This window comes from Triturus cristatus, chromosome 3_1 (assembly GCF_964204655.1).
Source record: "Triturus cristatus chromosome 3_1, aTriCri1.1, whole genome shotgun sequence".
Lineage (NCBI taxonomy): Eukaryota > Metazoa > Chordata > Amphibia > Caudata > Salamandridae > Triturus > Triturus cristatus.
In genome coordinates, this window is record NC_140583.1 from 257,916,950 (window position 1) to 257,989,038 (window position 72,089).

The following is a 72,089-nucleotide window of genomic DNA, read 5'->3' on the forward strand; positions in this document are numbered from 1 at the left end:
AGGGCCTCTGTAAACCACGGGGCAGAGGCTCGGGCAGATTTTGCAGAGCAAGTGGTGGGGGGGGCAAGCTCCCTCAAGCGGAGCTGTAGCCAATTCTCCAGGCACAGCACATCACTCTCGAGGTTGCCACTGAAGGGAATCGGTGCTGACTAAGTGCGACACTCAGGGCTTCCGGAGTGATCTGATGAAAAGGTCTAAAACTACTGGGATGGGACTTACCCTGCAATTGAGGGCAATACGGCACCTTACAGACTCCAAAACCTAAAATTAAGTGTTCAGACCATATTATCAGGAGAGGCGCATCTGTTTCTATCTTTGCATTAGAGAAAATCTCATCCAAAATATGTCCCTTCTCGTGGGTGGGAAGGTGGACATCAGGGACCATGTTGAAAATATCTAAAGATTCCCGCAGCCTAATAGAATCCTGCTCGACTGGTTTGTCCATGTGAACGTTAAAATCTCCTAGCACCAGACAATGCTTGTATTTAGCGGCATTGGGAGAAATGATGTCGCTAATAGACTCAGTGAACTTTTCGGCAGGGCCAGGGGGCCTATAGATTAGTACGCCCGTGAAAGATTGCTGTGCAGACACAACAAAATGAAAACCGAGGCCTTCAGCCCCATCTACCTCCTCTGTGGGTACTAAGGAGCAGTAAAAAGTTTTTTTTTAAATTATAGCAACGCCTTCCCCTCTACCCATTAGCCGATCCCTCCTTAAGAACTGATAACCGGGAGGAATGGCACTCGTAATGGTGGGGTTAGAGCCTTCATTCAACCATGTTTCAGTTAGAAACATTATGTCAGGGTTTGTGTCCAGCAGCAGATCATAAAGGTACAATTCATGTTTTTTTAAGGACCGGGTGATTGAGGAGTAGGGCTTTTACCTGGCCACCCTCCCGATGATGCTGGTCTTCTTGGGAGCCCGGGGTACCCTTAGCCTCCCTCCCCAAAATGATCTCACTGTAGGGGGGAAAAGCCAACCAGTTGCAGTGCATGCAGGCTAGGATATGAATGTCGGGGTTGAGTGCAAAGTGGGAGCGGCAGCTTACACACTTACCAATGTCCTGTAACCTTGCCCTGCTGTAGCACAGCGCTTTCCATATTTGTGAGGCCGACTGGCAGCATGGTCGGCTGCCTCCGGGACGCTGACGGGCCCAGACGGGCTTGCCTTAGGCACACCCGCTGCACGCGATCGCGCAGCGCCCACCTTATAGTGCCCAGGATTGAGCAACTAGACCGTTCACTCCACAAATATGGCGGCTCTTGTTCCCACGTAAGATGCGGCCCACTCAGGGTTCAATTACCGCCCTCTTACCAGACTTCAAATTCAAAATAGTCCAGCATTATAAGCTAAAATTTCCACTAAGGGCAACTAGCAATTCATAAAATAGCAGTTTCTGTTAAAACGATTTCTGTGCAAAAGAAGCAAGTGACTACTCAGAAGGCGAGCAGAAGTGCAAATACCAGCTCTGTTTCAGGGCCAGCGAAGTTTGCGCAGCGCCCCACCTTATAGTGCCCAGGATTGAGCAACTAGACCGTTCACTCCACTAAAATGGCGGCTCTTGTTCCCACGTAAGATGCAGCCCACTCAGGGTTCAATTACCGCCCTCCCACCAGACTTCAAATTCAAAATAGTGCAGTATTATAAGTACACATTTCCACTAAGGGCAACTAGCAATTCATAAAATAACAGTTTCTGTTAAAATGATTTCTGTGTAAAAGAAGCAAGTGACTACTCAGAAGGCGAGCAGGAGTGCAAATGCCAGCTCTGTTCCAGGGCCAGCCACGTTCACGCAGTGCCCTGCCTTATAGTGCCCAGGATTGAGCAACTAGACCGCTTACTCCACTAAAATGGCGGCTCTTGTTCCCGTGTAGTATGCGGCCCACTCAGGGTTCGATTCCCGCCCTCCCACCAGACTTCAAATTCAAAACAGTGCAGTATTATAAGTTCAAATTTCCACTAGGGGCAACTAGCAATTTATAAAATAACAATTTCTGTTAAAACGATTTCTGTGCAAAAGAAGCAAGTGACTACTCAGAAGGCGAGCAGAAGTGCAAATGCAGCTCTGTCTCGGGACCAGCCGCGTTCACGAAGCGCCCCGCCATATAGTGCCTAGGGTTGAGCAACTAAAACGCTCACTCCACTAAAATGGCGGCTCTTGTTTCCGCGTAAGATGTGGCCCACTCAGGGTTCGATTCCCACCCTCCCACCAGACTTCAAATTCAAAACAGTGCAGTATTATAAGTTAAAATTTCCACTAAGGGCAACTAGCAATTCATAAAATAACTATTTCTGTTAAAACGATTTCTGTGCAAAAGAAGCAAGTGACTACTCAGAAGGCAAGCAGAAGTGCAAATGCCAGCTCTGTCTCGGGGGATGCTGGTGTTTTGAGGTAAGGTGCAAGTCTTGAGCTGACGTTCCTTTGTTAGATGTAATTAGTTATTTTATTCCTGATAAAAAGTTGTCCTGTTCCATGATTGCTTTGTGAGTTATACAACGCAGCTTAAAGGTGGATCTAGCAACCAGTGACCAATATAGGACCCTCAAGGCAGGGGAGATATGGGCTTTTGGTTTTACATGTAGGAGTAGTCTGGCAGCAGAATTCTGATTTTTTTAAAGTTTTATCATAGTTGATAAAGATGATCCGTGGTCCATGCCAACAAGTTTAGACAGTACTAGAGAGATAGTAGTTTTGACTTTCTGTGGAAATCCTAGGTGGGGGAAGATGCATTGCAGAGTTTTCATAGTGATGAAGCTTGCTCTTCCTAACTTTTCCTATTGGGCATTCGTTGATAATGTGGAGTCCATGGTAATTCCAAGGTTTCTTACTTTCTTAGATTATTTAGGTGGTGGTCCCAAATTGTCAGGCCAGGCACAGAATGGGTCATAGTTTTTCCAATCGCCACATGTGAGCATTTCTGTTTTGAAATCATTCAATTTAAGGCAGCTCTTCTCATCCACTAAGCAATGGCTCCGAGGCCACTGAAGATTTATGAGTTTCCAATGTCTTTGGGGTTTTTAAGTTTAGGAAGTATTTGTGTATCATCTGCAAAGGTTTTATAGCATGTGAGCTGCAATTAATTGATCATTGCTAGTAATGACTTCATGTACATATTGAAAAGCATGGGTGAGAGGATAGAGGCGGGAGAGACCCCTGCTTTTGTGAAGTGCAGCTTGGATGAGAAAGGGGGAGTATGGATATTTGTCCTGATTTGAATGTAAGAACAATCACCAATAATTCTTTAACTACAGGAATCTTTCAAGAAGACTTAAAAAAGGCATAAATTTGCCCATTATTTAAAAATGAACATAGTCTGTCTGCTTCTGTTTGATCACCACGTTATCCGGGAAACACTGGGCACCATGACCTAATTGGTTTGCCTGGTCACACTTCAGATGATGGTACTGTTTAAAATCTTGCTGAGAATAAGTTAGGCATGGCTTGGACATCCATCACTGATAGGTAATGAGGGCCTGCTGGCTCATACTATGAGATGAAGGGAAGGAATGACACATATCCACAGCCTGCCGGTACATGGAGCTGTGTTCCATGGGGGGTCAGCAACATTGGGCTCCAGTGGGATATTTCCCTTCCCAAGTAGTTGGCTGTGGTGACCTATGGCGATATGATGGCAGTGGAGACAATTCTGTCTAGGTGAACATACAGGTCATGCATGTGTGAGTAAAATGAGTATTGTCCAGCTGTTTGGTTACAGAGGCACCTGATGTCAGGTGCCTCTGAAAGGGACCGGTGGAAGGGCCACTGGGTCAGTGTTGCTGCTTTCGTTATAGTTAGTGCTGTTGGCAGGGGGGATGGGATCTATCCAGGCAATTGTCTAGCACTGGTAGAGGCTGCCTAGAAGTTCGCATTACCTACCAGCGTCAAAAGTACGAGCCATGCCTACCTTATTCTTAGCAAGGTTTTAAATGGGAGTACAATGATCTGATGTATGACCAGGCAGACTAGCTAGGTCATGGTGATCAATTCAATCTTTTTTATTTTTTGGGTGGGTAACATAAGTTTTATTTTCTAAATGTTACATTTGTATTCATTTTTTTATTTTTGTTATTGGCATTTAACAATTTTATGCATAATCACATACTGAAATGTACGCATTGGGTTATACATGTGCCTCTATCATGCATAAATCACATTGCAACAACAAAATCTGGTCAGCTTATTAAAATCCTGGATATCTAAACACGAGTCACAGCATTATACTGGTATTAATATATAATTACATACATATACAAGGATGTAGCATTATAATATTAGTAGCACTGATAACCCCCATTACTGTTTAGTTTATACATAGAAAGACAGCCAATGGGCCTCTACCCCTGTGTCCAAAACATGTTATATTGGGCCTATTCCAACGAAGTGGAGACATAATGCCTGTCAGTATGCAAACTGTTGTGCTGTTTATTGTTTTGGCCTTGGCTTTTTCACGTTTGCTGGGTTTCTCTGAATAGGACCCAGGTAGTGGCTTGTCTGCAAAAAGGGTGTATGGCTATGTGTGGCCTTCATCACCTCTCATGGGAGTATTACAATTGGACTGGAGTGTGTGCAGCCAATTTAGGACTCGTTCTCATATGTCTTTTGGTCTAGACTGGGCCAGCATTATTTCTCAATATGTGACCAGCTGGTTTTGGCAGAAACTAATATCTTGTATCCATGTCTTAGCTAAGGGTGCACAGTTATCTCCCCAATTTATTGCAACTCTGCGGATAGGTAACAAGAGTAGTATCCTTATTTCAGCTGGTGTGTCTTTCACATAACCTAATATGCCAACTGTGGGTGATGGTGTTGTGTGAGTTTCCAATATAGCGTTTATCTTACTGAAGATATCTGCCCAGTATTTAGATATGGGTGTAAGGGGGTGGGTGGGGGGTTAATACCATACCCTATGACGAAATGATGCTGAGTCCATCTTGCATCGCCAACATTTGTCATCGGGCCTGAGTCCCATTTGATGTAATTGGATTGGCGTCCTATAAAATCTATATAAAAATGTCAAATGAATTAGGTATAATTTATAGTTAAGGGATAGTAATTGCAGCTGCCCACAGCAGAATGTCCATTGTACCTCTGTAAGCTGTGGGTGTAGTTAGGAGTTCCTATCAATCCCATCTTTAATCTCGCACTTTCTTCGGGGGTTATACCTGCCATCTGGAAACTGGCTAAAGTGGTCCGTCTGCTAAAGAAGCCTATACTGGACCCCAGCATTTTCGTAATTATAGACCGATTTCTCTTCTTCCAGCCTTAACACGAATGCTGGAAAAACTGGTCAATGTTCAGCTCTCTGAGTATCTTGAGCATGGCAAGCTTTTACATCCCAATTAATTTGGCTTTCACACCCGTCACAATATGGAATCTGTAGTACTGGAGATTCCTGACCATCTTAAATAATCAATGGACTCAGGGAAAAATGTGGCCTTGATCCTTCTCGCCTTTGACACCGTCCCACACTATCCTCCTGCACCGACTATCTGCAGTGGGAGTGGGTGTACTGTGTGGGACTGGTGCAATACCTTCCTGGCCTTCAGAGGCCAATAGGTCTGGCATGCTCCTTTCTCCTCTAAGGTCAAGGCAGTTAAACAAGGTGTCCCTCAGGGCTCCTCACTAAGTCCTAAACTCTTTAATGTTTTCATGTCCCACTTGGCTTCTGTAGTCGAGCCGTTTTGCCTTCAATGGCTCCCACGCCTCTATTGCACCGTCTTCCGCAGGCTGCATGCGAGCCATCTTTACTGGATGCAGAGTAGTCAACTCAAATGTAACGCAGAGAAGATGGAAATTATTCTATCTGCATCACATAGGTCCAACAGGTGGGAAGATCTATGGCTCTTTCAATTGCCAGCCCCGCCCCCTCGATCTTTGGTGGTTAAATACTTAGGGGTCAAGTTGGACATCACCTTTTCCATGAGGCCACAGATCTTTGTGGTGGTGGACCAATGCTTTGCAATGCTCCAGACACTTAAGAAATTCCTCCCCCTCCTGCCTCTGGAGGCCAAGGAGTGGTGATGCATGCACTGATCACCTTGCGCCTGGACTAGGGAACACCCTTTATCTAGGAGTGGCAGAAGCCCTGGTGAATCGCCTGCAGGTGGTCCAAAATGTTGCTGTTAGGCTTCTACTGTGTCTATCTAGGCGTTCTTTGACCTCATGGGGCCTGAAAGCTCTACATTGGTTGCCCATCAAGAAACAGATCCTATTTAAAGTCTTAGTTTTTGGGGCACAGGACAGTGTCTCTCTCTAGCCCTGACTACTTGGCGAAGAGATTTGTCCACTACCTCCCCTCTAGACTGCTGCGCTCTGCTTCATCAATCTGTGCTTCAAGTGTATCCGAAGGGGCGACAAAGCTTTTTCCTTTCATGCTGCTCAGGCATGGAATGAGCTCCATCGCAAACTAGCCTGATCTCTTCTGAGACCACATTTCGAACAAAACTTAAAACCTGCAGCTTCTCTGTGGAACAGTGAGGTCTTGTGGGTGGGTGCGTACCTTGGGCTCTGCCCGCCAGCGCCGGGACACTCCTCGGAGTAGTCACACACTCTATAAATTCTTGCATTCATTCTTTCCATTCATGAGTAAAAACACCCCTGAAAAGCCTGGGGATGCGCACCCAGGCCGCAAGCAAGGTGAACAACTGGGCCAAAAAGCTGCTCTCTATATGTTTAGTGCACAGACGCAGGACCACCAAATCCCATTGAGTTTCACCACAAAGAAAAGAAATCTGGCTTCTGAGTCCACAAGTCACAAAGGGAACCCCTGCATGAATGCAGATCATGATTCCCCGGGCATATGTGGAGAAACTAGTGCAGAAGCAATGTCTCATGAAAATTAATAAGACAGAATTTCTGCAATTGCTTGCAAAGGGTCTCTTTGCAATCTGATGGATTAGCACATACTAACTGCAAAACATTAGCTGTGTCGCATTGTAGATCCTGTGGAAATACAAGGGGAACCTGACTTTTTGCAACAAGACATGAAATGGAGTAAGTTGAATTTGCTGTACTTCAGTCAGGTAACAATTCAAATCATTTTTTTTACTTTGATCCAGTTATGTATAACAAATCCAGAATAAACAGTGTCAAATCAGGCTGCTTTACTTTTTTTTATTTTACCTTACGAAAGATCACTCATTATTCATATATTATCTTTGATAAAACTTTAATGCACATGTGGAATAACTTATTAACAAAAGACTTACCATGATTTTTATGCAGTTGTTTCACAGTGTATTTTATCAGTTTTTACCTTTGTCCAAATTCTTTTTGTGTAATATGAGCTGGAGCAACATATGAGTGTTCATTTCGCTATCTTTGCAATATGTAGGGAGCATGGTTTCAGACCTTTTTCTCAGAATTCAGTAAATGCATAATCGTTTCATGTACTATTTTGTATTTCCTAATATGGGTGTATAAAGAAAATTAACTAAAGAGACTTTTTTAGTGAACAAATATCCCAATATTTAAAAAGTAATGGTTGGTTTTATGCCACCTCTTTGTAAAGTCACAAACAGTGCATCTGTTTCTATGTTGACAATGCCGAACAGCCGTGGGACTTGTTTCCTGTGAAATGCATTCTGAAAAAGAAAATTTTTTACTATGAAGATAGCGATCTCTGTGTGATGAAGAATCTTGATATTCGGTAAACTAATCTTTCAAATGACAGATTTATGAGATGTCTAGATGAATAATTGCAATCTTGTAAAGTGAATACCTATAAATGAAGTACCTCTATCAACCTATAGGTGGGGTTGTGCTTTGACCACTACTTCTAGATGTACACTGCAACAATCATGAGTGGTGTAAACCTTGAGGCATGAGAGTCAATCCATATAGCTGGTGTTAGTCCTGACATACTTGGGTTGGTATTCCCCCAAACTCTTACTGTTTTGCTGTAATCGTTTGTGGTGGCTTTAAAACATGTATCAGGCCTGCCACAGCAGCTTTTAGTGCAGTTTTAAACTGCCATTTTGACCTGATAAAATAAATCCTTGACAGACCTAACCATTCCCTTTTATTACATGTAATTCATGGTGCGTTGTATTTAAAAATGTAGGACATGTGGGTTTACGTTTAGCAAGTTCTAACTGTGAAAATTTCGTAAAATGTTTTTCAGCATTGCCTATCTCTCCCATTGACTAACACTGGGTTACCTTATTCCATTTATTACGTGCTAACATTAGTTTGAGCAAAAGACACAATTGATGGACGGAATGCTGACAATGCAAACATTCACCCCCAGTCACAAGGATCTGGGTTAAATCCATCATTCTTTTGCTCACCACACCACCCCAGTTTGGACCCAGCCATATGCAAATCAGTCTTGATCCTGTTCCTTGTGGGAACATTCCAGCCCAAACTGCCAAGCCAGGCCCACCCTGGCCTGGAAACACGCATCGTGGGACCGGTTTCAGGGCATCACCCTTCATGAGGCACAGGGTCAAGACTGATTTGCACATGGCTGGGCTCAAACTGGAACGGCATGGTGAGCAAAAATACTATGGATTTAGGCCCAGATCTCTGTACTGGGGTGAATGTATGACATTGTTCTGCATTCTGTCCATCAACTGTTGTTTCAACATTAGATTGAGAGCAGCTAGAGAATCACTGTTTTAGACTCAAATGAATTGCAATTTAAAATCATCTTTAATGGTAAAGTCAGATTTAAAGTCACAATTCTGAAAAATGACACTTTTAGAAAGTCCTAACCATTTGTGCTTTCTGAAAATATCCTGGGTTAGTACTGTGAATGGATTTGCTTTTGGTGTTCTGTATACTTGCCGGACATATACAAAGGGGACCAAGTGCGGATAGGATGGGCTACCCTGCCAGGATGTCTGGCGGCGGACCTGTGCCACACTTGCACTTCTAAGGGCTTGCCTACACCACACACAAAGGAACCTATTACTAGTCTTTTGTAACTCCCCCTTACTTAGAGGAGTCTTGACAGGGAAAAGGTAGAACGTTCCATAATCAGATGTGGGAGTAGTATATGGAATCCCCCCACTTCCAAAGCTGGCACTAGGCATACATATGGGATCTCAAGAGCCACTCAACAGTGCACCCCAGGACCTGTTGACAGTACAGAAAAAAGGACTGCCTTCTTCCCCAGAGGACTGCCTGCTGCTACCAGAGGGCTGCCCTGCTGTTTAATGACTGCCCTGCTCTCCGAGAAGACTGGACCTGTTACTTCGTCCCAGGCTACCCGAGTGATTCCAAGGATCAGTTGGCTGGCCTCTGGTTTGAGCTACAGGAACACAACAAGCTCTAGAGGATTTCCTGCAACTGCCCCGCTCACCTGCTGCACGGGGCTTGCCGGAAATATGCTAGCCTCTGCTGGAGGGAGTTCCTGATACCTTGGATGGCATCAGTTTGGCTCCTCCTGTGAAAGAAGGTAAACTTCTGAGGTTTTGGGCTCTTCACAACTGCGAAAATGGCCCATTTGTGCCGAGGCTCTGCCGCCAGTGATGACTGCTAACGCAAAGCTCCAGTGATCCCAACTCTTCACTCTACATCAACCTCTAGGGAAGACTAGCAACACAAGATATGCACATCCTGCTACAGCGACAACAGCCCGTGGTGACCGCCAACGTGAAGCTCCAGCAATGACCGTATGTGACACACGACCAGCTCTTCAAACTACAACGATGACAGCCGCTTACGCTACAACAATGACCATTTGCAATGCTCTCCCTGCTCCTTGCAGCCTCTTTCACTGCTGATAGGATTGTCTGTGCTGGACTTTGATAAGATAGCTTTTTCAGCAGGACTAACCTGGTCCCTGCATCAAGCGTGGACTCCATCTCAGTCAGCCTGAATTAATGAATGAATGAATATTAGCCTTATAAAGAGCAAACTTTGCCCAGAGGCTTCAGGGTGCTACAGACAGGGCCATCAGACAGAGATATACATAGGGCTCATGCGAGTAGACTGGTAAGGAGCCAAGTCTTCAGGGCCTTGCGGAAAAGGGAGTGAGACACTTGTCCAGAAATAGAAGATGGGAGGGAATTCCAGAGCCCAGCAGCGGCAATGGAGAAGGCTCTGCCCCCCCCATCTGGCTCTCTTATACCTGTGGACTACCAACAGATTTTTACTGGCAGATCTAAGCTGCTGGTAGGAGCATATCGTCGGAAGAGCCCTTTAATACCTTGGAAACCTTGATTGTAGAAAGCCTTGTGGGTAAAACATAGATCTTTAAACAGAATTCTCCAGTTGAAAGGAAGCTAATGTACCTCACTGACAGCAGTTGAGACTGAATGGAATTTGGGAAGGCCCATCACCAGCCTGGCTGCAGCATTCTGTACCAGCTGCAGACGATGAACAAACCCTTTGTTAATGCCCAAATAGAGGGCGTTCTGTTGACCTGGGGGCCCATGGAGAGGGAATTGTCCACTATGACATTTTTTCCTAGGGATACTGGGCAAGGGCAGGAGCCAAGTGTGTCAGGCCACCAGGCATTGGACCAGATATGCTACTATGTTCCAAAGAGCAAAACCTCTGTTTTGTCTCCGTTAAGTCTGAGGTGGTTCTCTACCATCCAGAAGGAGACTGCCTGCATGCAGTTTTTAAAATTGGTGGCAGATGCCTCTATGCTGTTGGTGATAGACACCATAATTTGGGTGTCGTCAGCATAGGACAGCACCTCCAATCCCCTGGTCAGGGGGGCAATATAAATGTTAAAAAGAGTCGGACTCAGTGAGGAGCCCTGAGGGACTCCACAAGACAGATGGCTAGTGGCCGAGTAGAATTGATCCATCTTTACTATTTGAGCCCGATCATTAAGGAATGAGGTGAGGAGCTTAAGAGCCAGACCCCCAACCTCCATTTCCTTAAGCCGGTCCACCAGTCTCAGGGGGGATATAGTATCGAAGGCCGCCATAAGATCAAGAAGAATCAATAGCGTGGTATGACCAGCGTCCAACTGCATGCGGATGTTGTTAATAAAGGTGGTTAACGCTGTCTCCGTGCTATGGTCTCTTCTAAAACCATACTGCGAGCCATCAAGCAGCTGATGCTCCCCCAGATAAGAACTGAGGTGAGAATTCAAATGTTTCTCCAAAGGTTTTGCTGGGACTGGTAGTAAGGAGATGGGGCAGTAATTTTTTTGTCCAGCAGCATCCAGGGAATGCTTTTTTAAGAGTGGTTTGATCACTGCCGTCTTCCAAGAGCCTGCACTTTGACCTGGTCTAGCACAACCAGATAACCGCAAGTTGCGCTGTGTGTTTTTAGACACTATATCAACCTGCAATTTGGAAATTGATTATCTCCAGTTCTACTGATTGTATTCTATTAATTAAAATGTACCCGTTTTTCTAAATTGGGTTGGGATTTATGTTCTGTTGTGTTTTCTCTTTATTACTGTTTGTGTGCTGCATAAAAACCTTACACTTTGCCTCCAAGTTAAGCTGACTGCTTCGTGCCAAGTTACCTGAGTGCCTTTTATAGTTCACCCAGACAAGGATTCTGGTTGTGGTCTGAGATGGGCTTCCACCAGTCTCACCAATAACACTTGGCCGTACATGAGGCTAAGCAAGCTGGCTTTAAGTGGGGCCAATATTCACATGCTCATTAATGGCAAGAACTGCAGCTCTATGGATGGATTAGTATGGCAATAATCTAGTCCGATTCAAAGAGTTTTGGAATTTGAGAATATTGCTTCAGTATGTTATGTTATGTGAATTTGTGCAGTTCACTAATAACTCATGAAGGTATCCAAGTGCTTAGGCAGGTATGTAGGTGCTGGGCCCTGCATGGATAGTCAAAGAGCCAGGTCTTCAGCTTCTTGTGAAATTCAAGAAGCGAGGAGGAAGCTCTGATGTGTTGAGGAAGGTTGTTCCGTTCCAGGTTTTGGGTGCGATGTAGGAGAAAGAGCAATCTCCAATTCTGATTTTGTTGATGGGTGATGTGTGAGGGAGTCAGTGTGGCTGAACGTAGGTGTCTGCTCGGCTGGTGAAGGTATGCTGGTCCAATTTTGTGCAGTTTTGTATGTGTGCGTTCAGAGTTTGAATTGGCTGAGTTTGTGTATAGGGAGCCACTGGAGCTCTCTGAGTGGTGGAGTGAAGTGGCTGCTATGAGGGAGGTTGAGGATGAGTCTTGCTACTGCATTCTGGATGGTCTTGAGTCTTTATAGGAGCTGGATGGAGATCCCAGTGTAGGGTGCGTTGACATAGTTGAGTATACTAGTGATTAGTGCTTGTGAGACGGTGCGTCTGTGTTCTGGGGCAGTCATTTGAAGATCTTTCGTACAGCCACGGCCCGTATAGGGCGTGCCACCGGGCAGTCACGTGGGGCGGGGGAGGGGCAGCGTGAGGGGTTGTAAAATGCGGCATACGGACGATTTCAGGTAAGTAATGGAAAAAAAAAACGAATTTTGTTGCATGCGCTGCATCGCATTTGAACCTGTGACCATGAAGTCAAACAAGGGTCCCTACAGTGGTTTAAACAACAATGAATATAGCAATGGTAGTGAGTAAGTGAGAATTAGGCTATGTATTCCAGTCAATGCATGACACCGACAAGTACATCCTGTTCTGGGAGGGGAGTAGAGCCTTTAGCTGGTCTCTGTGATACACATCACTCCGATTGTACAGGGTCTTGGTGATCAGATGAAGGCAGGACAAAGGACCGGTTAGAGTTCTCAGTTTTTACTGTACTCCTGTCTTGTAAATAGGCTGTTCCAGGGCTTTCTAGGCACTGAATAAAGCAGAGATGTTGAGACTGTGGAGTGCCTCCTCCCACCAGGGTGTATATTGATGCCAGTGCATTCCTGACCCGGCTGGGAGTAGCTATCTAAAGGCAGGCGTCCAAAAACCCTCAACGTCTCTTTGCTTCAGTCATGATAAGGATTTTACTGTGGACACTTTTGGGGTGATCGTGTCTTCCAATAGCAGGTCCGTCGAAAGTATGCTAGCAATCAAGGATTTGATCACACTTTAAAAAAACATAAGTATACATAAATGCAATATATTAGTTGGTGTATAAGTTAAGAGCTGTCATTTCTTGTGAAGCATCGTCAGCAAACTTTTGTATTTTTTTCATCAGCACTCTGCATGGTAGAACTTGTAGTCTCTTTTTTAACATTGCAAGGGTGGCCTAAAAAATTTGAGCATACAAAGCAGGAAGCGACACTTTTGAAATAAGTGCAAACGCGATCTGGTTATGATACAGTGAAAAGAATGAAAGGCAAGAATTGACATCATTTTTGTTGAAATTTCTTTGGCGCCTTCTGAAGTGACACTAATTTGGTACCTTTGCTTACAATATTTCTTTTTAATTGCATGCATGGGATTTATTGTAAGGCAAAAGTAAGCTAGAGCATTTCTCTTAGACAATCCATTAAATATATTTCTGTACTCCACAGTATCTCTTTAAATTTTGTCTTGTTTATCTTTCACACTGCATATGCCTAGTGTGAACAACTGAACAGCAGATTTGCAAACAATTTGTTTCTATATAAAAAGCCTCATGAAAATCGATAAATTGCTGGCAATATTTAACATTTCATACAACAAATATGACAAAATCTGCTAACCATTCCCCTAATGAAATGATTTTACACAAAGAGAACACAGCATTAATACGTTTTTGATGACCAATGACAAAAAAGAGACGTAAAACTCTTTGTTTGCCTCTGTGGGGTAATTTGGTATTCTCATTTTAAGTTTAGATTGGACACAGTGGATATATATAATGTGGATTTTGATTTTTTTTAAATTAAATTAAATTAGCTTGGTGTGAATTATAGGTGATTGGCGACCTCGCTGGCAAATAGGAGAGGCTAATCAAGACAGCAGAGAGTTAAATCGATTTAGGTCTTTGGAGAGAGGAGGAGCTGTAAAACGGTGCTATTTACTATTTGCTGTGTTCTACAACCGACCTGGAGAGATACCGACAGGATTTGAATGAATGCAGGGTTGTCCACTCATCCAAAGAATTTTAAGCTTTAAGTATCATCACCAAAATGCTGGATGAGAGAATTGGTAAATAGTGCTGCCACCTTCCAGAAAGCTAACTTGAACCTTAGTCAAACAACCCTTGAACTTCAACTCAAGTCGTAATCACCTTAAAAGTATTTTTCCATAATGTGTACCTATTATAACGAAGAACAATACTGAGAGAAATATTATAGGATCTACCTGGGAGCCTTTCATGTAAATCAAGACAACTATTGCCTTTTTCCTTTAATTGGGACCCTTCGATGTGAATAGCACTGAATTTGCCACATATTCATCAGGCTATGGCTCTGAAGCCACTAATATTTCCCCAGGCCACCATATTCATGCAACTCTTGCTAACTTTTTGTTTCATGGCTATGTGAAGGCAGCCCAATAACACTGAAGCCTAGGGACTTGTAAGAAATCACACCTTTGAAGTTCGTTATCAAAGGTGTTTTTATGAAGCTTGCACTGTTCATCATACCTATAAATAGAACCCTTTGAAAGAGACCTATGTTTTGACCTTCACATCCTTTGACCTTTTTTTGAAAAACAACGGACTTTAATTAGTGACTAGGTGAAAACTAGAAAGGACCGTCTTCAGGGGGCTTGAGTGGTCGAATCTCCAAGAGGTTGCTAAAATACAACAAACTGTGGCACAACTGTGTCTGTTTCTAGGACCTTTGCTTGCTACTATATAAGAGGACGTCACACACGAGGGTGGAGAATTATTCTGAGAAGCGGCTGAATCTATAGCAAATGTAAAGCAGAGAACAAATGGATTGTGGTTCTTTTCCAACTTTATAGTCTATGGGATTTATATTTTGGCGGGTGAGATATCTGTCACCGCTGCGATGGAGTAAACCGTCTGCCAACATCCAAATCAGGCCCTTAGTCACCGTTTTGATGATAACCATTTGGCAATCTGAGGATTCAATGGAAGGATACCTAGTTTACTAGATATGTCAAAACGACCAGGTCAAGAGGCTCTTTTCATGCCCACGTTGTGTCTTCTGGACAGATTGTTAGCTAAAACATTATATGTGGCATAGCCTTGTTTATAAATTGGAACCATATATTCCAAAAATTTGAAAACCAGCCCAGGAAAAAGGGTATTGAAATATAATGAATCTCCACTAAGATAGTTTACTAGGAAAAAAACTTTTTTCCTAAGACCCCTCACCCACCAGGGTTACCCCTTGGTGGCATGCTTCATCATTGGGGTTCATCCCAATCCTGTACGAATAGAGGCGTGCTACGACCAGGCGGTTACGCGGGAGGACTTATAGATGGAGTCTATGATAAAGACAATGTTGGTGAATGGGAGGGGAAAAATGAGTGCTGGTGACTTAAACATACCTGACTAGTAGGATTCTTATTTTATTCCCCCCTCTAGCCGGTAAGGTTAAAATCAGGGGTTTTGGCTGGAGGGTTGGACTATAATGAGTCCATTCTCTTCAGGGATTGGTTTGTTCTAATCATCAATTCAGTAGCACATCTATCGCAGGAAATGAAAGAGGAGATTCACACAATTGATGTATGTTTGAAGTCTTACCAGACGGTGGCAGAACTGAAGAAGAGACTGGTAGAACTTAATAAGACTATGTGAGAATTCGAGGACACCCTCAAGGATACCAAATTCCAGAAATTCAAAAAGGATTCCAAGAATTTCTCAGATGAAAAGGTATACCCCTACATCAGGGACAATTACAACACCACAGGAAGGAACCCAGGGTACAATACTGATTCAGATGGTTTGATTACGGGTCAGACAGCTAAAGTTCCAACACCAGCAGGAGAGGTTTTTACGGGAACAGGAGGAATAATAACAGAAGTACTGGACATTCAGGTGGACACGGGAGAGAATGGACTACATTCCAGGGCCCTCTACCTTTCCCAGGACCTTTCTATTATGGTCCACCTCAGTTCCAACAACACCAATATGACTACTGGAATTCAGCCCAGATACCACCATCGGGCCACAAATGCCTTTTTAAGGGAGAGGCAGCAGATCATAGAGGGGTCAGATGAGGAAAGGCCACCACGTACAGTGGTCGGACCCACTAGAACAGACCAGGATGATGACGAGGAGCATGGACTCAACCAACTACCCAGGAATGAGCAACCTCCCAGCCTAATGTTGAACCTGACTGACAAAATCTTGTCCCCTACCCATGTCAGTGTCCTGGAAAAAGGCCTATCAACATGCCTCGATAAATTAAAACTGAGTTGTGAAATCAACAAATTCATCCAGAGAATAAAACTTAAGGTTTTCTTTGCCAATAAACCAGCTCAGGATACCAAACAAGGCAACACAAGCCTACGACCAAGATCTACCTTTGTACCACCAAGCTCGGCACTTCCGGTGGAAATCTTGGCCTTTGAAAAGGCAGTTCTGAAACATGTGAGTGGAATTGATCCTAGAACCATTAAGATCTTTCACAACACCACGAAGTTAGAACAAGCTGCCATTCACAAAATATCTAATGACGAGATCATGGTGATCAAACCAGCGGATAAAGGGGGCGCCATAGTCTTACAAACAACCAACGCATACCGAAAGGAATGTTTGAGACTACTGAATGACGAAAGAAATTACAAACGCCTAATTTAAGACCCTACTGAACGGTTACGAATACAAATAACCGGCATGGTAGAAGAAGCAGTAACACATGACTGGATTACTAAGAAAGAAGGGGAATTCCGAATACCAACCCCACCACCTCATACTTTTACACCATTCCTAAGATCCATAGGTCACTGATCAAACCCCCAGGGCGACCGATTGTATCGGGAATGGGCTCTATACTGGAGCCCCTTTCAAAATTTGCGGATGCATTCCTGAGACCCCTGATCCAGGACACTAACACATACTTACAAGATACAAAGGCAGTCTTGTGCCTGCTTTAGAATTTTTCATTCGATCCCAACATCAACATCTTGATGGGACTTGATATCGAAAGTCTATACACGAGTCTACCACATCAAGAACCCTCAATATCATCGAAGAAGTCCTTTTTGAAGCAAACTGGACCTTTCAAACACCCAGACACCTGGTTCTGGATTGCTTAAAATGGGCCTTAACTGAAAACGTTTTACGTTTTGAAGGTATGTTGTTCCTCCAACAACATGGGACCAGCATGGGGCCTACTTTTGTTCTAAGTGTGGCGGGGTTGTAGGTGCATCACCTGGAGACACATTAAATTCTCAATAACACTAATCCCTTCCTAAACCATATAAAGACATGGAAAAGATACATCGATGACATCTTGGTGATTTGGGAGGGCGATGAGTCCACAGCTGCTGCGTTCATACCATGGCTTAACACACAAAACGCCTTCATGAAGGTCACTCATACCATGAGTTGGACGGAACTGGTGTTTTTGGATCTTAACATCATCGCAGACGAAGGGATCCTAAAAACCAATACCCATGAAAAACCAACAGCAAAAAACTGCTTACTACTCTATGACAGCTTCCACCCCAGGCACCGCAGGCACCTAAGATAAAAACTACCATTTGGACAATTTTTAAGACTCAGGAGAAACTGCACTGAACTTAATGATTACAGGACACAGGCAGACAAACTACCAAAGAAATTGATAGCAAGGAAAAAAGCACCTTAAACAACCATAGGGATAGTCTCCTTGGACCACGTCCTACCCCGGACAAGCAAGAGGAAATGAGACATATCTGCATTACTACATACAACATTGCGTCAGACCATGTCTCAAAACTCATACCGAAACACTGGCAGATTCTGAACAGCGGCAGTTTAAACATACCAAAACCTATGTTTTCTCACAAGAAAGGGAAAAGCCTGAAAGATATGCCAGTGCACACCCGCTCCCGATTGACTATTATGAGACCAAAAAGTCAATCTGTTTCTGTAACATCACCTATGGGCCATTATCCCTGCGGGAATTGCAGTGTTTTCCATCTCACCAAGATCACTAAAACAGTACTGTTCAACAACGGAATGAAATGGGAACTTCGGCACCTGACGAATTACAACACTACAGGGGTAGTCTACCTGATCACTTGCCCCTGCAATTTGCATTATGTGAGCATGACCTCTTGCAAAATAAGTACTAGAATATGCGAACACCGGAGTAATGTCCGATGCCAACACATTACAACCAAGATGTCATCCCATTTCCTGGAATTGAAACACTGCCCCGTGATTTGAAATGGGTGATCCTAGAACATATTAGGAATGCAGACAATTGTGAACAACGAGTTCTGGAAAAAGAGCAGAGATGGGTTTTTAAACCTAAAACAGACACCAAGGGTCCTAATGATAATATTCTTTGGAGTATCTTTCTCTAACCTTTCCCAACCGGACACACGGGGTTGTCCCAAGTCTAAGGCATCTGGATGACCCACTTGGCATCGAGTAACTTGGGTCTACATCTTCCTACATGTGGGATACTTTTGTACATCATTTAACTATAGGAGTACATTTTTTGGCGAACAAAGAAATACATACCAATCTTAGTTACACATAGCGTTTCCCCAAAACATAACGCTGGTCCATTACAACCACTATCATGTAATCATACCTTTACGACTGACAAATGGTCCCCATATTTGGCATATGGCATGTGACTCTTATAAAACACCACATAACAGTCTTATCTTCAGGAAGACTAGTCTCATGTGCAATATAATAGCCATTTTTTATCTGTCCTTACTTAAGATTTTACCTGCTCGGTATATTTTGCAGCCAGCTTTCTTTAGGGTCCTAACCTTTTTGGGGGTTTCACTAGGTGCCCCTGTTCAATACCATTAAACACTCGATACTCTTGTAATAAACTGACTTTTCCAAGATGACCCCCGTTTCTACTAAGGATAGGCGGCATCTACGAGTGAGTGGTCTGGTCCTCCCACAGACTAGGTCACGTGTGCGGAAACGACCGTACGGATGTTTTGGATAAAAAGAACCAGATACACACATCTGTAAGATGCGGTCTTCAGGGAGTTGAATTAGGCAAGAAGGCGGAGGACGGCCTTGATGAAGTGAGTGACTAAGGCGGTCTGACATTGCTCGGTACCATAGAACAGCGAATGGGAGGTATTCATCTGACTACCGTCATGACTTTCTCCACTCGCTCCAGTCTCTTCGCAAAAGAGCTGGATATCTACTAGCGGATGATTCTTGTTCTACTTTCCTTCTTGTCTTAGGGTTTGACTACAAGCCCCTCCACCCTGGAAAAACCGTGACGCACCAGTAGGGCGTCCAAAATATATGTAAATGTATGTATTGTAGTGTTTGTGTGTTTTGTTTCTGGCGAGCAACATCGTTTTTTCACGTACGGAGTGATCACGACTGTGCAGTTGTGTTGAGCATCATTACCACAGGGTTTATGCACAGTGTTCTTTTGCATATTGCTTGGTGGGGTTCATCAGCCGTAGCTTATAAGCCTCATATGTTTTTGTAAAATGATCTTTATTCGTTTCAGGGACGTATTGACAAAGTGTTACCATATGTATTAATAGGAGTATGCGTATGGCATGCTATCCTTTATGCCCTAATTAGAGGACTGCGTGGAGTGGTACCAATGGGATTATTTTTCCTAAAGGTCCTGAAGAAGAGTAACTAGGGGAACAAATCAAAACATGTTGACCAACTATCTCTGAAAAGAACGGACTCATTGTAGTCCACCCCTTCAGCCACAACCCCTGATTTTAACCTTACCGGCTAGAGGCGGGAATAAAATAAGAATCCTCCTAGTCAGGCATTTTGGACTCACCAGCACTCATTTTTCCACTCCCATTCACCAACATTGTCTTTATCATAGACTCCATCTATAAGTGCTACCACGTAACCGCCTGGTCGTAGCATGCCTCAATCCATCGAGGATTTGGATGAACCCTAATGATGAAGCATGCCACCAAGGGGTAACCCTGGTGGGTGAGGGGTCTCTAGGAAAAACGTTTATTTCCTAGTAAACTATCTTAGTGGAGATTCATTATATTTCAATACACTTATTCCTGGGCTGGTTTTCAATGGTTTGGAATACGTGTCTATAAGGAGGATAAACCAAGCCTTTACCTCTCCCTCTCCCTTTTTTTTTGTTTAAAATATAAATTAGAACCAACCCGGTCTCTTAGAAGTAGATAATCTTTAATTTGGAGAAAACAAAATGGAAAATCTATGTCCTTCATTTTCGATGCTAACCGCATCATTCTCCAGCTCAGTATGATGCAGAAATCCAGTCAGAAACCACTTACATTACTGGGTTCGCTATGTATTGTCGTGTAGTTCCTACATGACCAATACAGGATCTGCGCGTTTCAATAACATAAACTGTGGGACTGGTGGCAAACTGATTCCGTGCACCCCGCACCTGGTATGTTAGCCTGTCTGTATCAGCTAGCTCACAGTGCCACTATAATCCCCTCTTACCAAGGAGAGAATAGATTCTGGCAACCTCAGAACATGACAAACCTGATCCCTCAGGACCGTGGAAACAATATACTACTTTTCGCTCAGTCACTCGTGCTTACTTAGATTGTCTCAAAGAGATACACAGAATAAACAAGCTGGATGTTTTCAATAAACATTTATTGAACAGTTGTTATTCTGGTGTGGAAAAGATGTGCTGCAACAACCGTTAGAAAGTATAGGATGTAAATGATTAACAATACTATGAAAGCAAAAGGATGATATATTTCTACCATCGTTCTAAAATCATGAATACATTTCAGTATATAAAACACATGATAAAAGATGCGTACTCCTACAATGCCTCCATATCTAGATGTACCTAAGTGTACCTAGCATGGGTGTAGGTGTTAAGCCAAGAATCCCTCTAGGATCTAGTCAACCCCATTACCTTAAGTGAGACTGTGGGACCCCGTCCTAGTCTCGAGCTGGACACCTGGTGGGGGTTGTTAGACCACAGCGAGCTGGAGTGTCTGCATGCAGGAACCTCAGCGTCTCTGGTCAGTATGTCGGCCGTGAAGTCTCCATCTCCTCTGGCTATCTTAGCAAGATGTGATGCAGATAGACTCATAGGTCTCCCCAGGGGTCCTCCCTTGCTGTGTTACAGTGTTGGCCTAAGGATGACGTCGGGCCTGAACTTTGTACATAGATTTTATACAGGAGATGGTAGTCCTGCTGTGCTGCCAAGAACCCTCATGCATAATGTATGAGATTTTGAACTTAGGGAAAACCTGTGTTCTGAATGCATTGTAATATCTAGGCAAAAGGTCAGTCCCTTTAAACCGTGACAAGTGTAATGTAGGGAGAGAATATAGGTGAAGGGTAACAAGTTTACCGAGGTCTATATTATAGTACCTTTATGAGATATATAACCTCCACTCCTCTTCTAAAAGGACGACATTGTCTAAATTCTACACATACTACTAGGTGTTCTAGATGTTGTACGCAAATATACAAAACATTAGTTTGTTATTATGTTAAAAACATTTGTTTAAAAATGTTTTCTAAAAAATCTAAAAAAATCTTGTTAAAGGGAAAGTATTAGAAATTGACAGATAGGCTATTGCTCTAATCTGCCCCTAGATATAGCCTGAACTACTATAACCATTTCGAAAGCCATACATGCGTGAAAGGAATGTAAATTTTGATATAGAGTTTCAGTTTTCTGTTTTGTTTTATAAAGCCGAATTTCTTCCCAGCACACTTTGGGCCAAATGAGTCAAATGTTTATGTGTCCTGGCTGGTAGACGCAACATTCTCGTTGCTTGCTTCTGCAGTTGGCGGTCCCTGTAACACCTTGCAGATTATGTCTATTGAGCAAAGATGATCTTCCGTACTGTCCACAGCCGGTGCTGGGGTAGCTTGTGCAGCCTGTGCGCCATCCAAGGCCTGGGTGTCAGAGGAGGAGCCGTGTCCATACCAACAGGAGCAGATACTACCTGTGGTGGCTCTAGGAATGCAGCCATCAACATGGGAATACGCTAGGGACACTGCAAAACATGGGGCGTTATTGGGTCCAGTAAAGCGTCAACGTAAGGTCGCGCACATGATGGGAGTGTCATACAGAGATCCAACATGCATTCTTCTCTGCAACACAGGCATCGGAGGACAGGTAAGATGCAGTCCATCCAGACTGGTCTAAACGACATGAACCAAGAAGCACTTAGTTCCCTTAGGCGAGGTGTGCCTAGAAGTTGTACCATGCGATCACGGTATTTTCTCTCCAGAAGCACTGTTTCCGTCTCCTTGGTGACTGGCACGCCCATTGCGTAGCAGAAACACGACAATCAGGATACCTGCTATTAAAAACAGGATCAGCGGCAGTCCTCCAAAAATGCTTCCCAATACGGAGTGTATAAAGTTTGGAATAAGTCAGAGGACCGTCTGAAAGGTGCTTAACAGTCCAGAATATACGTTCTTAAGTAGGTGGACAATGCCTGTCGTATCAGACATGTAAAAGATACGATTTACCATTTCTACAAAATGGAAAGGGCAGTTTGTACGTATAAGTGCCTGTATCTCTGCTGAAGACCTTGCTACTTGGAGATCAAAAGTCTCTCGAAGGGAGGTTAAGGGCACGGATTTTTGTATGAGCATGGCTTTCAATCTGCTCAAAGTATCAAACCGTATTAATGAAATATTTAATGAAGGCCATAGCGGCGCCTCCCTGACTGTATGTGTTGGGAGAAACAATACTTGCATACAGCAAGTAACCCTGGAACTTACAGTTACCAGATATGCAATGCTTGGGTGCAACCCGCAGCTACCTTGATCGTTCAGCATCAAGTAACTCCCATTTGAAAGTAGTTTGAATACTGGAGTGATCACGGCAACCGGGGCACCCTCTAGGTGACAGGACAAGTTTGCTATTGAACCATTACAGGCCTCATATAGCATTAAATACTGGCATATAAGTGGTCCACTTAATGTATTCTCGCTGTTAGTTTCGCTAAGAAACACTTATTTTTCCCCACTCCATCATCAAAATCTGTATGCAAATTTCCAAGATTACGTGATGAATTCCTTACCCATTTGTTCATATCTGCTTGCCTGCATTTGTTCTAGGCAATAATGGAATTGAAAAGTTGAGACCGGGAGAGTTATGTGACCATGGGTTAATCATACAGTGGACGGTGATTCTACCACTGTAAATGTTAATCTGTCCAGTTTTTCAATGCGCACCATTGTATACTTTGCTCCCCTCTGTGCCATTTCTATTTGTTTTTCTGTCAGATTGAATGAGGAAAACAGAGACGTGCTGTTTAAAAAAAGGCCATGGCACATAACATGCACGCAAAGATTGCAGCGTCCAACTTAACAACATAATAGAACGTAATTGCGATTGCCCGTGTTGTAGTATGGACAAGTCTTGTTCTAGTACATCAATAGCAGAAGATACCATGTTGGCCAGTAAATATATGCTGGATGTTAAGGTTGTTAACCCATTATCAACCACTGGTAGAGCTTTCTCTAGATTTAGAGGATTTCTCGTAATCTTTCTGCAGCCTCTTGTTGAGAACTATTCCATATTTCATTATAGATAGCATATAAGAAACGTTTCTGACATGGTTTCCTAGGACCTAATGAAAAATCCAGCAGGTCCACATCCCCTGTAAGTAAGTATAAGTGTTGTTTCACCTGTGTGAGTGTTGAGGTTTGTAGCCAATCAAGGCATAACTTCCCAACACTGTATGAGGTCACTACCCCTGGGTGTTGTCTTTGCACATAACGTGGATCTGGCCTATTAATACTAAATCCTTCAGTTTTACCCAAGAATCTTTCTTGACAGTTATTGGTGTCTATGGGCCAAACCAACCATTCCTTCCAATCAGGGCCTGATCTATTGCTTTGCAAGATGTCCTCTACTGTAATCACTTTTTGTGATGTTACATTCCCCTTGTTGTGCGATGGTGCTGGCACCCGAGGTGTATTCAGATCTTTATTCCTGGCGAATGCAAGACAAGTTGTTTGTTGCACTATTTGATTCAAGAACATTATTTGTCGAGGAATCAGACGTGCTCTAAATAGTGCCTCTGTTCCCTAGACCTACCAGTCTCTAGAACCCCAGACTGATTTTAAGTCTATTGTGTCTTTCCATAGGTCGTACCCTTGTTCAGACAACTGGGCAGTAAAGGAAGCCGAATAGATCTGTTTGGTGTTTGTCAACATATTTTTCTGTGCTGGTGTAGGTGCAACCTTATAGTAATATGAGGCTGGGTCTGACATGTTAAACCCTGAAAAATATGGACATTTTTGTACAAATGTCTTCGAATTGCTTTTTGGCGGTGTCTGGCAATGTTCCCATTGGTGATATGTGAAAACATTTCTAGGGATAGCAGATTTATGCAAAAAATGATGACCATAATGCTGATAGCAATATATTTTCTAAAAGTCTGATGTGTCTTCTAACATTTCATTACTAGAAAAAGCAGCAGATTTCTCTAAATCAGACAGCATATTATTCATAATCCCAATCACTGGAAAATGTACTCGAGGTAATGATATCACTCGATGATATTTTAAATAAATGTGGTATTTTTAAAAGTTCAGTCGGACCAAATATATCGAAATCAACCTTGTCCCATACTATACTATCAGGTATAGGAACTTCTGTAATGTTCACTAATGATAGGTCTCTTCTTTCACGATGTGATGATAGGTGCGGTTTCAGGATCATATTCACTTTTCGTGCCGCAGAGCTTTCTTGTAGATAAGTTCCATTAATAAGCATACTAAAAACAATTACTAAGCCTATCCAGAAAAGGAAGAAAAGTATTCCTGTAGATACCCAGAGTTCCACCCAAGGTGATACCAGTAAGTCTTTTTAGGGAAGATCAGGAAATCTTTAAATCGCTGTAGATGAGTTTTTTGGGCTGGCGTTGTTTCAGTTTCACTTGGATCTAATGAGAAAGTGTCAAAGTTAATGAAATAGCCAGATGCAGTTTGATCAATTTTCGGTAGTTCCCCAGGTTTTGTGGAAATGTTAGCTTGCTCTTGTTGGGGCAAGTTGACATAGATATATATGTTTGGTCAAATTGGAATTCGTCTTTCAGCTGAGTTCTCATTTTGAACTTCAAGTTCAAGAGGAACGAGTTCCATTGTATTGTTGCTCAGTCCTTCATTCCGTGTAGGTGACCCTTCAAATGTGATGAGTCTTTCTGTTTGAACTTCTTGTATAGTTGTGAGAGGAGGGTGTCTGTTACTTCGGAGTCTACGTGGTCTACTATTCAGTATCGGCCACATAGTGTGGTTTGATTAGGTAAATTGAGACAAATCTTTTTCCTTTTTACCGGCAAGAGGTGGCAGAAGTACAGTTCTTGTTCCTTCAACTGACAGGACAGGCACAGGCTTTCTGTATGATGGCCCAAATTATTTTTTATATTCTATTTTCTCTCTGAACAGATCCCTGACCTTAGGGATCCAGACAGGTCTTGCTGTGACACTTTTTACTTCCCCAGTGGCGTTCTTCTTTGTATTGAAATTACTCTGTTTCATTCAGGTCCTGTAAAACAGCCATACGTTTATGGATGTCAATCGGTTTTTAATCCACCACTGTGCCTTCACAATCAAGATCAGGTACCCACATTCTTGTCCCAAATAGGACCACATAAGGAGTGACCTCCCCAGAGAGCTTCTTGGCTGATTATTTAACGCCCTTTGGACTCCGTACAGTTGTTTTACCCAATTGCCACCAAGCCTAATACTCTAGCTGTTAAAGATTACTTTAAGTCCTGGTTTTTCATCTCCACGACTGAATTTCCCTCGGGATGGTACACAGAGGAGTACCGCAATGCCACATCCAGACTTCCCATAGCTTGCTGGTAAGCCCCAGTGCTAAATGCTGGGCCACGGTCAGAATGAAATGTGCGATTGCGTATGTCCCTATAAAGACTCTCAAATCTTTTATAGCAGTTCGAGCGTCAGCCAAGCGCTGGGGCCACACCCATAGGAAGCTAGAGCAGGAATCCATTGCAACCATGATATACTTGTAAGACCCATCAGATTGTAAGAGGCCGCAGTGGTCCAAATAAACACAAGAGAGTGGTTTGTCTGATATCAGTAATGGTGTCTGCACTGGACGTGTTATGGTGGAGCCTTTCATCTGCTGACAGATGTCGCATTTCAAGACATAGTCTTTAGTCTGCCTTCTTAGACCTGGCCACCAGTAGCATTGTTTCAATAGAGAAACAGTAGCCGAAACTCCTGCTTGTGCAGAGCCTATCCCCTTGTGTGCTGCTAGAATTAATTATAACCTTCGATCCATATTTGGTATTACTCTATCCCCCACTCCAGGAATCTGGGCAAATGGAACATTGTTTGCATCTAACTTGTAGGAGTACTTGAGTGGAAATTTCTTTGGTACTACTGGGCTAGTTTTGCGTGTAGCAATAGTCGCAACCATTATTTCACCGTCTATCCTTGTTTTTGAACGAGTGATTGCAGGTACAAAATCCATGCATACAGCCCCCTTCACGGCCTTGTCAGCCAATGAATTCCCTTCAATGTGAACGCCATCATGTTGATGACTCAGTGTGTGTATCACATGAGCCCTTGGTAGTTCGTTTTTCAACTCCACTACCTGTTCCCAAAGCATTTTGTGCTTAATTGGGCCACCTTTTGCATCTTTAAACCCATTGTGTTTCCAGTTATGTAGATATTCATTGTATGTCTGTACGCAGTAAAAAGAATTGCACACAATTAGTGTGGGGAATTCTCAATCCGTATTTACCAGTGCCAGTATCAGTGCTTTTAGTTCTGCCAGCTGTGCAGAACAGTCTCCGAGAGACTGTGTTTTTGTGCAATTCGGATGAAACTTTCCATCCTTCATCCGTCCTTTAACGATAGCACACGCAGCGCTGTATTCTTGTTTACTCCCTATGAACGGTTGCGCAGAACCATCAGTGTAAATAATGTATTCATACTGAAATAGAGGCATTATTTCATTTTGTAGAGGATATTCTTGTCATATTGCAGAAATGCTGGTGTTTTTAAATTTGGGTCATACCTGTATTCTACATCTGTTGTAGTGAGAGAATTAGCCCATGGTATCCATCTTGGAAGTAAGGCTTTAGCGTTGGGAACGCTTGCCTTTGTTGCAGCCTCTAATGCTGGAACTAGAAAAAGGACATTAAGGTTATCAATTTTCAATTTTTTAAAGTTGAATTTGTAACCCACAGAAGCGAATCCCAAAATCATGGCATTCACTCCGTTTAAGTGTTCCTCCAGGTCATCATCCGTTAGGTAAATATCATTCACGTAGGTCATCCAGATTTTGAAGTAATTCAGTTACTCTGGTGGAAAACAACCCCAGGCTGTTCTTATAACCCTGGCGGAGTCGACAAAATTACCGCTGGGACCCAAGCACTGAGAATGCTGTCAAGTCTCTGCTCTCAGGCGCTATATTTTGGCAAAATAATCCATTTGAGATATCTATTGTTGTTTTGTATTTTTTCCGCACAATGTTATTTATTAATGACGCACTGTGTGCATTATGAACTACAAACGTCTTAGTGCAAGTGTTTAAATGTCTGTAATCTAAAACTAAATGATATGAATTGTCTGGTTTTGATACTGGAAACAAAGGGTTATTCATCGAGAGATGCATGTTTCAATCACCCCCTGATATTCAAGTTGATCTAAGATCTTCATGACCTGTTATTTAGCTTCTTGCTTTATAGGATACTGCCTTTGTGCAGTTGGAGTGTTTTAGTGGATTAATGTGGTGGGTTGAATCCTCATCCCATCCAACATGGGTTTTGTATAGTGCTGGAGCTTGGGCTACCGCCCACCCTCGTTTGCACAATTTTAGGAACTTTGTGTCCTTCAAGCTTGATTAACCAACAGCCAATAAATAGGATGTTTGCCTACTCAGTTGTGGTGGAATTTAGCCTACCCTTTCCAGACGTCTCTGGTGTTTTGTGAATAGGGATTTCTGAGAATAGCACGACTGAACTACTCAGATTCTACTTTTAAATAAGTACCCAACCAACGTTGGTGGCGCAATGTAGTGTAGTTCCTATATGACCTATACAGGATCTGCATGTTTGGATAACATAAACTGTGAGACTTGTGGCAAACTGATTCCATGCACCCCCACCGGGTAAGTTAGCCTGTCTGTATCAGCTAGCTTACAGTGCCACTATAATCTCTTCTTACCAAGGAGAGAATAGATTCTCTGGCAACCTCAGAACATGACAACTCTGATCCCTCAGGACCGTGGAAACAATATACTACGTTTCGCTTAGTCACTCGTGCTTACTTAGTTTGTCTCAGAGAGATACACAGAATAAACAAGCTGGGCATTTTCAATAAACATTTATTGAACAGTTGTTATTCTGGTGTAGAAAAGATGTGCTGCAACAACCGTTAGACAGTGTAGGATGTAAATTATTAACAGTACTATGAAAGTAAAAGGATGGTATATTTATACCATTGTGCTAAAATCATGAATACCTTTCACTATAAAAAACACATGATAAAAGATGTGTACTCATACGATGCCTCCCTATCTAGATGTACCTAAGTGTACCTAGCATGGGTGTAGGTGTTAAGCAAAGAATCCCTCTAGGATCTAGTCAACCCCATTACCTTAAGTGAGACTGTGGGACCCTGTCCTGGTCTCGAGCTGGACATCCCACGAGGGATGTTAGACCACTGCGAGCTGGAGTGTCTGCATGCAGGAACCTCAGAATCTCTGGTCAGTGTGTCGGCTGGGAAGTCTCGATCTCCTCTAGCTCTCTTAGCAAGATGTGATGTATAGATACCCATAGGTCTCCCCAGGGGTCCTACCTTGCTGTGTTACTGTGTCGGCCTAAGGATGACGTCGGGCCTGACCTTTGTACATAGATTTTATACAGGAGATGGTAGTCCTGCGGTGCTTCCAAGAACCCTCATGCATAATGTGTGAGATTTTGAACTTAGGGAAAACCCGCATTCTGAATGCTGTGTAATATCTAGGCAAATTCCTGTAAACCGTGACAAGTGTAATGTAGGGAGAGAATATAGGTGAAGGGTAACGAGTTTACCGAGGCCTATATCATAGTACCTATATGGAATATAACAGTAAAGCCTCTTTTTATTGGCCAATGGTAGACAGGAATCACAAAAGTTGACTAGATGAAGTAATACCCACATATGCGTTGCCTGTGATGTCTATGCTAGAAGGAGCGCATGCTTAAAAAGACGAGGAACAGTGATCAAGAAACATTCACAGATTAAAATCTTCACTGTGCTTTCTGTAGTTCAGTAAAACTTGCTGTAGTTTTCTCTCATCAAAATCATATGGGTGGTCTAATCTCTAAAGATATGAACAAGATTTGCATTGGTTATGCCTTTCAGCATTTCAGCCAAGGGGTTCTAGAAATCCAACAGTCATGTATATTAAGGTCGGTCTTTCCAATTTGTAGTACCACAACCTGAGCATAGCAGTGTAGTGTGAGCAAAATTATTGGTTCTTACCCATTTCAACACCTAAAAGTCACTACTTCATATACTTTGGGAATGATATCTCTGTTTTGAAAGTTCCATAATCTGCTACCCCAATCTGCTATGTATGGTGTCTGGGCTGAGAGAGCAGACACTTTTTCCTCCAACTCTGTGTGGTGGAAACCAGAACATCTGTAAATAGAGGCAAGGGTTTTCCTGTGTAACTCCAGAACTTTTATTGAGATTACGCATCAGCGCTGGTAGAGGCGTCCTAGAGGCTTCCATTACCTACCAGCAACAGACCTACGAGCCGTGCCTGCCTTATTCTCAACACGTTTTTAATTGGGAGTACCCTGATCTGATGTATGACTAGGCAGACGAGCTAGGTCGTGATGATCAATCCCATCTTTAACATCTCACTTTCTTCGGGGGCCATGCCGGCCATCTATAAACTGGCTAAAGTGGTCCCTCTGCTCAAGAAGCCTGTACTGGACCCCAGCATTTTTTATAATTATAGGCCTATTTCTCTTCTTCCAGCCTTTACATGAATGCTGGAAAAACTGGTCAATGTTCAGCTCTCTGAGTATCTTGAGCAAGGCATGCTGTTACATCCCAGTTAATCTGGCTTTCACATCCATCACAATATGGAATCGGTAGTACTGGAGATTTCTGACCATATTAAATGGTCATTAGACATAGGGAAAATGTGCCCTTGAACCTTCACGATCTGTCTGCCACCTTTGACACCGTCCCACACTATCCTCCTGCACTGACTACCTGCAGTGGGAGTGGGGGTACTGTGTGGGACTGGTGCAATACCTTCCTTGTTTTCAGAGGCCGATCAGTCTGGCTCGCACCTTTTTTCTCTAAGGTCAAGGCAGTCAAACAAAGTGTCCCTCAGGGCTCCTCACTAAGACCTAACCTCTTTAATATTTTCATGTCCCACTTGGCTTCTGTAGTCGAGCAGTTTTGCCTTTATTGGCTCCCATGCCTCTATTGCACCATCTTCCACAGGCTGCATGCAAGCCATCCTTACTGGATGAAGAGTAGTCAACTAAAATGTAACACAGAGAAGATGGAAATTATTCCATCTGTATCACATAGGTCCAACAGGTGGGAAGATCTATGGCACTGTGCGTTGCCGGCCCCGCCCCCTCGATCTTTGGTGGTTAAAAACTTATGGGTGAAGTAGGACACCACCCTTTTCATGAGGCCACAGATATTTGCGGTGGTTGACCAGTGCTTCACGATGAGCCACACTCTCAAGAAATTACTCCCCCTCCTGCCTCTGGAAGCCAAGGAGTGGTGATGCATGCACTGATCACCTTGCGCCTGGACTTCGGAACGCCCTTTATTTAGGAGTGCCCTGGTGAATCGCCTGCAGGTGGTCCAAAATGAAGCTGTTAGGCTACTCCTGTGTCTATCTAGGCGTTCTTTGACCTCTTGGGGCCTGAAAGCTCTACACTGGTTGCCCATCAAGAAACACATCCTATTTAAAGTCTTAGTATTTGGGGCACAGGGCAGTGTCTCTCTCTAGCCCTGACTACTTGGCGGAGAGATTTGTCCACTACCTCCCCTCTAGACTGCTGCGCTCTGCTTCATCAATCCTGCGCTTCAAGTGTATCCGAAGGGGCGACAATGCTTTTTCCTTTCATGCTGCTCAGGCATGCAATGAGCTCCATCGCAAACTAGCCTGATCTCTTCACATTTCGAAAAAAAGTTAAAACCTGCAGCTTCTCTGTGGAACAGTGAGGTCTTGTGGGTGGGTGCGTACCTTGGGCTCTGCCCGCCAGTGCCGGACACTCCTCGGAGTAGCCACACACTCTATAAATCCTTGCATTCATTCTTTCCATTCATAAGTAAAATCACCCCCGAAAAGCCTGGGGATGTGCGCCCAGGCCAACCAGCAAAGTGAGCAACTGGGCCAAAAATCTGCTTGCTATATGTTTAGTGCACAGACGCAGGACCACCAAATCCCATCGAGTTTGACCACAAAAAACTGAAATCTGGCCTCTGAGTCCACAGTCGTCTCCCAAGTCACGAAGGGAACCCCTGCATGAATGCAGATCATGATTCCCCGGGTTTATGTGGAGAAACTAGTGCAGAAGCAATGTCTCATGAAAATTAATAAGACAGAATTTCTGCAATTGCTTGCAAAGGGTCTTTTTTTCAATCTGATGGATTCGCACATACTAACTGCAAAACATTAGCTGTGTCGCATTACAGATCCTGTGGAAATACAAAGGGAACCTGACTTTTTGCAACAAGACATGAAATGGAGTAAGTTGAATTTGCTGTACTTCAGTCAGGTAACAATTCAAACCATTTTTTTTACTTTGATCCACTTATGTATAACAAATCCAGAATAAACAGTGTCAAATCAGGCTGCTTTACTTTTTATTTTACCTTACCAAAGAATACTCATTATTCATATATAATCTTTGATAAAACTTTAATGCACATTTGAAATAACTTACTAACAAAAGACTTATCATGATTTTTATACAGTTGTTTCACAGTGTATTTTATCAGTTTTTACCTTTGTCCAAATTCTTTTTGTGTAATATGAGCTGGAGCAACATATGAGTGTTCATTTCGCTATCCTTGCAATATTCAGGGAGCATGGTTTCAGATCAGCAACTCTCCAACCTTTTCTAACACTGCATAATTGTTTTCATGTACTATTTTGTGTTTCCTAATATGGGTGTATAAAAAGAATAAACTATAGAGTCTTTTTTAGTGAACAAATATCCCAGTATTTAAAAAGTAATGGTTGGTTTTATGCCACCTCTTTGTAAAGTCACAAACAGTGCATCTGTTTCTATGTTGACAATGCCGAACAATCGTGGGACTTGTTTCCTGTGAAATGCATTCTGAAAAAGAAAAATTCTAACTATGAAGATAGCTATCTCTGAGTGATGAAGAATCTTGATATTCGGTAAACTAATCTTTCAAATGATAGATTTATGAGATGTATAGATGAATAATTGCAATCTTGTAAAGTGAATGCCTATAAATGAAGTACCTCTATCAACCTATAGGTGGGGTTGTGCTTTGACCACTACTTGTAGATGTACACTGCAAAAATCATGAGTGGTGTAATCCTTGAGGCATGAGAGTCAATCTATATAGCTGGTGTTAGTCCTGATATACTTAGGTTGGTATTCCCCCAAACTCTTACTGTTTTGCTGTAATCGTTTGTGGCGGCTTTAGGACTCTTTGCTCTTTACCAGTGCTGGCAAATGCTTAGGTGCTTGTGCTCCCTCATCCCAAAAGTGGTAAAATTGGCTTACACCATATTGTCACATTTAATTTACTTCTAAGTCCCTTGTAAATTAAATGTTACTAGTGGGCCTCCAGCAGTCACTGTGCTACCCACGAAAGTACCCTTTTAAAACATGTATCAGGCCTGCCACAGCAGCTTATAGTGCAGTTTTAAACTAGCATTTTGACCTGGCAAAATAAATCTTTTCCAGGCTTAACCATTCCCTTTTTTTTACATATAATTCATTCCTAAGGTCGGCCCAAAAAGCTCATAGAGCATGGTGCGTTGCATTTAAAAATGTAAGACATGTGTGTTTACGTTTAACAAGTTCTAACTGTAAAAATGCCGTTAAATGTTTTTTGTCATTGCAATGCCTATCTCTCCCATTGAAGAACACTGGGTTACCTTATTCCATTTAATAAGTGCTAACATTAGATTGAGACCAGATAGAGATTCACTGTTTTAGACCCAAATTAATTGTAATTTATAATCATCTTTAATGGTAAAGTCAGATTTAAGGTCACAATTATGAAAAATTACACTTTTAGAAAGTTAGAATTTTCGTGTCTTAACCATTTGTGCCTTCTGAAAATATCCTGGGTCACGACTGTGAATGGATTTGCTTTTGGTGTTGTGTATACTTGCCAGACATTGACAAAGGGGACCAAGTGTGAACAGGATGGGCTACCCTGCCAGGATGTCTGGCGGCGGAGCTGTGCCACACTTGAACTTACTTCTAAGGGCTTACTTTGAAGAGGCTTGTCAGGGGAAGGGTAGAACGTTCCATAATCAGATGTGGGGGTAGGATATGGAATCCCCCCACTTCCAAAGCTGGCACTAGGTATAAATATGGGATATCAAGAACCACTCATCAGTGCACCCCTGGAGCTGTGGACAATACAGAAAGAAGGGCTGCCTTCTTACCCAGAGGACTGCCTGATGCTTGAGACCTGCTGTGTTCTCCAGAGGACTGCTCTGCTGCTACCAGAGGGCTGCCCTGCTGTTTGATGACTGCCCCGCTCTCTGAAAAGACTGGACCCACTCACTTTGTCCCAGGCTACCTGAGTGACTACAAGGATAAGTTGGCTGACCTCTGGATTGAGCTACAGGGACATAACAAGCTCTAGAGGATTTCCTGCAACTTCCCCGCTCACCTGCTGCACTGGACCTGCCTGAAACATGCTAGGCTCGGCTGGAGTAAATTCCTGATCTCTTGGATGGCATCAGTTTAGCTCCTCCTCTGAAAGAAGGTAAACGTCTGAGGTTTTGGGCTCTTCACCACTGCGAAGAAGGCCCATTCGTGCCAAGGCTCTGCCGCCCGTGATGAGCGCCAACGCAAAGTTCTGGTGAACCCAACTCTTCACTCTACATCAACCTCCAGCATAGACTGGGACTGTCCATGCTGGACTTTTTAAGATAGCTTTTTCAGCAGAACTAACCTGGTTCCTGCTTCCAGCCTGCACTCCATCTCGGTCAGCCTACACTTTGACCTGGTCTTGCACAATCAGATGACCGCAAGTGGCGCTGTGTGTGTTTAAACGTTATATCAACCTACAATTTGGAAATTGAATATCGCTGGTTCTACTGATTGCATCTTATTTATTCAAATATACCTGTTTTTCTAAATTAGTTTGGGATTTATGTTCTGTTGTGTTTTCTCTTTATTACCAGCGTGACTTTTGTAGTTCACCCAGACAAGGATTCTGGTTACGGTCTGAGAGGGGCTTCAACCCCTCCCACCAATACCTCATATTTTTACATTTGGCCTTACATGAGGCTAAGCGAGTTGGCTTTAAGTGGGGCCAATATTCATATGCTTATTTATGGCTAGAACTGCAGCTCTATGGATGGATAACTATGACAATAATCCAGTCCGAATCAGAGTTTTGGAATTCGAGAATGTTGCTTCAGTATGTTATGTTATGTGGATTTGTGCAGCTCGCTAATCACTCATGAAGTTATCCTAGTGCTTAAGCAGGTATGTAGGTGCTGGGCCCTGCATGGATAGTCAAAGAGCTAGGTCTTCAGCTTCTTGTGAAATTCAAGAAGCGAGGAGGAGGCTCGGATGTGTTGAGGAAGGTGTTCCGTTCCAGGTTTTGGGGGCGATGTGGGAGAAAGAGCAATCTCCAGTTCTGATTTTGTGGACGGGGGATGTGAGAGTGAGTCAGTGTGGCTGACCGTGGGTGTCTGCTCGGCGGGTGAAAGTATGCTGGTCTAATGTTGTGCAGTTTTGTATGTGTACGTTCAGAGTTTGAATTGGCTGAGTTTGTGTATAGGGAGCCAGTGGAGCTACCTGAGCTGTGGAGTGATGTGGCTGATACAAAGGAGATTGAGGATGAGTCTTGCTGCTGCATTCTGGATGGTTTGGAGTCTTTGTAGGACTGGATGGAGATCCCAGCGTAAAGTGGGTTGACATAGTCGAGTCTACTAGTGATGAGTGCTTGTGTGACGGTGCGTCTGGTGTTCTGGGGCAGTCATTTGGAGATCCTGCGTAGCATGCGAAGGATGTGGAAGCAGGTGGAGATGACTGCATTGATTTGTGCTCTCTCGTTGAGTTTATCGTCCAGGATGATTCCCAGGTTTCTGGCATGGTCATTGGGTTTTGGTGTGGGTCCCAGCTCTGGAGGCCACCAGGTTGAGTTTCAGGGAGAGTTTTTAATTACAAAGCCCAGCATTTCTGTCATGTTGGAGTTTAGCTTAGCTTAATTTTGCAACAGGATTCCTTATACTACAAATCACCATCTTTGGTAAGAAAAAATATCCCTTTTCATATAACAAGTCTCAGCGTAGCTTTGTAAAAAGATTGATTCATCATGGAACTCATTACAGTAATATGAAACTTCTTGTAGCCATTGTTGCTGAATACAGATTAGTCACACTGTGCCATACCCATCCATAAATTACCTCTGTGGTGTGGGTGAAAAAAGTCCTGGGCACTCTCATAAGCTACTGTCATAGGAGAAGGCTCTAAAGATCCCTATTGTCAGGCTCAGCTCATCCTTCAACAGATCTGACATAAATATTGTGTACTAAATATTCCCTACAAAAATATCATCCCATTGGAGTTAACTGGAAATCTACAGCCAATGGCATGATGTGTTTTGCTAAATATATAGTTAGGACATGCTATTTATGTCTGACATACAAACATCTGGCGGTAAGTGGTTGGCACTCAAGAACCTTCCATTCTGGAATTAATTCCCCCAAATAACTAAAAGATGAAGAGGATCACTACTAACTCCATACAAATTGTAAAACACATCTCTTTATAATAATAATATCCACATTTGTAAAGCGCGAACAATCACCCGCAAGGCGCTGGGGGCCGTCGGGAAGATTAAGCAAGCTATTGCCCAGAGTCACATGGTGCTGGGCTAATCTGCCTCCGGCGCCGGGGATCACACCGTGATCCCCAGATTCCTGAGTCAGTCGCCCTGGCCGCGGCACCACACCTCTTCCTTTATGGCCAACTATTCCTTAAAAACTCCATGGAATCATACTATCTCGCTCCGTGGCTTAGCTTTAAGAAGAGTACTGCACAAAACATAACATTTACATGTAAAGCGCGCGTTCACCCAGAAGGGTATCCTGGCACGGAATAACAGATGTTTATTGTGACCATGAAGTCAAACAAGAGTCCCTACAGTTTTTGTTGTTTTTTTAGTCCTCATCTCACCAATAAGCTACTGCAGATCTTAAAAAGCCATCATTTTCTAACTGGGCGCCCTTAGACTTCCTGCACTTGCTCAGGTTGACCCGACCGGCCCCTTTTTATGGGGGCTTGGTGTAATCATAGGATCAAAGAGTTAGTTCCACGGATGTCATATTAGTCAATGCATGACACCAACAAGTACATCCTGTTCTGGGAGGGGAGTAGAGATTTTAGCTGGTCTCTGTGATACACATCACTCCTATTGTGCAGGGTCTTGGTGATCAGATGAAGGCAGGACAAAGGACCGGTTAGAGTTCTCAGTTTTTACTGTACTTCTGTCGGGTAAATAGGCTGTTCTAGGCCTTTCTAGGCGCTGAATAAAGCAGAGATGTTGAGACTGTGGAGTGCCTCCTCCCACCAGGGTGTATATTGATGCCAGTGCAGTCCTGACCCGGCTGGGAGTAGCTATCTAAAGGCAGGCGTCCAAAAACCCTCAACGTCTCTTTGCTTCAGTCATGATAAGGATTTTACTGTGGACACTTTTGGGGTGATCGTGTCTTCCAATAGCAGGTCCGTCGAAAGTATGCTAGCAATCAAGGATTTGATCACACTTTAAAAAAACATAAGTATACATAAATGCAATATATTAGTTGGTGTATAAGTTAAGAGCTGTCATTTCTTGTGAAGCATCATCAGCAAACTTTTGTATTTTTTTCAACAGCACTCTGCATGGTGGAACTTGTAGTCTCTTATTTAAAATTGTACGGGTGGCCTCAAGAATTCGAGCATACAAAGCAGGAAGCGGCACATTTGAAATAAGGGCAAGCGCGATCTGGGTATGATACAGTGAAAAGAATGAAAGGCAAGAAGGGGCATTTTTGTTGAAATTTCTTTGGCGCCTTCTGACGTGACACTAATTTGGTACCTTTGCTTACAATATTTCTTTTTAATTGCATGCATGGGATTTATTGTAAGACAAAAGTAAGCTAGAGCATTTCTCTTAGACAATCCATTAAATATATTTCTGTACTCCACAGTATCTCTTTAAATTTTGACTTGTTTATCTTTCACCCTGCATAGGCCTAGTGTGAACAATTGAACAGCAGATTTGCAAACAATTTGTTTCTATATAAAAAGCGTCATGACAATCTATAAATTACTGGCAATATTTAACATTTTATACAACAATTATGACAAAATATGCTTACCATTCCGCGAATGAAATGATTTTACACGAGGAGAACACAGCATTAATACGTTTTTGATGACCAATGGCATAAAGAGACGTAAAACTTGTGGGGTACTTTGGTATTCTCATTTTAAGTTTAGATCAGACATAGTGGATATATAATGTGGATTTTGATAAACAAAAATTGAAATTAAGTTTGCCTGGTGTGAATTATGGGTGATTGGCGACCTCGCTGGTAAATGTGAGCGGCTAATCAAGACAGCAGAGTGTTAAACCGATTTAGGTCTTTTGAGAGATGAAGAGCTGTAAAACGGTGCTTACTGTTTGCAATGTTCTACCACCGACTTGGCGAGATACCCAGACAGGATTTGAATGAATGCAGGGTTGTCAACTCATCAAAAGCATTTTAGGATTCAGAAATGCTTGGTAAAGTGGGATCTTTTGATGATGAACATTATATCATCACCAAAATGCTGGATGAGAGAATTGGTCAATTGTGCTGACACCTTCCAGAAAGCTAACTTGAACTTTAGACAAACAACCCTTGAACTTCAGCTCAAGTCGTAATCACCTTAAAAGTATTTTTCTAAAACGTGTACCTATTATAGCGAAGTACAACACTGAGAGAAATATTATAGGATCTACCTGGGAGCCGTTCATGTAAATCAAGACAACTATTGCCTTTTTCCTTTATTTGGGACCCTTCGATGTGAATAGCACTGAATGTGCCACATATTCATCAGGCTATGGCTCTGAAGCCACTAATATTTCCCCAGGCCACCATATTCCAGCTATTCTTACTAACATTTTGTTTCATGGCTCTGTGAAGGCAGCCCAATAACACTGATAGAAGGAAGACTTCTTCTTAGCCAGAAATTGCTTGGATTCTAACTGAAGCCTGTGACTTGTGAGATATCACACCCTTGAAGTTCGTTATCAAAGGTGTTTTATGAAGCCTGCACTGTTCATCATACCTATAAATAGAACCCTTTGAAAGAGACCTATGTTTTGACCTTCACATCCTTTGACCTTTTTTTGAAAAACAACGGACTTTAATTTGTTACTAGGTGAAAATTTGAAAGGACCGTCTTCAGGGGGCTTGAGTGGTCTAATTTCCAAGAGGTTGCTAAGTTGCAACAAACTGTGGCACAACTGTGTCTGTTTCTAGGACCTCTGCTTGCTACTATATTAGAGGACGTCACACACGAGGGTGGAGAATTATTCTGAGAAGCGGCTGAATCTATAGCAGATGTAAAGCAGAGAACGAATGGATTTTGGTTCTTTTCCAATTTTATAGTCTATGGGATTTATATTTCGGTGGGTGAGATATTCGTCACCGCAGGGATGGAGTAACCCGTCCGCCAACCTCTAAATCAGGCCCTTAGTCACCATTTTGATGAAGAATCAAAGGGAAGGATACCTAGTTTACTGGATATGTCAAAACTACCAGGTCCAGAGGCCCCCTTCATGCCCATGTTGTGTCTTCTGGACAGATTGTTAGCTAAAACATTATATGTGGCATAGCCTTGTATATAAATTGGAACCAACCCAGTCTCTTATGAGTAGATAATCTTACATTTGGATAACAAAATGTGAACATCTATGTCCTTCATTTTCGATGCTAACCGCATCACACTCCAGCTCAGTTTGATGCAGAAATCCAGTCATAAACCACCTACATTACTGGGTTCGCTATGTATACTTGGAATAAGTGTCATTCCTCCACCTCCATAGCCTCTTGCAATTGGCCAATAGTAGATAGGAATCACAAAAGTTGACTATATGAAGTAATGCCCAAATATGCGTTGGCTGTGATGTCTATGCTTGAAGTAGCACATGTTTAAGAAGGCGAGGCACAGTGATCAAGAAACATTTACAGAATTAAAATCTTCACTGAGCTTACTGTAGTTCAGTAAAACTTGCTGTAGTTTTCTCTCATGAAAAAAAATGTGGGTGGTCTAATCTCGAAAGATATGAACAGGATTTGCATTGGTTATGCCTTTCAGCATTTCAGCCAAGGGGTTCTAGAAATCGAACAATCATGTATGTTAAGAGGGTCTTTCCAATTTGTAGTACTACAAACTGAGCATAGCAGGGCAGTGTGAGCAAAAGGATTGGTTCTTACCCATTTTAACACCTAAAAGTCACTATTTCATATACTTTGGGAGTGATATCTCCTCTTTGAAAGTTCCATAATCTGCTACCCCAATCTGCGATGTGTTGTGCCTGGGCTCAGAGAGCGGCCCTTTGTTCTTGCAGCTCTGTGTGATGGACACCAGAACATCTGTATATAGAGGCAAGGGTTTTCCTGTGTGACTCCTGAACTTTTATTGAAATAATGCTGCAGCTACGCCAGATCCTGCTTCTCCTGATATAGCCTCCATGCCTGAGGCTTTTACTTCATTTTTGTGAAAAGGCTGTCTTACTGCAGTGTGGCGCTGAGAGGTGAGAGGATCATGGGATGGACAATGTAGCTAGTGCATGCTCACATTAGGCGGCAGTGGGGAGAGGTTTAAGCAAGTGAAGCACCTTAGCTCAGCAGGTAGGACGGAATGACAGAGAAGAGTTAATGCTGCAGGGTGCTGTTGACAACTAAGAGAAATCTAAAGATCGGCCAGTATCTCAGAGTTGGGTGGATTTAGTTAAGGATTATTTTCTGAGAAGTGGAAATGATCATTTCACAATGATGTCACTACAGAAAGCAGTAATATTAGAGTATATATTGAGAGGATATCTGAATGCTGGGAATCACATTGCTTCCTGACTTTAGCAAGAGTGTACCTTATGAACTAAAGCACTGCTTATAAAGGGAGAGATATCCCTAGGAAAGTACTAAAAGCAGGAAGCAACTCAAACCTACTGAGGGAACATCAGCAAGTAAAAAGACTTGAGATGCCAAAACCAAACATGTGAGATCAGTAGAAAAATGTACAATTGGTGATTGACACCGTTGTACTGTGGAGTGATAAAGAAAGCAAATATGTTAATCTTGGATAAAAAAAAAGAGGATTTTATTGACTGACCTAATAACCAATAGGAAAGTAATGTTTCTCAACAACAGAATTGATGATTTATCACCTATCTGGATGCTTCATCCTGGGAACGAAGTTCTATATAGTCACAGAACACCTATTTATGCGATTTGGGGTTAGTACTATTAAAGACAGAGACACATCTTATTACCTTAAATCTGCACAGTTTATTCACTGCCAGATTAGGCACTCCATCAGAGCTTGCATGATGTTTTGAATGATGCTAGTTTTAACTTTAAGACGACAAGGAAATCAAGCATGTAGTTAAGGTTCGACCAAAAATTCCTAGTGTAGGCAAGTATGGTCCATTCTGTATCAGAAAGGCCCGAAGAACTGAACCAAAGCCAACAGAGACAGGTGTTATCTGGCAGCCATGGTGATGGTTGCCTCATTAAACAGTTTAACAGTGGCGGGTAGATGAATGCAGCAGTCATAAGAAGGACGATTCTCAGTGAAGAACCCGTTCTGCTCTTCACAACTAAAAATAGGCAGGCGCGACACAAGGAATGCAGGTGATCAGGTAGACTCTAGCATAGTTCCCCATACTCCTTCCCAGTTGGCAGCCAGCCAACATCATGTGGGGTGCAGGTGAAGATCAGAGACTTATCTGGAGGTGATGAAAGACCCATCCTAGCCAATGTAAAGAGCAAAATGTGGTGCAGGAAGCGATTGAATAAACAGGTGAAAAGTCGCATAATTTCACCGAGTAGGTTGAGGATATTAATAAACAATACAGGGCGTGGTTTACGCATCTGATAAGATGGCGACATCCTGCTGAGCTCCGTCCATCCACGGAGATTAGAATTTTAATTTCCTCCATATTGATACCATGCCCATGGCACTCAAAGCTGGTCTCCAACGTCTCTTCATTGTGGCAGTCTCCTGAGCAAGCGGAGCTGTAATTATACCTGTTTTTTATCGCATTCAACATAATGCGCAACTTTCCTTCAGGTACCGAGCAGCCGCCATTTTATGCATTCCGGCGTTCACGCTGCATTTCTTCCACCTGGAATACTTGACATTTGGTAGTGCATATGCTAGGCATCTTGAACCCTGTGCAAACCCAAGCACGGACTTCATGGAGCTTTTTTTTTTATTTTCATGATATAATGCATTTTTCACAAACCTACAGGCCAAGAAAAGTGAGTCACGATGTCCTTTGAAATTAAAGACAATGTTCTTCTGTGTTATATGCGAAAGGTCCCAAGATGTTCTTTGTCTCCCCTCTAGTGGAATTCTAAAGCATTGCGGTTCTACAATCACGTAACAAATGGCATTTTCAACAAACCTATGACTTTTCTTCAACAGAAAAATTATTCCTGGATCTATTTGTCACAGAAAGTAAGATTCAATTTCTGTCTCGGTTCACTTTTTGTTTGCGACTGTCAGGTCTGGGATTTCAACGTGAAATTGCGCACGCTAGGCCCCAAGAGATCAGAGGGCTCAGAGAAAGCCTTGCGCCACTGCGATACCAGAAAGCACCAGTTTAAAAAATGCAATGTGGGGGACGTAGCCTACGCTTCCGACAAGATGATGGCATCCTGCTGAGCTCTGTCCGTCCACAGAGCGAAGAATTTAAATTTCGCCCACATTGAGACCGTACCCAGCGCACTCAAAGCTGGTCTCCAACTTTTCTTCACTGTGGCAGTCTCTTGAGCGAGCAGGGCTGAAATTATTCCCGCTTTTATTGCATTTCAGCACAATGCGCAACTCTCTTTGGAGTACCGAGTGGCCGCCATTTTATGCATTTTGGCGCTCGCGCTGCATTTCCTCCACAGAATCCACATGTGACTTTGGTTTTGTTTTTTGTTTTTGTTTTTTGGCTTTCATCAGGACTGCAACTTTCCTTCATCCTACGGATCCCGCATTAATGCCACATTATAATGCTCTAGTTTATTGTATTAAGCACCTGTCAATGGAATTTTGGTGTTCACTAGCTATTTAGTGACTGCATTTATTGCTACACACTCTTCATATTTCTCGGTAACATAAAATGTAGTGGGATTATTTATACCTCTAATTTCTTCTGTGTACGTTTTTGAGGTGTTAGCGTATATACATTTGCAGGGTCCTTCTCTCTTACGATTCCTTCATTACACCTTTTTTTATGGGCAGAATTTCTCCTACTAAAAAGCCTCTTCAACCTCAGACACACATTTTCAAAATGTCTACTAAATCACTTAGCCTCTCTTAGGCTTCCTCCTCTGGCACCAAACTTAAAAGAGTCAAGAATGATCCGCCTTCTCCGATTCAGTCATCCTCAAATCCGGTCCTGGATACAATTCTGGATGAATTACGTGCTCTCAAAGCCTTCATGAGTGCTACCAACGAGAAACTGCAGTTGATTGAAAATAGATGGATCCGCATGGAAGGTAAAATCACCAAAATGGAACAATGTGTGGGCCACATTCAGGACTTGACGACCAAGATTCCTATGTTGGAACAAGAAATCCAAAAGCTTAAGCTTCATACCGAGGACCTTGAAAATCGCAATAGAAGAAACAACTTACGCATTTATGGTCTGCCGGAAAATATTGAGGGCACTGACCTCCTTTCCTTCCTGAAGAAATTTTTACCTGAACTCTTGAATCTTCAATCTTCTGCACCTCTAAACATTCAAAGAGCACATCGGCTTGGTCAACTTCAACCTCATTCCACCAGACCGTGTGGTATCATATTGCTCTTCCTAGAATTTACTGACCTAATGTGAGTACTGAAATGTGCTAGAGAGAAACGTCGTCTTGTCTGGTTTGGTCATAACATCTTTATTTCCCAAGATCTTTCTAATGCGACCAATGCTCGACGTAAGGAATTTCTGGCACTACGTCCTCAAATGAGATCTCTGAATATTTGCTATGGTATTCTACATCCCTGCCTCTGCAAAGTCACTCATGAGGGGGTTTCCCACTCTTTTGAAGATCCTACCAAATTAAAATTATTCCTGCAATCTATTACCAGATCATCTATGGACACAAATGTCTAATATACACTGTTCTCATGTTATTTAAATGCGATTACTACTTTTTAGGTTTCTAATTTTGTTCTCTAGTTATGCTCTCTAATTTTTGGTTACGTGGTTCGAAATGTTCTTAATATATTACATTCTATTCTCTCCGATGTTGCTTCTTGTTTTTGTATGCTTACATGCCTGTTTCTCTTCTTACTCTTTTTTTTCTCTCAGATCTGACTTATGGTTCTTTATCTGTCTCTTCTTTTTCTTATCTTTCTTATTTTTTTCTCATTCTTTCTTGTTATTTCCTACCCTTCCTATTTCTGTTTTCCCCTTTTTATTTCCTTTTTTCCCTTTCTCTCCTTTATCTCTTCATACTCTTTACTATTTTGTTGTGTTATTTATCATTGACAAATGGTGTCTTTTTGTTTTCATTGGTATTTTTGCAATGTGTCATCATCTTGTGTCCCCTTTTATCTCATCCTTCTCCCTCCTTTTCCTCTTATCACTTTCACTCTCTTCTTCCTCTCTTTACAACTCCATATGGATTTTCTCCTTTTATCTCCTCATGTTCTTTATAATTCCTATGTATTACCTTGTTATTGACAAATGGTGTATTTTGACTTTTATTGTTGTCTCTGCAGTGTGTCATTATTGTCCCTGTAACCTTGTCTCTAAAGTGATAGATGCTTAATGTTGTGTCAAGGAACGTCCGTGGTTTGGGTCATCCTGTCAAGCGTCAGAAGGCACTCTCTCACTTATCAAAGTTGAATTGTCAAATTGCTTTTTTGCAGGAAACTCACTGAAATGATGTTGAGTCTCTTAAGCTTAAATGCCAGTGGGTGGGCCAGGTTGTTTTTTCACCTGCGGTCAACCGCAAGGATGGGGTTGCAATCCTATGTCAAAAATCTTTGCAAATTCAAGTTTTGTCTACTGAAAATGACACAAGTGGACGATGGGCAATACTTCAGGCCAAGGTCCATAATAAAACGATTACTCTCTTCAACATATATGGACCAGTTAAACCTGAGCCTGATTTTTGGAATATGATTAAATTAAAATTATCTTCCATTACCAACCCCAATATTATCGTTGCTTGAGACTTTAACAATTGGCTTGATCCTTTTTCCGACAGAAAACCAAAATGCCAATTTAAACCTGATAAGTCTCACAAATCATTAAAATCTGCTATTGCCTCTCGTCCACTTTTTGATGTATGGAAAACCTGCAATCCTGATAAATATGAATTTACATTTTTCTCAAATATTCATCATACTATGTCACGTATTGATTATATTTTGGTTTCAAAATCCTTTTTACCCTCTGTTCAATCTTCAGAAATTGGATCCGTTTTTATTTCTGACCATGCCCCTGTCTCCTCGTCATTTGATTTATCCCATACCAACTCTAAACGTGCCCGGTGGAGATTCAACAACTCACTTCTGTCTGACCAATCCTACATGTCTGAGGCTACCTCTTTCATAAATGAGTTTTTTCTATTTAATAAAGCCAGTGATACTTCTATCCATAACAACTGTGACGCCTTTAAGGCATCCTTTAGGGCTTTCACCATTGCATATATGGGCAAAAAGAAGAAATTACTGAACTCCCAATATCTCTCTATTCTTAAACATATTAAATCTCTCGAACACACTTTCTTCACATCTAATTCTCCTTCACATCTCCGAGACCTTATTAAGGCAAAGTCAGATTTAAATAAACTAGCTACAACTGATGCTTACAATATTTTACTTAAAATAAAATCCAAATATCACGGGGGTCAAAATAAAGCAGGTAAAATGTTGGCCAACAATTTAAAAATTAAAACGGAAAAAAAAACATTGGTCCTCTTCGTAACACTACCGCCAATAAATTACTTCATTCTGATTCTGACATTGTTAATGCTTTTCAATCCTATTATAATTCTCTATATATGGATGATATACATCCTTCTGAATGAGATACTCAGTCTTTTTTTGATGATCTTCCTTCTCCCCCGTCTGTGCCTGATTCTATGTCTCTCCTTGAAAAAGATGTATCTCTTCAGGAGATCCTTGATGCCATTAAATATTTGAGGAGGGCCCGGGCCCCCGGCCCGGACAGTTTTCCATTGAACTAATTTCTTCTTTCTCCTCTACGTTTGCTCCTCGTCTACTTGAACTTTTTAATTCCTTCATATCTAAGTCAAAACCTGAGGGATCCTTTTTAGATGCTCTTATTATAATCATCCCTAAACCAGATAAAGATCATACCCTATGGCAAAATTATCGCCCAATATCATTAATCAATTATGATTGTAAAAGTTTTGCAAGAATTCTAGCTTCTAGATTGGATAACGTTATACCCCTACTAATCAAACCTGACCAATCCAGCTTTATTAGAGGTCAACTTACCTCAGATAACGCTAGGATGTTTTCCAATGTTCCTGCGTTGGGGAAAAGGTATCCTGATCCTCTAGCTGCATTATCCCTTGATGCAGAAAAAGCATTTGATCGTGTAATTGGCCATTCATGTTGAAAACTCTTCATTGGTTTGGTTTCGGTCCCAAATTTATTCCACTTATTAAATTATTATATCTTGAACCCCGGGCATCTGTTTCTGTCAATAGTCTTTTGTCCCCATATTTTAATTTACATAGAGGTACTAGACAAGTTGTCCACTCCTCTTTTATTTCTTTTATGTCTTAAACCTTTCCTTGAATGCTTTCGTCATAACCCCTTAATAACTGGTTTTCAACATAAATCCAACAAAATCAAATTATCTGCTTATACAGACGATATCTTGGTCTATCTCTCTAACCCTCCTACCTCTCTGCCTCCTTTTTTACAAGAAATTGATTTATACTCTAAAGTTTCTGGCTATAAACTAAATCTTTCCAAAACTGAGGTCTTACCTTTAAACTTCTCCTGTTATCAATACATGTCTTCTGACACCAACTTCAAGTGGTGTCCCTCTAAAATTAAATACCTGGGTGTATGGTTTGCCTCTAATATCTCTCACACTCTTTCACACAATTTTAATGCACTAAAACTTAAGATTCAAAATTAATTTAATTTTTGGTCTCCTCTTTTTTTATCTTGGTGGGGTAGATTGGATACCATCAAAATGATGATTGTTCCTCTCATTCTTTTTTTACTTTCTATGTTACCATTTAAAATTCTTGTGGAATAATAAACCATCTCGTATTGCCTTATCTAAGTTAATTAAACCAAAAACTGAAGGAGGTGTACGATTTTCTAATTTTAAATTATATCATACCGCTTTTTTACTTAGACAATTCTATGCTTTTAATAGGCAAGATCATGACTCACCGATACCCAGATGGATTGCTTTTGAGCGCTCCTTACGACACGAGTTCTCCTTTTCCGACATCTGCTCTATGTCAAATTGTACCTTCATTTCTCAATACCCCATTTTAAAATACTCCCAACATTTGATCCAGTCACTGTTTACAGATGGTGCTACCTTTCAGCAAGCATTTCTTGTCTCTTCCATTTGGTATAATTCATTAAATTCCGACACAAATCATTCTACTTCAAACATTGGAAAGAAAAGGGAATTTTTTATGTTCATCAACTAGTATCCCATAACTCTGTCATACCCTTCACTGCATTACAAGAATGTTACAATTTACTTCTATCCTACTTTCCCCAATACTCACAAATATCCAATTCCCTACGGACATTCTTGTCATCCAAAGAGTTTTCTGATGACGCCATTCCATTCCATTTACATCCCTGACCCCTTTGAACGCAATTCTCCCCGACTCCACTCCCAAAGCTTCTGTTATATATAAGCTTTTGTCTACTCCCATATCTGAAAGACCAAAATCCACTATAAAATTAGCTTGGGAACAAGACTTCTCTATATCCCTTTCCACTAACAGATGGAATAAACTATGGCATAATATTTTCACTATGTCAAAAGCTGCTAACATCACTCATTCTTTGTTTTTTCTCTACAACAAAGCGGTTTGCACTCCGTTTCATATTCATATGATTAATCCCTCTTCCTCTCCCCTTTGTTGGTCTTGTCTCTCCTCGGATGGCTCAATGTTACATTTAATATATTACTGTCCCAATGTTCTTAAATTTTGGAAATCCACTTGGTCTATATCCTACAAGATATTTAATTGTAATATCCCATTATCAATTCAAAATGTATTTCTTGGGTCCATGTCCGATGATCTTTCTGACTCCTCACCAAAGTTGAAAATGTTTGACCTTTTCATTTCACTTGCATTTAAAGTTATTTTAACTTGTTGAAAAGATAATTCTAAAGTTTGTACGTTAATGTGGTGGAAGCTTATTTGCAATGAACATAGAATCTCTACTGTCTCATCATCAACGTTATCTCAGAAAATCAAGTCTGACATATTCTGGATTCCCTTTACTACTTTCCTATCTTCCAACCCTCCCATACAATAATTACTTATCTCATCCTTCCCCCTTCCCCTCTTCTCTCCTTTTCTTTTCTTGTTTTCTTCTCCCCATTTTCCTTTCTCCTTACTCCTTATTTTTAAAATGTTTTATTCCATTATCACCTGTTTTAATATGTACCCATAACTATTCTTACTCATTTTCTCATTCATAAGATGGTTTCTTTACCCCTTTTTCTCAATATCTCTGTATCAGATTGTTCCTTGCTATAATATCTTTGGATGATATACGTTTTATCACTCTACTGTTGAATCGTATGTTTTTCTGTTAACTTTGGTACTTTATTAATATACAAATAAAAATTATTTAAAAAGAAACAAATTAATAAACTATACAGGGTATGTACTAATAAATTAATATTCAGATGTTTTCACACCTATTTATAGGCAAATCGTGATAAGCCAGGAATGGTGACAGGTATTTGTTGTTCTTCAAAGGTTGAAACAGAAGTGCATACCTTTGAGAGTGGTTTTAGGATTTTCTTTACACCATAATCTCCGTATAGTCAGCCATGCCATTGTAACATGAAACGTGAAGAAACAAATATGCCCCACTTGGTTTTCTGTGACATGGTGTGTTAAGGAGATTGTTATCCGACCCCCTCTTTCAAAGATGGATGATAATTGAGCATGTTTACAGAGAGCACAACTAGGGCGGTAAACACAAGTTCTCAGGCACCACTGATATGATGGAAGCCTGATCTAACTTGTCTTCTGTAAACTCGATGATGCAGCATACACGTCAGAAGCAGATACAAAGCAACATTAGCATTACATTCACTGTCTTATATTTATTGAGCAAAATCTTCATGCATGACAAAATGGATGCTTGTCTGGACCAAATACATCTCTACCTTCCAAATGAACACCCTGAAATAATTATAACTTCGAAATAAAGATTGATTATTAAGTATTTACATCATTGTCACCGCTGATCTTGGATGCGTGTGTTTTGGTGAGAGGCAGACGTGGCACGCCGATGCTCTCGCTTCCCTCTCTGCTCCCGACCCTCCTGCCAGCCCCATAGCTAGCGAGGGTAGCCAGTGTGGTGAGGCCAGCCGGGAGAGTCAGAGTCTGTGATGGAGCAGGGTTTTGAGAAAATAAAACCTGTTCGGATTAAGTCCTCCGTAACATTTACTAACAGTGTGCTGTGGAAGTAACATGTAAAAACCCGAAAAACATGAAGAAATGATTTGCGCATGCGTGCACTAATGCATGAACTAATGCATAGAAGACTAGGCCGCATTTTGCGTTCTGCTTTTGGAATAAAAAAAAAAATGCTGCTTTTGCACATTAATGCTCTTGCTAGGAATATAACGTTGTAAGTGCAATGGTGGCGGTCTCTAGTTGGCAATGGCTTGCACCATTGTCCAAATAGGGACCCTTCTTCCTATTCAGGATAAGGGAGTTACACTCCTAAAACAACCCCTGCTCACCCCCTTGGGAGCTTGGCACGAGCAGTCAGGCTTATCTTTGAGGCAGTGTGTAAAGCATTTGCACATAACCAACAGTAATACAGTGTAAGCACTACAAAAGGACACCACACCAGTTTAGAAAAATATCCAATATTTTAATATACTTAAGACAAGACGAAAAACGATAAAAATCCACAATAGAGTACTTAAAAATCTTTAGTTATCAAAATATGCTTGAAAAACAGTTCCTTGATGTCCGGGGCTATCACGGCGTCGTGAGCAAACAAATCCAAACAGTTCTGGCTGACCGTGGCGTCGCGGGCCAGCTACAGTGTTGGGAAGACCCACAAACGGTACCTTTTAGAAATGCAGGGTGTCGGCGACCTCTCGTTGAGCTTCCAAAAGTACGGCGTCCACAGGTGTCGGTTCCGGAGGTCAGTGCAGGAGTTGTCAGGGCACTCGAGGTCACACGTGTTGCAGATTAAACTCCTCTCTGTTGAAGTCAGGAGCGCTGGCGTCAGCAGGCACCGGTTGCTGCGGTGCGAAGTGCAGCGGTGCGGCGTGCAGTGCCCTCAGGTCGGAGTGCGAGCAGCAGCTCGTTGGCATCATCAGATGGCGTCGTTGGTGAGACCGGGATCGCGGTGCAAAGTGAATGCGGTGCTTGTCGCGGTGCTGGCAGTTCGCGGTGCAAGCAGCGGTGTCATCGTTGCTGAAGCGCTGTCGTCTGCAGTCGATGGCGCTGGCATCGGTAGGCCAAGGATGCGGTGCGGGATGAGGGCAGTGCGTCATGTAACTTTGCGAGAGGTGCCCTCAAACCACGGTGCAAGCAGTGGCGTAGATTTCAGTGTGGAGCGTCGTCTTCGGGGAAACCAAGGCGTCATCATGAAGTGAGGCGGTGCGGAATGCGGTGCCCACAGGTCGCGGAGCGAGCTGCGGCTCAGTGCCGGTGTCAGCAGGTGTCATTGGTGAGACCAGGGTCGCAGTGCGGTGTTGCGGGCGGTGCCCTCTGTGGTGCCTACAGGACATGAAGTCAGCAGCGGTGTCGTAGACGACGTCGAGTTGCTTTTTCTTCTGCACAAAACACACAGGAGCATTTTATCAACACTGTGCGATAAATATCAAAATCACGCATAGCACGTATTTTCTTATTGCCGTTTATCACTGGATTACATCGCCGTGTTAGTGGCGCATTAGCAACGCTTTGCTCAGAGGCAATGTAAAATCCAGCAATAGTGGTGAAAATCAGCAATAGCGTGAGAAATCCAGCGATAATTTTACTGCGCTAATGGAAAGCTTGCTAATAGGCAAGTGTGGACTTAACCTAACAATCCACCTTCCATTGACAAGCTCGTTAAGTCAAGGTGTTAAATTCCAGCGATAACCGTGGTTAGCGCAACTTTTTTTATCGCTTCGCTGGTCTAGGACCGCATTGATAATAGAGGGAAGTTGTGTTTGCGACTGTTTCCATGTAGTTTTAGTGAGGAACACCTACTTTGCATGCCATTAGCGATAAATATCGCTGACATGCAAAGCGGCATAATAACGGCTGCTATCTCAAGAAAACAAGCGCTAAAGCATGTGAGTGAGTCCTTGTAAATAGTGCGATAAAAAAATCGCCGCTTCATCACAGAAAAGCGCAGCAAAACTGGCGAACATTGGCTTGATAATATGCCCCATAGTCCCCAGTGCTGAGGGCAGAAGAGCTTGAAGTCTTTGCTGGTCCTGAGACTTCTTGAACAGGGGGCAAGCTCTACCTCGAGAACTTGGAGAAACTCACAAATGTAGATTGCACAAAGTTCAGTCCAGTCCTTTCATTGCCCAAGACAGACACACCCACTGCAGGCCAACACAGCAAAGCCCACAGCAAAGTGGTAGTTCCTCCTCACAGCTTCTCCATCCAACCCCAACAGTCAGATAGGATCGGATACTCGCCCCTTAGGCTCTGGATCTTCCAATCGCGGGGCCTGGAAACGTACTGTTTCCTACATGCGGACCAATAACAGATACTCATCCACACTTCCACGACACACCTCACAACCCTCCACTCCTCCGAATTCCACTCCGCCTTTACCTACTCCAACTCCTAGCTCTGTTTCCTATCTTGATTAGAACCCTAGCTCCCTATGTAACTATGCCAATGGTCCTGCCCAACCCTCTACTAACCCTACCACAGCGGAACCTGTCCGACTTGCGCGGGCTACTCATGCGAATAATTGCTCGAATAATCATGACCTTGAGAAGAGGATTGATGACCTCAAGCATGATATCTCGGTAGTCAAAGAGTTGGTGCAAAGCATTCTGCAGCTCTCCTTGAAGATGGAGAAGCGTTGGGTATCACCCAAAGCGCAGAGTAATGATATCTACGGTTCAAAGAAACTGCACACATACAAAGACCTCACCGCCTTCTGCCCCTATCTTAGCTCCAGCTGGAGCTCTAGGCCTCTACCTAACCACCACACTCGGCCCCGCAGACCCTTACCTCAGCTATCGAATGAAGATATTCTCACCCTGCATGGGACCTACACTGAATCAAAGACGGACTCTCAACCCAACTCCACTCTCAACACCCCCGCAATCATTGCAGACTCTGACAGGGAAGCGAGCCCTAAATTCAGTAATGTGAACACTGAGAACCTACTTCACATAAACACCTCCTCTCAAGAAGTGGTCACTTCCAACCTGCACATCAACTTGATGCTACTCAATTGTAGATCAGCTGTGAAACATGCAGCTAATATTTCTGATGTCATCATTGCACATAACCTGGACCTTCTGATCATCACTGAAACCTGGCTCAATTATACTTTCTCCCCTATTCTTGACATCTTAATCCCTCCTGACTACGCCATTATCAGAAGTGATCGACTGGACAAAATAGGAAGGGGTATTGCCTGCATTCATCGTTCCAACCTCACAGTAAAATAATCCTCATGTACTGTTTTATCCTCATGTGAACAGCTAGTCTCTGAAATCTGGAACAAAGACAAGAAGATGTGCGTGCTGCATTTGATCTATCACCCTCCTGGTGACAATCTAGTCTTCATTGAGCAAATCAGAGAGGTCATTAGCTCAGATCAACTCTGCCACATATTCCTCGGAGACTTCAACCTTCATTGGAATAACACACATGATCCAATTATCTGTTCTTTTAAGACTTTCCTCTCTGACCTAAATTTCTCACAGCTCTCTAAAGGCCCTACTCACAAAAAAGGCACCACTCTCGACCTCATCATTGCCAAAGACAACTTCATAAAAATAGGTGAAATACTACCTTGTGAATGGTCTGATCATTTTCAAAATTCCCTTCCTAATCCTCGACAAGGGACCGGCTCGACAGGGTCAACCCCTAAAAGCGAAACAACTGACTCGCAACATGAGAGACCTCGACATTAACATGATAACTTCTATCACCAAAAATAGACTTCACCCCCTCCAAATTTGACCAACCTTGACGATCTTTCTGAACATTACATTAATACTTTCTCTAACATTCTTGACTTTATTGCTCCGACCCAGCTCAAAAGGATCCCAGACAAACATTTAATTTCTAAACCATGGTTTAATGGTGCCCTGAATGATGAACGGCGCTTTCTTAGACTCTCTGAGAGACTCTGGAGAAACTCACCTTCCACCTCTAAGCTATCTCAATTGAGGAAAGTGAGAGGCATCTACAACAAATACATTCGCTTGGCTAAAATCGAACACTTCAGAACTCACCTGGATGGAGCCAAAAATAGACCAAAAAGACTTTATTAAAGAACAATCTAACCAATCTACTAACCAGAGCTCTACACTGCTACCCCTGCTCCCTAGTGGTGATGATTTCACAGCTCACTTCGCTGACAAAAGAAGGAAAATATAGCGGGAGCTATTACCTGCCACTCCAACCTTGTTATCCATGGTACCGCCCGCAGGATTAGGGGAGGTAGCAGAATCCACAACAAAATACTCACCTTTGGGCAGCTCTCTCAAAAAAAACGCCTCTTGGAGCAGTTTTCTCCTACCAAACTGCTCTTAGATTCTGTGCAACATGGCATCCATCAAACCCTCTAACCACTTTGGTGTTCCGCTACCCCCCAAGCTCTATAAAGATTTAATCCCAGCCTTTCTACCCCTTTGGTCCAGGATCATTCATGAATCCCTCTTACAGGGAAAAAATCCGGACTGCCTAAAAGTTGGGCAAGTTAATCCCATTCTTAAAAAGCCCAACGCAGACCTATCCGATCCAAACAATTTTCGATCTATCACCAGCAGTATGGCTCTAGCTAAAGTGTTTGAAAAATGCGTACATTTGCAGCTCTGCAAACACATTGAGAAATATCAACTCCTGGATGATCATCAATCAGGATTCAGAGCAGAGCACAGGACTGAAACGGCACTAACTCACATTGTTGATGATGCCGTGAGAGCCCTTGACCAAAATGTCCCATGTCTCCTGATCCTTCTAGACTTGTTCTCAGCCTTCGATACAATCAAACATGAAAACCTGATCGATCTCCTACAACATAGGATGGGATTTTCGGCCCGGTCCTAAACTGGTTTGCCTCCTTCCTTCACAACTGCACGCAAAGGCTCAAAGTTAATCATGTTCTTGCTTCCAATACCCCTGTCCTGATTGGAGTCCCCCATGGTTCTACGCTATCACCCACTATCTTTAACTTTTTTATTGAGCCTCTTGCAGTCATTCTGAACAGAGCGAACATTCAATACCACATGTATGCAGATGACACGCAATTGTACCTTAAGATCTCCTCGCAAAAGGACATAAAAACTTTAAATGCTACACTTGCCCAAACTCAACAATGGTTAGCTCAGAACCATCTCCTTCTAAATACTCTCAAAACTGAATTTCTTTTGATCACCCCACCTAATCACTCAGCTCCTACCCTTGACTGGATTAAACACCTAACGGCTCTGAACTGTACACCTCATGTTGTAGACTCAGCCGACTCTTTAGGTATCGCCTTCGATAAACACCTAAATATGCAAGCACACATCCGTGCTACTACTAGGGGTGCTAATTTCCAACTCAACACACTGAAAAAAATCAAACCATTTCTACACCCTGAAAATCTCAGGCCGGCGGTTCAATCTCTGATTATCCCTAGATTGGAATATGGGCTGGCGACCCTAGCAGGACTTCCCAAAGCTAGCTTGGCCCCACTCAGAGCTACCTTGAATGCATCAGCCAGACTTTTAACGGGCTCGAGGAAATTTGATCACATTTCACCCTTGCTGCAGTTAAATTGGTTATTCATTGAAGCGAGAATCCGACTCAAGATAGCTTGTCTGACGCATAAAGTCATTCACCACAACTCCCCATACTACCTTGCAAATAAACTTGAGCTATTGGGCTCCAGCCGGAACCTCAGAAGTTAATCCACCCTTCTCTTGAAACATCCAAGATTCAAAAAGAAAAAATCATACAACCGTGCGTTCACCGGTCTTGCTCTGAGAATCTGGAACTCCTTGCCATCCGAGATCAGATCCAATCCATCCACGATTTCCTTTAAAAAACTGTCCAAAAGGCTACTAATGAACGAATGTCAACACGTTGATCATGCTCGTGTGTTTTGTCAAAAACAAATACTTTGAATTATTTTCACAGATATTCCATTATATGTTTTTGCCCTCTTGTTGTCCAAGTCCTAGATAGCTATTTTAACTGCATTGACTGTTGATTGTGCTAGTTCCTTCCTTCTGTTAAAATTCTTTGTGGCACATCGCACATCTTGGTTCATTCTGTTGTATGATGTTTTGACTAGGAGAGCTCTATGGCACCTCAGTAACACTATACTCTTTAATTTTGAATGTGTTCCCACAGCTTGTAACTTCGCTTACTGGTTTATATTTTGTATACTTGCTGGTGCTAACTATGTACAGCGCTCTGATACCCTTTTTGGGTCTTGTTCGTGCTCTATAAAACTTTTCAAATAAATAAATAATAATGTCTGTGTTTTGTGAAGCAAGCAAGGGCCTACATTTCTGCATAACAGTTGAGGGTTAAAGAAAAAATCTGAATAAATAGCTGAAAATCGAGCTCTGAGAGAGAATGGAGAAGGGAAAGGCTGATAAACTTCAAGGAATAATGTATGACTGCCAAGTAACGGAAGAATGGCCGTGAGATCAGGTGGAAGTGTAGAGACTTGCAACATGTTACTTGTTGGAGGAAATGTGTATTCATGAGATGTGGATAACGTAATGCGAAAAGTGTATAACAAAAAAAACGCTGTGAAAATGAAGAACGTGACTATGGTGGTGTGATAGAACATCCCCTAGATTAGCCAATGAGAGACTGAGTTTCTGAAAATGTTTAAAAAAATGTCGGTTGGACATGTAAGTTTTTAGGCTATAATTGAGGAGTCCTTGGGGGTGTTAGGGAGAAAAGGCTGAGTTGGTATTGCCCAGAGCTAGTGGGAGATCGTCGCTGTCCGTCGAATTGCTGATAGAGGCCTACCTGTCCCCTGTTTCTTGACCTGAATGCTGTGTCCTGATCTACTCTTTGTTCTCCGAATCTTTACACGGGGAACTCCCGCTATCCCTTGGCCAGGGCGGTAGGTTTCTTCGGATTTCCTTAGGTTAGGATAGCTAAATGATTCGTATTTTGCATAATCATTTGCAAATGTATTTTGTCTCTGAAACTACTGTCTCTTCACCTATCCACTCCTTCATTTGCATTTGTTCATTTTGATATGAATTTGACACTGTTTTTATTGATAATGTTCTCTCTCTCTGTGTTTGATGCTTTGTTTGCCTTGTAAACCTGTACGTGATGAGCATTTTACTTTCACATTATTTTGCGATAAACATTGTTAACCTTACATTGAGTTTGTTATTATTTAGCAGTATAAATAGATAGATAGTACTAATTATTGCCATCAACTTCGCAAATTTAGGTCCATCGACCAGAGGAAAGGAGTTGATATAAAGGTTCAGTCATGTATTTAGTGTGTTAGATATGAGCCTGTATTATGAACAACTGATTTGTTTCAAACTTGATAAACTTAAACCAGCGCAGAAGGGATTCATTGAACTGGGTGAATGAGTTATGGGCCTGTGTTTGTGTTATTAGTTGATTATCGATCCCTGATTGGCGCTGGATCAGTTTTTGGTAACAGAGGATGGTTAATTATTGATTAGTTTGGTAATAATTATCAATTATTGATTATTTGTTAATTAACATGAAAACTTTGTGTTTTGTTCTATGTTGTCTAGAAGTGCGGGTACGGAGTTACCTGAGATCCCAGGATAATGTTATTTTAGCCTGAAGAGGCAGAAGAATAGTGTGAATAAGGTATCACACTGCAGAAGTACTTTGTCTGTTGTCATAATACTGAACGGCGAAAGGCTGTTGGTGTTATATTAGGGACTATTCGTTTGAGAGTAGATTTTGCTTGAAATAGTGAAGGGTCCACTTCTGAAACCTTGGCCTTACATATCCAAATGAGTACCAAGACCTTTTTCCACAAGAAAGTCCTCTTCCGAAACTTTGGCTAGTATCCCTAGAGGAGTACCAAGTCCACCTGTAGCTTGTGTGGGTGTAGAAAAGCGCTGGTCGTTATTTTACTTGAAGTGAAAGAATCTTTCTTTTTGAAGTGGAGACTATCTCTTTATTTAGAGGCACAGACAAGGTAGCATTTGTTTTATGTGTTTCCTAACAAGTTTAATTGACAAAAATATAGAAATATATTGCTGTATTATTTTGTAAAGGGGGGGGTCAGTAGTCGGAGTGATATTGACGTCACAAAAGACCGCACTGGCATTGGTCAGACAGCAGGCTCTTAGAGAGCTGTGATTGGTTGATTGCTGTGAGTCGCGCTGGTATTGGTCAAGGTACTGATTACGTAGAAGTGTTCTGATTGGTCAGTTGGTGTGAGTCGTGCTGGTACTGGACGACTGCTAGCAAATAGAATAACCAGAAGTACGAAGAGTTTGTTGTTTGTTTACTGAATTATATTTTAGCGTGATGAGTCGGAAAATTGAAGCTGATTAATAAGATAAAGGGTTTCTTTAAAAAGGACAAACCAATTGTAACTAGAGAGGGAAATTCCTATTCCACCTCCAAGAACGCCTACTTCTTTCATGATGTTGAAACGTGGTTACCATCCGTGGACTTGGTTAGAGATACACGGAGGCTGATGGTGTTTTGGCTTTTCCAGAGCATGGTACATTTAATGCAAGGATTTGGGAGAATTTGAGAGGGCAAATTAACTCCCTAGAACCAAACCCTAGACCTACACATTATGAAGCCCTAGAGGAATGGGAACATGAGGTATACAAACGAGAGAAATACAGGAATGGAAATAGATGCAGGAATATGATATCTAGTTATGCTGAGGCAAGATGGGATGATCAAATGAAAAGATGAAGGACAGATGTGAGAGTGGATGGTTTGTACCCAGTTTTAGTTGCTGAGGAATCGATTGGAGGCAAATGTAAGGAGAAAAAGAAAAATGTAGAGACATCAGGATTACATTTTGACCAAAGGGAATCTGATGACGAGTTGTTCAAGTGAAACAGTTCCAAATACACTATTAATGGGAACCCCACTAATTCCACAGGTTCCGCAAGTCCTGGCAGTTACTTGAGTGGTACAAGAGAGTGAAATGGACATGTTGAATAAGGTGAGAGAGGAGTTGACTCAGAAAATTAACCAGTTGAATCTGAATGCGGAAGCATTAACAGGGCCAGTAATAATTGGTCCCATAGTTCCATTGTATGGAGAAAAACAGAATATATCGAGAGTACATGTGTTGACAGTCCCAATGAATAGTGCCAGAAATGAGGTGGCAACGATAGCTGATTAGGCAGGACAAGCTGAAACAAGTACTTCATTGATTGAGCTTCCAGTTTGTGAGTTGCTAACTGAAACCCCTAAGAGAGGTGCGCAAATGGATCCGAGGAGAATAGTGCAGAATGTCACTCCAGCGTCAGGGAGTTCGATGGGTCCTTCGCTGGATGAGTTAGATGATTGGGTAAGGGGGATGGAAAAGCAAATACCTCAACCACAGAGTATAGATGTGAGTAAACTGAGAGTGGATTTAGAAGAAATGATTATTGGTACGATAAGGCCAGACAGATTGAGTACTTACCGAGATGAAGAGTTATTCTTGTGCAAAAATATTACTTAGGGAGAGGGGACCTTTCTTCATACAGTGTGGAGCTGTGTAACTGCAACCATTTTTGCGCAAGGTTCTGTGTTGTCTTTAAGAGGCATTAGCCTGGGACTTGCCGCTTGGTCCCCGTTTGGTCCTCCTCCATGGTACAGAGGACATCAGTGGCAACCGGTACAAACAGCACTTGCTTTTTCTTGCACTCACCATCGCCAAATGGGATAGCGCCCAAATGTGGAAGGCCACCTCCCCTCCGACAATGGGAAAGTGGCGGCGAGAGCTTGATAAGTGCATGGGTGCTGAACTGGCTGTCTTTCAGGCGAGGGGCTGTCCTCAAAAGCATAGGAAGATTTGGTCCCAATGGGCTGCATTTAGGGGTATCGATCTCCCTCCCCTTCCCTCGCAGTCTCCATAATGGTGATCCACGGGGTCAATGTTCAGGTTGTTATTCATAATGTGTCTACGTATCTTCTTGCGTGTATGAAAGCGTTAAATTATGTTTGCCAATGTGGTTGGGGTAGGGAATGCCTGCGTATAGTTCTAATGTTCTTATTCTTTTTGGTTTTATGTACAATTTGCACACATGGATGGGTCAGTTTATTGTAATCCTCTGCCTTTGCATGTGCATGTTAAATTTCTGGGCCCTCGCCCAAATGGTACAATTTCAATAACATCTGTTTTCAAAAAAAATATTACTCGGAAAGCAAGAAATATTCAATGGAAATTGACAGAGGTTGCTTGTGAATATGGAGTAGACATAGAGAAGTCAAGGGTGTTACAGAAAACGTATAGACTGGATTTTACTGAAAAGGATTTGGAGAGTTTGAATGCGTCTGGCAAAAGATTGCAAATAAAAGAATTGATGAGTATCTTGAAGAAGTGGGGAGATGTAGAACGGTGGAAAGGTAGACGGGACAAAAAAGAAATAAGAAATGATTGTCAACAAAAATGCATCTTTGTTTCCATTAAGAGAGTCAGGACAGGCTGAAATGGTGTGTCCAATGAGAGAAGTTCCAGGTGGTGGATATGTTCACATTCCTTGGACAAGACAGGATATATTATCCTTTACTAATGACTTTCCTAGATTGAGGGAAAAGCCAGTTGAGTGGTACAAACAAGTAGAGAGGTTTGTGAAGGTTTCAAAGGTTTTGTTAAAAGATCTAGATGGATTGTTTGAGATTGTTGTTCCAGCTGATTTATGGACTGAGTGTAAGATTGCTATTGACTGGCCTAAAGACGAATATCCCAGAGATGGTGCACATTCAGATGAAGTGATGAAGAAATACAATCAGGTAATCACTTATCTGAAAAGGTAACATTTCTCCAAAGGAAACAGATTGTGTTAAAATAGACAGGACAACACCAAAAGAGTTGGTACATGCTTATTATGAAAGGTTGTTACACGTGTTCAAACAGTACAGTGGGTTTGAGAATATCGGAGATAAAGATATGGGACATTTTGTGTATTGTTTTGTGTTTGGATTGAAACCAGAAATTAGTAACATGATTCAGCAACATTTGATTTGCTGGCAGAGTAAAACAGTTGATGAGATTCTGAGCTATGCAAAATATTGTAGTGGTGATATTGAGTCAAGACATAAAAAGTCAAAATAGAACAGATAAAAGGTCAGAATCAGAATGGCCAAGTATCCAGTGGTGGTAGAGGTAGAGGTAGAGGTAAAATGAATAAAGATGAGATGAAAAAGACATATCCTTGTCATGAGTGCGGAAAGTTTGGACATTGGAAGAACGAGTGTAGATCTGTTCTGAAGAAAAATGGTATGAATCAAAATTTAAATTCACAGATGCAGAGTGAGGTGGTTGTGAATCAACAGCAACAGCAGCAGCAGGTAGTTACTCCACAGTTACAGGTGTCACAAGCTCCTATGCCAAGTAATGTGAATGCTCAAGTGCTGAGATACAGTGCGAACACTGGAACACTGGATTTCACGCAGGTGAACAAGTTGGTAAGAATCAAAATGTGCAAATGGTTTCGCAATACATGTTGCAGTGCAATGAGAGTGATTCAGACTCATCTCAATGACGGTGCCTGAGGGGGGAGGAAGAGTGCGTGATGGGTGCATCTTTAGAGGTAGATCAGTCAGGTCCATTTGTTGATGGAAAAGTGGAAGGTAATGATATTACATTCCTAGTGTACACTGGTGCTACCCGTTCTACTGTGAGGGCAGCAGAAATTCCAAACCTACCCCTCTTAGGAGAAACTATCCAAGTTGTAGGAGTTTCCAATAAGTATATCAAAACCCCAATCACAAAGCCAATAAAGGTTCATATTGGAAGATTCAGAGACATGCATCTGTTTGTGGTATGTGATACGAGTCCAGTGAATCGTTTAGTGAGAGATTTGCTTTGCAAAATGAACTGCATCATCTATTGTACACCAGATGGTATTGCCTTTCAAACACCAGACGAGGATGTTGCGTTTAAAATGATGTTAGCGAAGCAAGGACAGACGTGGATGAGTTGTTTTCACTTCTCACTGAAGAAGATTTGCCTGCAGAGTTGAGAAATACAGTAAGGTCTGATGTATGGGATTTTACAGGAAAAGAGATTGGTCCGATAAAAGGTGTGGATCCTATTCAGGTTACGGTGAAACCGGGTGCAACATATCCAAACACACTTCAGTACAAGATGAGTCCTGAAATAACAGCAAGAGTAATTCCTGTGATTGACCAAATGATTGAGCAGGGTATTTTAAGAGAAATACTAAGCAGTCCATGTAATTAGTCTATTATGGGAATTAAAAAGTTAAGTGGAAAATATAGAATAGTACAAGATTTACGTAAAATCAATAAGATTGCAGTACCCTGTTGTCCAATAGTGCCAAACCCAGCAGTGATTCTTTATCAAATCCCCTGTGATGCAGAATGGTACATAGTAATTGATCTGTGTCAAGCATTTTTCGCGATTCCTTTACATCCGGTTAGCCAGTATTTATTTGCTTTCCGGTTCGGAAACCATGTTTTGGCATGGTGCCGAGTTCCTCATGGGTACACAGAGAGCCCTTCAATTTTTAATCAGATTTTGAAAAAGTGTTTGGAGACTTAGATCATGCCAGAAAAATTAGTTTTGGTTTAGTATGTTGATGACCTACTGATGGCATCAAAAACACAAGAGGCATGTGTGACAGATACAATTGCTTTACTGAACCATTTGGCAGAAGGTGGGCACGAAGTGTCTCCAGCAAAATTACAGTTTTGTAAACAGGAGGTCCAATATTTGGGACACAAGATAGAGAAGGGATTCAGGAAGGTGACACCGGAACGGATCAGTGTGATTCAACAAATGAGCCCTCCTAAGATTCAGAAGAGAGTTTGAATGTTCTTGGGAATGGTTGGATACTGCAGACAGTGGATCAGTGGCTTTTCACTGATTGCCAAAACCTCTACAGAGGTTGACACACAAAGATGTGACTTATCCGATTGAGTTGGACGATGAAAGTATGAAAGCTTCTATTGAATCACGAGACAGTCTTTGTCAAGCACCTGCATTAGGAATGCCAGATTATAGAAAAGATTTTGCATTGTAGGCTGCGAGAGAGATGGGTGTGCTCTTTCAGTTTTGACTCAAATACATGGAATGGCATGACGTCCAGTGGCATATTTTTCTGCTACTTTGGATTCAGTTGCTGCAGCGTTACCAGGCTGTTTGAAGGCAGTAGCTGCGACTTGTGTGAGTCTGGAACAGAGTGAAGCAATTATGATGGGACATCCAGTCAAAGTATATGTGCCGCACTCAGTTGAGATACTATTAACAAGAACTCGAACACAGCACATAACCTATAGTCGGCTGACTAGGTATGAAAGAATAATCTTGGGTGCTGAGAATGTGACTGTGGTGAGATGCACAACAATAAATCCGGCAACCCTGTTACCTAGTCCATTTTGTGAAGAAGTGAAAGATGAAGCAGATCATGATTGTTTGGATGTGACAGAATTGTGCACAAAACCAAGCCCAGACATTAAGGATACACCACTAGAGGAATCAGATAGAGTGATGTTTGTTGATGGATCATGTCTGAGAAATGGGGTGTATTAAGTTCTATGCGGTATGCACGATGGCTGCAGTTCTAGAAGCATCCTGTCTAAAAGGGGTAAACTCTGCACAAATTGCTGAACTGATAGCTCTGATTAGAGCATGTAAAATTGTCAAAAATCTGAGAGTAACCATAGTTACAGACAGTCAATATGGTTTTGGGGTGGTTCACAATTTTGGTCAGTTATGGATGCAAAGTGCATTTCTGACTTCTTCAGGTTCTCCGATCAGGAACAGTAAAAATGTGAAAGATTTATTAGACGCTTTGCAATTGCCCAAAAAGATTGTGGTGGTCAAATGTTCTGCACATAAGTTAGGAAATGATTATGTGACAAATGGTAACAGATTAGTTGATCAAGTAGCGCTTTTCTGTGCACAAAATTCAATTGCAATCAACAGAGGGGTGGAGAAGAAAAATACTAATTGCCACTTGATGTTATCCTCTTTGGAAACTTGGGATGAAATTAGGCAGTTTCAGGAAGAGGCAGGTGATGAAGAAAAAGAACTTTGGATAAAATCAGGCTGCAAAAAGAGAGCACAGGATGAAGTATGGGTGTACACAGATGAAAGACCAGCCATGCCAGATTGTTTACTTTCTCAGATGGCAAGGATATACAATGGAACTGCACATGTTGGAAGAGATGCAATGATCAGGGTCTTCAAGAAGTCATGGTATAACTCTAAACTCAGAGTCATTGCAGAGAGTCTATGCCAGAGGTATGTTATATCTCAGCAGCAAAATGCAGGCAGAAAGATAGTTGTTAGTTGGGGACGAATTGGAAAGGCAGCAAGACCATTTACGAGGCTTCAGCTCGATTTTATTGAGCTTCTCCCATGCAATGGACTAAAATATATGTTAGTTGTTGTTTGTTTGTATTCTCGTTGGGTAGAGGCCTCTTCTTGGGTATCCAACAAGACGGAATGACAGTCTTACGGTTGCAAAATTGCTTTTGAGAGAATTAATACCAAGGTTTGGATTTCCAGTCACTTTAGAAACATATAGGGGATCACATTTTAACAATTAGATAATTCAGATGATTTGTGCAGCATTACAACTTGAGCAAAAGCTGCATTGTGCCTATCGACCAGAAGCATCGGAAATGGTCGAGCAAATCAATGGCACTATAGTTTAGTTTAGTTTTTTCCACTTGTAGAGCGCATGGTCACACCACCGGTGTGTCCCCATGCTGAAACAGGCACTCTGAAGAATGCAGAAGGGCACTATCTCCATGTCTCACCAAGTCACTCACACTGGCCAGCGTGCTATGTTTGGTATGCTGTTAAGAATAACCATGTCTTCAGTTCTTTGCTAAATCTGGCGTCGCATGGTTCTGTTCTTAGGGCCATCGGTAAAGTGTTCCACGTTTTTGCTGCAAATTATCTGAAGGAGCGTGCCCCCATTCTGGCTTTAAATATTCTTGGTACCATCACCAATGCCCTACCCCTGGATCTTAGGTTCCTGCCTGGAGTGTACTGTGTTAGTAGTGGTTGAAGGTACCGTGGGCCTTTTTTTATAGAATACGGTGACATTGGCACATTGCCTTGAACACGATTCTCTTTTCCACTGGCAATCAGTGTAATTCTGCTAGGGTTTTCTTTGCGGAGGCTCTTCTTGGGAGGCTGAGTACCAATCAAGCCGCAGCATTTTGCACCGTCTGTAATTTGGATAGTCCTTTTTTTGTGGCCCCAAGATATAGTACATTGCCGTAGTCCATTTGGGAGGTTACCACGGCATGTACTATGGTTTTCCTAACATTAGATGGGAGCAGGTCAAGGATCTTTCTCAGGATTGATATGGTCCCGTGGCATTTGCCTGCTACTTTCTGAATTTGGCTGTCAAATGCCAGGTTGGAGTCAAACCATACTCCGAGATTTTTAACTTCTGATTTCGGGGTGGGTAATTGGCCCAGCGACTCAGGCCACCAAGCTGATGACCAAATGGTTGGGGCCTTGCCACAATCATTACCTCAGTTTTACTCCCGTTGAGCTTAAGGCAATGGTTAGACATCCATGGTGCCACCTCTTCCAGACACTTGGAGAATCGGATTGCTGCCTGTTGGTTGTCTTGAGACAGCATCATAATTAGCTGAGTGTCATCAGCGTATGACACAATGGACACCTTATGCTCTTCCACTCGTTCCGCCAGTGGGCCCACGTACAAATTAAATAAAGTGGGGCTCAGGGTCGATCCCTGTGGGACACCCTGGGGCAAGGGGATACTCTTAGATAGGTATAACTATTGTGCGACTTGGAAGCTCTGGGCGGATAGAAAGGATGTCAGCCAGCTCAGTGCAATTCCCCTGACACCACATGCCTCTAATCTCTGGAGGAGCAGCTTGTGGGAGACGGTGTCAAACGCCGCGCTGAGGTCCAACAGGATCAGTGCGACCGTCTGCCCTTCGTCCGCATATTTTCTTAATGATTCCGTTACCAGGAGTAGTGCTGACTCTGTGGAGTGAGCTGCTCTAAAACCTGATTGAGAGGGGTGCAATAGGTCATTCCTGTTGATATGGTCTACCAATTGTTTATTAGTTACTTTTTCAGCGATCTTTGCCACAAACAGTAGCAATGAGATTGGGCGTAGATTTTCTAATACTGCTTAATCTACAGATGGTTTCTTTTTGAGTGGTCTAACAATTGCTTGTTTCCATTTAATGGGGACGTCTCCTGTCTGAAAGGAGCATGTAATAAGCTCAGATATGTATGGCGTAATGGGGCCCGCTCCCTGCATTACTATCTCCGGACGGGCAGGGTCTAGTGGGGAGCCTGATTTAATCCCTTTTGCCGTGACTTTAAGTTCTTCTAACTCCTGAATCTTAAATTCGTCAAGGGTCTCCCCTGCAAATGTGGTATTTCTTCTGCATGTTGTGCTTATCCCTTGCCGCACTTCTACTAGGAAAGCGTCATAGATTTTTCTCACTTTGTCTGCGAAGAATTCTGCCACTTTATTGCAGCTCTCTACAGAGGCGACTGCATCATTATTTGTGTTTTCGCGTGTTTTGAGAGACTTCAGTATGAAGAACATTTCTTTGGAGGAGTTACTGGCCCTACCAATCATTTCCGTATAAAAATCACATCTTGTTTTCTTAATTAATGCATGGTATTTTTTAAATTACTTTTTATAGTCCTCTTTGGCCTTGCTACAATACGCCAGGCTCGCTTGTGCTTCTTACACCCTTTTTTGGCTCTCATCAATGCCTCATTAAACCATGACGCCAATGCTTTTTGTCTCTTGTGGATCCTAGTTCTCCAAGGTGCTATCTCATCTAAGGCCTCCGTTATCCATGTTTCAAATTGGTTATTGGTCACGTTTACATCTTTGTCTAGTGTGAGATTGTTAATCGGAAGTGCCTGAGTGAATGAATTGGAATCAAATTTATTCCATTTCCTATTCGTGACTTTCTTTGTCGGTTGTTCTGCCCTCGGTCTGTGAGAGGGCACAGTGAAAGGGACTAAGTAGTGATCTGACCAGGGGATTGGCCATGGTCTTCCCACCTCTGTCTCTGTTGAATTGGAGAAGATAGGTTCTAAGATGTGTCCCCCTTGGTGTGTTGGCGTTTCTACTTTTTGCGCTAGGTTCTAGACTGGGAAAGGTGTGTGCATCCACAGCACTGAAATGGCCTGACGCTTTACCCCTGGTATTGATGAGTCTTCGAAGCATTCCAGATAAAAAGACTGGATTGAGTCCTCATGAAGTCCTTATGAGAAGAGCAATGAGATAAGCAATTGTACCAGCAAACAAGCTGATGAATATTTCTGATGATCTAATGCTTGATTATTTCAAAGGATTGGCTGATTCTGTGTCTCATCAGGTTGGAGAAATTGCAACCACAACACAGCCGGACCAAGCACATGATCTGCGTCCAGGTGAGTGGGTTGTTGTCAAGAAACACATGAAGAAGTCATGTTTAGAACCCAGATGGCATGGACCATATCAGATTATTTTGGTGACAACAACAGCAGTGAAGTGTGGTGGCCTGCCTAATTGGATACACGCAAGTCATACAAGGAGAGTCCCAAGTCCACTTGAAAAAGAAGGTGAGCAGCAACTGTTCAATGGAAATAAGAAACCAGAAGCTGGAGGTTGTGAAGCTAAAGAATCCAAAGTGACAGATTCTAACAAGTATGTGGATGATGAACAACCAAGCACAAGTCAAATAGAGTGGGCATCAGCTACTGGGTCTCGTGAGACTGCTGTTGAGCAGGAAGAAGAGGAAGTTACTGAAAATCAAGAGCAAGTACAACAAAGAAAAGGGCTAAATAAACGAACTTGTGAACCAGAAAAAGGTGAAGAAGTGGTTCAAGCTAAGAGAGCAAAAAAGGGACACTTGGCCAAGTGGAGTGAAAAGACTGAAATACACTCTTGAAAAGAAAAAAACTGATCAAATAAATGAAGTTTCAAGCCAAACTGAACAAGTAGAATCAGAAGAAGATTTAGTGCAAAAAACAAAGAGAATAAGAATTCCGAGCAAGAAATACACAGCTCCAGAATGGATTTATGTGATAATGAAAGAAATTGAAAGCATAAATCCAATAAAGAGTAAAGTTGGTACTGGTGCTGAGCAAGTTGATGAAAGCAAATTGAAACCGCCTTAAAAAAAGAACTGTGAAAAATTAAGGTGCAACAACTTCAGTCAAAATTAATTGAAAGATCCAGAAATTTGAAGAAGACTCTTAAAAAAAAGGAAAAAGAGGGGGGTAAAGAAGAAAGCCTTGAAGTGTAGGATACACTATATTCATGGTGATTTTTGAGTGACTTTTGTCAAAATATTAGTAACTTTTTTTAGTTTTTTAGAAAGTTATTAGAGTTTTTTAAAATATTTTTATAGGATACAAAATGGCAGAAGATACAGTGACTGAACATAAAAAACCTAGTCTAATAAGTAGATGTATTAAAGCTTGCTTATATAGTGTCCTACTACTAATGTTGATGTGGTTAATATTGCCTGTCATTGTGCCTGTTCTAATAGTGACTAATAACAAAAATAATACTAATAATGTGATAAGTGAGAGAGTGAATTCCGTTACTAAAGAAACACCTAATACTAAAACAGAAGCGATAGATGAAAGTATTTATCATGATAAATCTATTAATGATTTCTCGTTAAATGGTTTTACAAAATTACCGAATGAGTATGTCGAGACAATGGATGTGAGAGATTGTTATGTGTGCATGCAATTACCTTCATCTGTCTCAGAGGGGGTGACTTACCATTACTTACCTTTAACATATGGTGTGTCGTGCAGTGTATTAACCAGTTTGTTTTATGTGACGGGGAAGTTACAATATTATTGTTCAAACCTAGATTTAGTGTTTTCAGAAATTCCAATTAGAAAAGATATGAATAAGGTGTATAGTAATAGAAATGAGGGATACGTGGGAGAATTTTTCCATATTACTCAGACACTAGATATAGTATATGCTCATAGACATAATCTTACCTGTAGTTTGCGGGCTGAAGAAAAAGAGTTTATTAACATGGTAGAAGATAGAAGACAGGATTTTCAAAGAAAAGCTGCTGAATAGGAGCCACATGTACCACCATGGGCTTTCGGAGAGGGAAATTATAAAAAAAAAGGCGAGACTTACGCTGCAATGTCTCTGGATTGGTATCATAAAATGAAACTTTGTTTGCTTAGACTAAAAACTGACTATAATAATTATTTCATTGGTACTAGTGAATGTGAACATACATTTTAATAACTGGTGGATGGGGATTGAAAGGTGGAACTGATCCTGTTTTTCCAGGAGTTTATTATATGTACGGTAAGAAGGCCTACTATAGGTTGCCTGCACATTGGTATGTTAGTTGTTATTTTGGAATCGTATTCCCCAAGGTGTATCACGTTGATAAAAACAATAAAATCAATTAAATAAAGCATGTACTAATACGTAATAAGAGAGCAAGTTTTTCAGAAATAATTGGTGATATTTTTGATGCACTGATACCTTCAGTTGGAGTCATTCTGAATTTGCATAAAATTCGGAAATTGTCCACAGTGGTTGATCGTTCATTGACAGATACTGCTGGTGGGTTCTTGATGATTGATACTGATATGATTGCAATTAGAGCAATGGTTTTGCAAAATCAACTAGCCCTTGATATTTTATTGGCAAAAGGGGGCGGAGTATATGGCATATTGAAAATACAACATTGCTGTACTTATATCCCTGGTAAAAGTAAAAGTCTTGAGGGGTATATTAAGAACATTACGAAATTACATGAAGATTTGACTCAACTGGAGGTTGACGGTGTTTGGGAGAAACTTGGTAAGAGTTTTTCCTCTGTAGGTAAATGGTTTTCTACATTTGGGAGTAGGTTATTAGGGAAAATACTAATACCAATTATTTCAATAGCTGTAGTGACAATATCAATAATAATGGCATATAAATGTTGCAAGTGTAGATGTGGAAAGAAGGAGATGACAGAGTCAGACATTAAACGTAGCGCTAGAAAGAGAAAGAGAGATGAGGTAGAGTTAGAAGACATGTGAGAAAATCATTATGAAATGCTGAAATATTTAGATGAGAGAATGATGAAGCTGGAAAGAAGTACATTTCTTTAGAGAAGAAATTAAAGGTGGCAATTGGTATGATGGTTATTTTTGTGATGGCTCAAAAATGCCATCAAAGGGGGGATGCAGCAGGGTTTTGAGAAAATAAAACCTGCGCGGATAAAGTCCTCTGTAAGATTTACTAACAGTGTGCTGTGGAAATAATGTGCAAAAACACGAAAAACATGGGGAAATGCTTTGCGCATGCGTGCACTAATGCATGGAATAATGCATGGAAGACTAGGCCGCATTTTGTGTTCTGCTTTTGGAATAAAATTAAATAATGCCGATTTTGCACATTAATGCTCTTGCTAGGAATATAACGTGGGAAGTGCAAGGGTGGGTGGTAAACAGTGAGAAATACATTTCGTGAAATTAATAATGTCTGTGTTTTGTTCATTGTAGTTAGGCAAGCATGGGCCTCCATTTCTGCAGGACAATTGAGGGTTAAAGAAAAAATACGAATAAATAAGCTGAAAATCGAGCTCCGAGAGAGAATGGAGAAGGCAAAGGCTGATAACCTTCAAGGAATAATGTATGACTGCCAAGTAACAGAAGGATGGCCGTGAGATCAAGTGGAAATGTACAAACATCTTCCGCAAAAGCGGCAGAGATGAACAATGGAAGCGTAGAGACTCGCAACATGTTACTTGTTGCAGGAAATGTGTATTTATGAGTCGTGGATAACGTAATGCGAAAAGTGTATAACAAAGAAACGCTGTAAAAATTAAGAACGTGACTATGGTGGTGTGATAGAACATCCCCTAAATTAGCCAATAAGAGACTGAGTTTCTGAAAATGTATCAACAATTGTGGGTTAGACATGTAAGTTTTTAGAGTATAATTGAGGTATCCTGGGGTAGTTAGGGAGAAGAGGTTGAGTTGGTGTTGCCCAGAGCTAGAGGGAGATCATCGCTGTCCGTCGGTTTGCTGAAAGAGGCCTATGTGTCCCCTGTTTCTTGACCTGAATGATGTGTCCTAATCTATTCTTTGTTCTCCGAATCTCTACACAGGGAACTCCCGCCATCCCTTTGGCCAGGGGGGTAGTCTTCTTCTGATATCCTTAGGTAAGTATAGCTAAATGATTCGTATTTTGCATAATCATTGGCAAATTTATTTTGTCTCTGAAACTACTGTCTCTTCGCCTATCCACTCCTTCATTTGCATTTGTTCATTTTGATATGAGTTCATCCCGCGACTGACACAGGACACAGGGATTCTGGGACTTTGTGCCCCCCAGCACCCCATGCTTTTCAATTTAAGTGCTTTACTGCCACTAGAATAAAAACAAATTGGTACCAGACTGAAAAGGAACCGGAGAAGACAGGGGTTGCAGTGGTATCACAAATCCTACTACGAACTTCTACAAAGGTGAAAACCTTCGCATAAAATGGCCAAGCAGGTATCACCCAAAAAGGCTCATTAATAACACGCAATATCACAAAGGACCCAAGTGCGCCCAACAGCCGGCAACGTCCAAAGAGATGCACAGAGAGGGTTTGCACTCAACCAAGCTCTACTGCCCTCGTATTATTAGGCCTCCACCGGACGCTCCCATCCACACCTACTGCACAATTATACAAAAAGCGATCTCCCCACTCATATCAAACTCGAGTCACGGTGGGGTGTACTTTCTGGGCAGGAGATCTACAATCCTTCTATTTTTAAACTCACGTCCACATCAGTGCATGTTGCCTCCATGCCTTGGGGTATCCTTATAATCAATAAGTCCATGTCAGCTCCAATAGGTCACCACATAGAGGATCTCATAAAAGAGAACTCTAGGTTGACTTGATGCAAACTCTTGCAAATGAAATAACCAGCTTGGAATCAAAAATAACAGACCTGGAAGCCAAGCTAAGTGTGCACCTCCAATCCGATGGAGGTAATATCTGCCCTTGTACTACAATATTGGATAAGCTGTGCACCCTCCCAGAATTACTTTCAATTCTTGTAGACAATCATAAAACTAAGAACTTCACAAAGGGTGAGCATAAAGCAGGTGACCCTGGCACCTGATCAGCTGTTTTAGAGGAGGACAAAATGTATGAAGGTGAACTACCTCAAGTGGTCCATGATAGTCCAAGGGTTGCTGGGTCTTGATTAGAAGCAGTAATGCACCCTGTTTCAACTACTATACCAGTCCGGTCATAAACATCAGTAAGATTTTACTGGCAAGGGGTTCTTAGCCAAATCTTCTTGCTCCAGAGGCATCCCAACTGACCACCAAACCTCCATCTAGAAGGCAGAATAAAAGGCTGAAGAAAAAATAAGAAAAACCTGACAAGATTAGCAGGCTGGGTACCTGCCCTAAACTAAGGCCCCATGCCCCAGAATAATGGTTCCCCCCAGCCAAAATTGCCCTCAATCTCTCAAAAGGTTGTAACTACCCTTCAACCTCAGTCACGGTCCATATCCTCCTCGCTCAACAATGATCCTGTTCATCCAAAGCTGGCCCCTATTTTTTGGAGGCTCAAAATAGTTCTTCACCGCGGCTGGGGACCATGGTCGCGCCGGCGAAAAATGCCTCAAAAACACTAATAATCCAAGTCACAGAGAATATGAGCATACCTATGGGGACCCTCACCCTAAGGGCCTCTGCTACTATTAAGGCACCTCAACCTTTGTTTAACACGGTAGGCATGTTGAAAAAGATCCAGGAGGAGTCAAATCAAATCAAATCAAAACAAGCTTTATTCGATTTTAAACATTAAAATCATAAAAGCAAACATTTTTTAAAAAGAATACATCGTCAGCTGTTAAATATTACAATTCATCAGTCTTCAACTTTCATAGGTAAAATCCTCTAAAAAAAAAAAGAAATAAGCATTTGAACATTCTATAACTTCCCGAATGATCCACCTCGCACTAATTTGTTCCAGCCCAGCTCGTTTCTCACAATTCAATTGATTTGATTTTTCCTAGTCCTCAATACACTCTTTAAGAAGCCCACCATAGATCCAGTACAAAAACAATTATCCAACAGTTGTAAATACATAAAAGCAGGGCGGCATTGCCTCCAACCTCCCTGTTTTAAAAGTGGTATTAACCATCTATGCCTCTCGTTAGTATAAAACTTACAAAAAAGGACCACATGCATCGTGCTTTGGGC